Here is a 72,089-nt window from a genome sequence, read left to right on the forward strand (position 1 = left end):
CCACATTCCGCACACTGATGGTTCCCAAAGAAAACATCTGTCCCGTGATATCCAGTCCTCTTTCCTGCTCTGAACTTCTGGAGCTGTGGGGATTAATAGTTTTTGGGTCTAACATTACAATGCATTTCAGAAGCACCTGATGGTGGCCCACCTCTCCCCTGAGAAAATTGTGTTTATTGATTTCAATGAATATAACATGTTCGTGAGTGGGAGAGAAGATTCTATATTCAACTGGAGTTCTGGAACTGAATTTTATAAGAAGGACGAACTATTGGTCTTTTAATTCTTTCAGTCTTCTGATGGTGGATTCCACTGTGAGGTGGTGTTGTAGGTCCAAGCTCCTTCAGTTACAATTTTCATACAAAAAATATGGTAATAGACAGTTACAGGTTTCAGCAGGCTGCATTTACATTTTGCTTCTGCTACTGAATGAGCGCATTTACTTAGCGTGTTAGCTGCTTTTTCATTTTACTACCATAACAGGACTCATTTACCCACACTGCCAACCTTTTTTAAATGTTTGGCCATCCTCCTCAAGTGCCCAATCATAAAGAGGCAGATGGGAAATGTGGAGGTGGAAATAGAAAATGAGCAGTGGCCTGTCTATTAGGTGCCCCTGATCTACATATAGGGTGGTGGACTATGGATTCCAATGGGGGGGGGGGGGGGGGGGGTTGAAGCACGTGATTAGAGGCTCTATTAGGCTTTAAAAAAGGGTGGGCTCAGAGCACTGCACCCCAGTCTCACCCAGTTGTGTGCTGATAGTGAATAAAATTTCGCTTTTTTCAAACAAAATCTCCTCCCCACCAATCAGGAAGAGGGCCATGAGACCCCTTTCCTGATTGGTCAAAAACGTTGGGCGATCCCTATTGGACACCTAGTGCCTAGGACGAGGAGAGCGGAGGTGGAGAGGAGAGCAGAGGCGGAGAGGACACCGGAGCCTCTGCCCACAGCCCGCCATGCTAGAGGACACCGGAGCCACAGGAGGAGACACAGCCCATCACCAACTGCCATGCTGGAGGATATCAGAGCCTCAGGAGAGGAGATGGAGAAGAACCGCAGCCCGCCACATTCCGCTGTGTTGCAGGACACCGGACACGCAGGAAGGAAGAGGAGACGGAGATAAGCCACAGCCCGCCACCCGCCACTGTCCATCATACTGGAGGACACCGATTCCACAGGAGGAGAGAGGAGATGGAGAGAACACTGGAGCCACAGCCTGCCACCTAGATGGGGTAGGGGGGTGGTTGTCTGCCACCCACCCCCCCACAAAAAAAAACAGCTGAGATGAGTAAGAGGAGAAGTTCTTTCAATGTCAACTGGTATCATTAATGTGCATTTCCCACCACATTTTGTGGTGCAGATTCATGTGTCTCTTCCTGCATGTGGTATCAAGATGACTAGTAGTTTTACCACAACTGACAGCTCAAGAAGAAGCAACAAACTGCAAAAGTTTTGTTAGCAACATATTTGTGAAAGACACAGATCATGTGGAGAAGCCCAGAGGATAGGCATCAATGCCTTTATTAATAAGGCGTAAATTCTAACCATCTAATTAGGAATTTTGGCTTGGCATGGCATGGCATTTAGCAAATGATTATTATTATCCCATATGCCTCTATTATTGCATGATGTTGCTGATATGGGTCCGTTCTCGTTATTTATCCATGTGAGACTATACCTATGATCATTAATCCTTTGAAACTGACAGCATGGCATTGCAGGTTTTTTGTTATTTGCTGAGTGTGATCAGTCTCATATGGTGGATTGTAAGAATTTGAAAATGAGGCTTTATCTGCATTCTCAGCGTGAGGCTTGGTTTACATTACTAATATGGCACCAAATAGAAGACGCTGGCGCCATGTCTATGACACTCTCTCCAGAGTGAGGCGTGACGTGCACGTTTTTGCGCCTTCCAGCTGCGTTAGAAGTGACCCACTTCTCATAGTGAGTCTTGCAACGCACGCCGTGGCACCATCTTGTTGATACAGGAAATGACTGTGGAGCCATACATCCGCTCTTGATGACACACCACGGATCTGTATCTCATCATTGGGGTCAAACTATTTATATAAATAGCACCCCAGATGCTGTCTTGTTAGATGAAATGCGTCAGTGTGAGCTCCACTGCTGCCAATACACATGTCCCAACTGCTGTTTTATCTTCCTAAATGTGAATTTTCCTACTTTTAATAGATACCCCATATTTTTTATTGAATTGCACTATGTGACATTCTGTTCTCCTTCCTAATTATAAATATGAATGCATGGGAGAATCTATCCACCCCGCTACCCTGAGGGTTACTACCCTTGAGAGCCATCAGAAGATCCAGGGGAACACCTGACTTTCATATCTGAGGTCATCTGCATTGATGCCCTTACCTTTGTTGTACATCACCACAAGCCTTTTAGACTCATTGGGCGTACACCCTTCTCGTTCCAAGCATTCTGGTAAGTCTTCATTTAATTGGTGGTGGATATTCCACTTGCAATTTTCTTCACAAATTGTTTCCATCCTTGATGTCAAGAGGGTGTTATGAACATTTAGTTTATACTTTTGGACTCACATACTATCTTTTTCTATCTGTGGACTTCACGTTTATTTATTTTTTATATAAGGATTTATTATCACTGTGGACCTAGCTACCTAAGGTTTTTTCACATATTCCTAACATTGGTTTTGAGATTCACATGAACATTTATGGTCTCAGTTTATTCAGAGATGTGTTTTTAGTGCTGCACTTTTATTTCACTCAGGCCCAGAGGATAGCAATGGCCCCTTTTTGTAGGCGATAGTATGGCTCCTTCCTCCAGTTCACTGCAAATTGCCCATACCCCTGGACGATATCTTGCCACACTGCTGTTCTACCTCTATCTCACTTTTCTCCTTTTGCAATCTCTGGCTCCCAGGTAAGGTCTGCCACCACATCATCCTTACCTTCCTCCTTGCTTGAGCCCACTTGGCAATAAGCTGCAGGAACAGCACAACCAACTGGTGCTTCCTGCCTGATGTACCCTCCCTCTATTTGCCTGGCCCTGTTTTCCTCTATATCTGACAACATGATATTTTGTGCATAGTCCTTCATCAAGTTACTGATGGTGTGCTGAAATAATTCAACTGACTCCTCAATGCCAGATTGTTGGGCTTAGGTAGGATTAGCAGTAGAGCAGGAGGAAGAAGAGTGCACATTACAGTGCCTTGAAAAGTATTCATATATTCATATTTCCACATTTTGTCATGTTACGACCAAAAACGTAAATTTATTTTATGGGAATGTTATGTGATAGACCAACACAAAGTGGCACATAATTGTGAAGTGGAAGGAAATGATAAATGGTTTTCAATTTTTTTTACAAATAAATATCTGAAAAGTGTGGCGTTCATTTGTATTCAGCCCCACTTTACTCAAATACCTCTAACTAAAATCTAGTGGAACCAATTGCCTTCAGAAGTCACCTAATTTGTAAATAGTCCACCTGTGTGTAATTAAATCTCAGTATAAATACAGCTGTTCTGTGAATCCGTCAGAGGTTTGTTAGAGAATCTTAGTGAACAAACAGCATCATGAAGGTCAAGGAACACACCAGACAGGTCGGGGATAAAGTTGTGGAGAAGTTCAAAGCAGGGTTAGGTTATAAAAAAATATCCCAAGCTTTGAACATCTCACAGAGCACTGTTCAATCCATCATCCGAAAATAGGAAGAGTATGGCACAACTGCAAACCTAACAAGACCTGGTTGTTACATAATAGGTTTATGTGAAATCTCCATAAACAGCTGTAAATAATATTGTAATTAGAAATATATTTCAGTTAGAAGAAAATATATTTAAAGTATTGAGTGTTGTGTTGGTGTTACGGTAATTAGTTCAACTTCAAAGGTTGGCCTTTTTTTTCCCTGATAACATCTCACCTGGGTAGTAAACAACAGCCTTCTTTGACTCGTCCAATTAGGCTGTGCCCAATATACATTTACTGGGTACAGTGGCCAATTAGGGAGAATTATATTAGCCACGGTACAGAAGGGAGGGGGGATATAATGCTTTGTGACCAAGCTAAGTCCCTATTTGGTGTGGGGAAAGAGAGCAGTCACCATGGGCCAACCTGAAGTTAACAAGTAATCTAACGCTGTACTTGCATCTAATATTGTATTGTAAATGTATTGTATTGTAAATATGGTTGTAGGTAATTTGTAAATATCATGTAAGCCAGGGCACCTACACCGTACATTGTGTTGTAAATACAGACTGGTGTATAATTTGTATACATTATGTAACCCTATCAATAAATGTGTATTGCAGGTGGAACTACCTCTTTTGTGTAAGATCTCTCAGATCTAGATATGTATATGTCCAAGCTACTACATGATTGAGGTGTATGCACATAATCACAGAAACTAGGCAACATGGCCATCCACCAATGCCCATCTTCACCATCCCCAGCTATCCGGACCACTAGTGGTGCCTGAAGGACAGAGGCTAGCAGCCAATACTGAGCTTTTAGATAAGCATAATAATTTTACCTGACACTTTGTGAGTGTGTTTAATCTATTGTTAACAAACTTTCTAAACTTCCTTCATACTAAACTTAGGTGCCCCCCCCCCCCCTTCTCTTTTTATCTTAACAGAGCTGGCCAAACTCTGAAGATGGCGGCCCCCGGTGCATTATTCTACAGTTATTAATTCATATGGAACTTCATGCACTTTGACTCCTGATAAATATTATAGACTTGATTATTGTCCGATACACTCCAGTGCTGTCCTAGTATTTGCTTGCCGGCCGGTTACATACTCTCCACGTGCCAGAACATCCTGATCTTCTGGGGCTGGAAAGAGGAAGATGAGGAAGGCATGGTGAGCCAAACTACTTCCCCTATATGTGCTCTGACTGTGTAGCACACCCTTTGCCAGAAAGAAAAGGCGGATGTGCCCTGCCTCTCTAAGGCAACAGGGAGAATGAGGAAATTCTTTGGTGAGCCTAAAATGGAAGGAAAGACTACACAATCATTTACTTGTTGAATTATGCTTCCTCTTTCCTTTGATCCTCTCTACTTCCGTTTTCCAATAATTTGCTTTCTGAATACATTTTTATTATGTTTTTCTATGTGGTCACTGCAAAATTCCAGCTAGTCTATTTACTGTGAAGGGGCTGACAATGTTGCTAAATCCCCTGTAGTGGTGGTGGCATACCACTGGAGTCCATAGAACCCAGAGTTGTCAAAGTGTTGTTGGCCAGGAGAACAGTTCTCAACGAGATTGGTTAAACCCACAAGTGCTTTTTTAACCACTAATATTCCTTTATATTGGCTTTTAGAATTTACAAATTCAGCAATTTAGAAATCAGATGAAATGTTTAGTGCTGGAAAACACCTTTGTTAGATAAAAAGTCATATACATTTATATAGATCAGACCAAAATGAGGGACAAATGAGGAGGAATGAGGGACATTGCTCCAAATCAGAGACAGTCCCTCTAATGAGGGACAGTTGGGAGCTATGCAGTATCTCTTCCTTTGAGCACTGTCAGCACCCCATATCTGCTCCAACACCCACTTTCAAAAGGCTATTGGAACCCTGTCTTTTATAGGAAAGCAGCTGTCACACAACAAAACCCCCATTATTGGCCCTTCTAAGCCACCTGATCACAGTTCAAAGGCCAGGAAGTACATTATTGGCAATTAGTTGCTATAATGGTGAATGGCTGCATTCGATTATCGTTTACTGAACAGCAAATTAGTTGGGTTTGCCGAAAACCTATGCCTGCCCCTAACCAGAAGCTCATCCCTATTTGAATATATGGCTATAACATCTAAAGAAAGATAGCTTTAATTTATTTCTAACGTCTGTGGAGTCCTGTGTGTACGATGGAAGGTTCCTGACATATTTCTGTAAATGCATGTCAATGTACTGAGAAAGATTGCTAGCTGTAGAATTAGAAGACTGGAAATAATTGGTCAGCCTCTTGGAGAAATTATTGTTTTGTGAATTTTGTTAAATTATATTAGTAAGGCGTCAGTTCATATTTTGGCAGGTTAAAGATTTTAAGGTGAGAGAGTTATTTGTCCTTGTGTTGACTTCTTCCTTTTGTTCCTCTGTATTTTTCTTTTCTCGATTTCTTTTTATTTCTTGATTTTTTTTAAAGAATTGTGTTATCTTCATACCGGTGAAGTTTTTAATTTATTTTGGATGAGATTAGGAAAAGCTCTAAAAAGGACACTATAAAATTTTGTGGAATCTATGAAATCAGTACTGGAATCTGAAGACGATCAAACTAATTATTTTGCATTATACCTATTCATTGCACTTTAGGAATATCTTTAGGGTTTGAAACCTAAATCTACATTCATCCCAACATATTATAGAGGACCCTTTTCATTTACTTTGTAGTTATCAAAGAGTTTAAAGTGATGGTAAACTCTTTACAACCACTTTTGCCTACAGGTAAGCCTATAATAAAGCTTACCTGTAGGTACTGTGAATTTCTCCTAAACTTGCACAGTTTAGGAGACATTCACTGTATAGGCATGTGCCTCATGTCATCGGCACATGCGCACTGAAGAAACGGCTTGTATTTGCCATTTCTTCAGCTGCTGTGCCATGACTGGCGTCTCCCGTGTGCATACGCGGGCGTGACATCATCGTGGCTCTGGCCAATCACAGTGCCAGAGCCCACGAAGCCAGAAGTAACATTCCGGATGCATGTCGCCTGTCACAGCGGTGTACAGGGACCGTTGCAACAGCATCGCTCTAAGGTAAGCATTTCATAATAAGCTAATATGCGATGCATACCAGCTCATTATGCCTTTGTCTTGCAGGTTGTTTATTTTTTGCAGTTTACAACCACTTTAAAGCGGTTGTAAACCGAAGCTGTTGTTAAAAAAAAAAAAAAAAAAAAACACCTGCAAGGCAATGGCATAATGCGCTAGTAGGCATTGCATATTAGCACATTATGAAGTACTCACCTTGGAATGTAGAACGTAGCTCTTCAGGGCTGTACTGTCACCACTGCCATCTTCTCCAGTCTTTCTTTTGGGTTTGAACGTCGGCTATGTAATTGGCCAGAGCCACGATCACGTCACTCCCATGCATGCGTACGGGAACCCTCGGTTCCGGCACACAGCTCTGAAGGTCCGGCAAGTTATGCCAGACCTTCAGAGTGCATGCGCTGTTGACGTAACTGGCTGCATCCAGGGTGAACATCTCCTAAACCGTGAATGTTTAAGAGATATCCATTTTACCTACAAGTAAGCCTTATTATAGGCCTACCTGTAGGTAAAGATGTCCAAGCTGGGTTTACTACCACTTTAATATATATAGGGAAATACCTCCAGGTAAAACAAACCTAAAAAAAAAATTCAAAGCACTTTCTAAGATATAAGATAACAACACTGATTTTATTATACTAAAGGCAGATAAGAGAGGGGCAGTAGCTATCCAAAACAAAGAAGACTATTTCCTTGAAGCAATTGGGATCCAAAAATACCAAGAATAGTATATTTCATTAGAAGAAAATCCTATCTGTTTACGAGAACTCACAATACTAATAAGGAAAGTTTGTACAGATTACTAAGGATGAACAAGGAACAAGATTATATGCACATAACCAATCCCAAAACTCATGTTTTACTTTCCATGTACCATTGGGGATATTCCCCTTCACTTCCTGTTATACAGTGACAACAGAAAGTGGGAGGAAAATTCGCTATTGTCACACTGATTCTCTTCCCAGTCAATAAGGAATGGGTCTTGAGACCCGTTTCCTGATTGACCGAAAGGAGAAGTGATCCTATTGACCTAGGAGGAGGGAGGAGATCCACGGCCGCTGTGATGCCGAAAAAAAGCCACAGGGAAAGCCTCGGAGGGAAGCGCTGCCCGTGCCATAGATAGGGTAAGTGCGGAGCTGGTAACCGGCCAACTGATGGAGGGGGAGGGGGAATTGTGGGTGACCTGATCACCCGACCCACGGGGGGGGGGGGGGTGAGGGGGGGTGTATTGTTTGCCGCCCCTCCCACAAAATATACCACCAGCCGCCACTGCTTCTGAGAAAAGGAATAATAATGAATTAAGTTACTAATCAATATAGAATATGTCATAATTAATCCATACAAATAAGTATTAGTTTCCTACAATTACATAACTGAATTACATTCTGACCAGTAGAAACATTCTGTTAAGGTACAACAATCATGAAGTCACTGCCTCAAGCTGGCCAACATGCAGAATTGCTGTTGACTGAGGTTTGGCCTGGATAGAGATAACAGAGATAAGAGATGGTCATTTCTTTGCCAGTACTTTAAAAGCTGGCTGACTGTTTTGTTTTATAGATGCTGCTGTTACTATTTTACTAATGAAGGAACTGAGGCTATTCCAAGACCTGCTGCAATAAAGCTTAAATTAAGTTTATCCATATCTTTTGCTTGCATCAAATTCACCCTATGGGTGTATTATCCATGATTGTTCTTGTTTATAGTGTAGTTATTTCCAATAAAGTCATAGGACAAAAGATCAGGCATGACTTATGGGGAAAAAATGGCCCACATATATACATTTTTTTTTTCATTCCAATACCTATATTTATTTCTAACAAAAATGTAAACTGAAGTGCCACACCACTGCTAAAAGGTCCAGTTACAACCTTATTCAAGAGGTCCAAAATTGTTCCTTTATGGAAAAAATAAAAATTGCCCCCCTTTATCACGACTACAAAAAACATACAGTAAGGACATCAGTATAGTATCCCCTCCCCTGGGTCATAGTTAAAACCAAATACCCAATAGCAAATTGATGAACTAAAATGGTATGTTTCCAAATTCCCACATTTATCTGAGGTTCTTGTATACTAGCTATTTATTCAATGTAACACGACTTTTTGATTTGTATACATCCAATACTATTGGCTATTGGTTATATGGTTTTAACTATGACCCTGAGGGGATATGTTACTGATATTGTATTAATATGGAGATGCCTGAAAAGGGGCAGTTTTGGACACCTAAAACGTGCTGACTATTCTTTTGACTGTCCCCCTGACCTTTATTGAAATCATATTTGGAACTTTTTGTAGTGGTGTGGTCAAGAAGATGGGAGTGACAGCACCTCAGTCCAGCCAATCAAAAGGGCTAAAGATCAGGAACCTGGCCATTGAGGGAGCTTCAGGACAAAGCGTCGCCTGAGTGGAGGTGAATATAGTTCTGTTTTAGGATAAGATATCAATACAAATAAGAAAACCTTACGGGTCCAAAGCTATTTTTCAACTTTCTTAGACATTTGAAAATACAGTGGTGGATTGTTCTTGTCTATTAACAAGTCTACAAGCCCTACACAAATGTTTCCTTTTGCAGTTTATCAGCAGCATTTCCTATGCTTCACCAATCATAGCTAAAGCACATTGTCAATATAACTTCTTGGAATGCCCCCTTTATGATGAGGATGTTGGCTGCATTATGGTTACTATGGCCAATTTCAGCATTCATTTGATGGGTCTGTGAACAGTGAACACACAGGGAACACCGATGGTAGCAGAAAACCCAAACCACAGATCTCCCTTGTAGTAGACATCAAAATAACAGTGATTGCTGCTAGCTTTTGGGTCCCATGCTGAGCGGCTGCCCAGCTACTTAAGGAACACAGGAGGTCCACAAGAGGTCCCTTGCTTGGCATGGGCACCATTCAGAGAGAATGTTGCATTTTCTCTATGAAAGCACAATATTTTTTGATTGGATAAGAGAGGCAGGGCGGTGACATCACAATTTGCAACTTATCCAATCAGATGACACTTTGCATTCATTGACAAAATGCATTAAGCATTCTCTGAATGGTGCCCATGCATAGCACACAGCCTCCTATGTTCGCTATGCAGCAGGGCAGCTGCTCAGCAGGGGTTCCGAAGCTAGTGGAGATCACTGTAGTAGCATTGTGTACTACAATGATTTCTAGTTTCCATGAGAGACCCACAGGTATGGCACATAAATACTTACATGGGTCCAAGCAGGACCAATGTAACTAGAGGTATGTAAAGATTGCCATATCTATCTTCAGACTTAAAAAATAGTTACAGGTATGTTCCAGCAACTACAATGTAAAATTTTATTACATGTCTTTACAGTGATCAGTGCCAAAAAAAAGATGCTAGCAAAGATTTTGCTTCACAGTGATTCCTGCATGTACAGCCATGGGTATGTGCCTGCCAGGGAAGAATTGTAGAACAACTAAAGGACATTCTGAAATCCTTACAGGTTAATTGCACTGTATATGAACATTAAAAGCGAATCTAAATAGCCTGAGAACAGAAATGAATAGAAACAGCACTAGTCTATAATATTTTATCATTGATCACACAAATATGAAAAGATTTCTTAAAAAGTAGAATTAAACTGAGATTGCTCCAAGAAGGGACTTACCAGTTGACTGAAGAATCTAGTGTGTGTGTAAAGTCTAGATATCTCTGGCTTTTATGAGGTCTCTGAAACGTTCCAGTTTCAGTTTTAATCTCTGTATGTTATATGTTCTTTTAAACGACTTTTTTTTTTCTTAAAGTGATTGTAAGGGTTCGTTTTTTTATTTTTTAAATAACAAACATATCATACTTACCTCCACTGTGAAGCTTGTTTTGCACAGAGTGGCCCGAACCCCATCTTCTGGGGTCCCCCTGGCGGCTCTCGGGGCTCCTCCGCACATCAGATAACCGGTGGAATACCTTGCGGGCAGGCTACCAAGTCCAGGATTTGCATCCATAGACATGAAAGTGCAGCCATTGGCTTCTGCTGCTGTCAATCAAATCCAATGATGTGAGCACCGGGGCGGGGCCGAGTCCAGCATTCCTGTCTATGGACACAAATTGTGGACTTGGGAGCGTGGTTATTTATCTATCCAATTAAGAGTCGGAACCCCATAATGAGAGGGAGAGTGCGTCTCCGCCAACAGAAATACAAGGCTCAGGTAAGTAAAACAGGGGGGGGCTGGGAGGCCGGTCACTGCCAGGCGTTTTTTTTACCTTAATGCATAGAATGCATTAAGGTGAACAAACACAAGGGTTTACAACCCCTTTAAAGAAACACAGGAATGCAGCATTTGGTTCTCTTTTAATAAACAGCATATATAAGAACATGAATGGAACAGTCAAAAATTAACCTTATAGCTAGTCAATTTTGGTTACCTATGGTCTATAGAAATAAAATAATCGTATTATATAACTTAGATCCATGCATACAGTTAAAGTGGTAGCAAACTGTAACAGCAAACAAAACATCCAAAATAAACTGCCCCCCTGTAGGTTAATGTCACAATGTGCTAGCATACTAGCGCATAATGACAGACTTACCTATAAAACTGATCTCTCCAGTGGCACGCTGTCACCGCTGACAAGGATTCCATCTTCAACCCGATTTTCCTTCCGGGTTTGCGGGTTCTGTGCGTTTGAATGGGCGAGCCATGATGATGCCACTTCCACGCATGGGAGTCACTGTCGTGGCACTGCACCCTCAGGCTGGGTTCACACTATTGCAAATTGCATGCGGGTTTCCCCGCATCCAATTCGTATGTCAGGTGATTGTGACCGGCTCTCTATGGAGCCGGTTCACGCATCTCCGGAGCGAAATTCATCTAAAATTTGGACTGAAATCGGATATGAAACGGTAAACAGGGACGCACCGGACCCCTGCTGTGAGCTGCTCTGTGCAGTAGTGCGATTCCAGCCTCAATGAACAGCACACTCGAGTGTGGCATCCATTCCGAGCACAGAGTGCATGCGCAGGTGACGTCACCATCTGCTACATATGTAAATATCTCCTAAATTGTGCAGGCTTAGGAGATATTCACTGTACCTATGGGTAAGCCTAATGCCGCGTACACACGATCTGAATTTTGGTCGGAAAAAGCTCTGATGGTTAGTACTAAGGCACCACACATTTTACACCCTATTACCAAAATTGTCATTAAATTTAGGTAATCCCCATTATTTAAATATATATCTATATCAGGCAGGTCTAAAGTGAGAGGGAGAGGTTCTTCACACATAGGTAGTAGGTTATAAACAGGTTCTGCATGACAAAGTGGTGGTTGGACTACACCATCTAGAGCAGGGGTCTCTAAACTTTTAACTTACAGTATGCATGGGGACTTACATCTGTGTTCCTCTCCAAGTGGCCCCTTACATGTGTGTCCCCATCAGAGTCTCCCTGCACATTTGTGTCCTCATCAAAGTCTCCTTGCACATTTGTGTCCCCAACAGTCTCCCCACAGGTTTGTGTTCCCATCAGAATCTCCCCACATATTTGTGTCCCCATCAGCGCCCCCTGGCATATTTTTCCTCATCAATGCCCACCCACACATTTATGTCCCCATCCTCCATACATTTGCATCCTCATCAGAATCTCCCTGCACATTATTGTCCCCATCAGAACCTGTCATACATTTGTATCCCCATCAGAATCTCCCCACACATTTGTGTCCCCATCAGCGCCCCCTGCATATTTGTCCCCATCAAAGTCCACCATACATTTGTACCCCCATCAGAATCTCCCCACACATTTGTGTCCCCCAGGGCAGTCTTTAATATTGATTGGACCCTTGGCAAACATTTTCTTTGCCCCCCCATGCAATTTTGCTCCCCACCTGCTCTGGGACATACAATATATAGCAGCTAGATTAAAAATATGTTTCCTTAATCAGATCAGGCAGCAATTGCGATTGGTTGCCACAGGTTACAGTGTATCATTACCGCCTACTGACTGGTTGCTAGAGGCTACAGCACACATTATGGCTCACTGGTTAGTTGCTAGAAGTTACAGCACATGATTTATGCTTGTTGATTGGTTGCTAGAGATTACTGTTCATCAATACTACTAACTGGTTGCTAGAGGTTACTGCCCATCATTCTGCTCACTGATTGATTGATAGAGGTTACAGCACATCATCTCCTCACTGCCTGCACATCATGGACTGGGGTGGCAAGGGGACCCATCAATAGACAGAAAACTCCTAGGGACCCCAGAACTCTTGGGATCAGTAGGGGAGGGGAGGGTGTGATCAATGGCAATGCTGATTTTTTTTTTTTTTACGGACTACCAATATAAAGAGGAGATTCAACACTGACCACCAATGTAATGGGGGTTTACACTGACCGCCAATGTAATAGAAGCATTCACAGTAACCACCACCAATGCAAGGGGGACCTTCACACTGGCTACTAGTGTGAATGAAAGGATTGTATGCCAAGCCCCAATGTAATGAGAAGATTTACACTGACCCCTAATGTGACTGAGACATTTAGCCTGTGTTCACATTTGCGTGTCGGGAACGCATGCAAAATCACTTTCCTGACACCACAGGAACAAGCTGCCCTTTAGCGGATACACAGCAGTGCCATCAATTGTTAATGACATCCTCACGAATCTGCTGACATGTGCTGTGGAACCATGTGATTTTGAAAAATATTGCACCGCTATGTCTACTCTACCGCTATGTTTACTCCAAGAAATAGATTATTATCCATGAAACATGTAAAGCTATGAGATCTAAATTATATAAGAAGGGTGGTTGTTTCCATCATACAACTTTTATATGTTATATTTTGTAACTATCAACAAACGATGACAAGTGGGGTAATAATAATAATAATAATATTTTTATTTATTTATAATGCACTTTCCATCAAAAGATCTCAAAGCGCTACATGGTTACAATCAAAACATACAACTAACATAAATTTAAAAATTTGCTAAAAATAAAAGTCTTTAATCCTTTTTTAAAACTTTCATTTGATTGAAATACCCTCAGACTATCAGGCAGAGCATTCCACAAATGTGGGGCAACAACACAAAAAAGGCCCTATCCCCCATTGTCTTTAATCTGGTTTTTGGAATGTGAAGAAAATGTAATTGAGTTGAGCGAAGGGAACGAGATAAATTTTGCAATCTAAGAAGTTCCTTAAGATAAGATGGGGCATGTCCATATATGCATTGATGTGTAAGAAGAGAAACCTTATACTCAATCCTAGCAGATTACTCCGCATTGCATTTATTGATTGTTAGTCCCGATTTTAACTTTTGTTTAATTGTAATAAAAAGTTTTGTTTCCTTTAAAATCCCACCATTATTTTCTTTAGATGCTGGTACCATGATATTAGGGATGTGGCACATTTTAAGATAACATATATTCTATGCCTAATCCATCTAAAAAAACGGACCCACAGGTATAGGCCACTGCTATTCCCCGGACTTTTCCACAGAGCTCTCCACTGTGGGCCTTTTTTATTGTATCTGCTACTGTAACAAAAAATGTCGTAAAATCACCACCATTCCCCACATCTTAATGCCAGCTTGGCAAAACTGTTGGATTCACAGCTTCTCCTATTACAGCTCATGGAATCAGCACTTTTTTGCAAGTTTATGGCTTGTGCTACACCACTGTGATATATAACTAGCTGCCATCTGTGCCCATAACTGGCAAGTGGAAGTAATACACTATACTGTCAAAAGTATTGGGAGGCCTGCCTTTACACACACATGAACTTTAATGGCATCTCACTCTTATGCCTTGTACACATGGTCGGACATTCCAATGACAAAACTTGTCTTGCATACACACGGTCGCACAAAGTTGTCAGAAAATCAGAACGTTCAGAACGCGGTGATGTAGAACACATACAACGGGACTATAAAGAGGGCAGTAGCCAATAGCTTTTGTCTCATAATTTATTCTGAGCATGCATGGCACTTTGTCCGTCGGAATTGTCTACACGCGATCGGAATTTAAACGATCGGATTTTGTTATTGGAAAATTGTAGATCCTGCTCTCAAACTTTGTGTGTTGGAAATTCCCATGGAAAAAGTCTGATGGAGCCCACACATGATCGGATTTTCTGACAACAAGATCTGATCACACATTTTCCGTCTGAAGGTTTGACCGTGTGTACAGGGCATTCGTCTGTAGGGTTCACTATTGGGTTGGCCCATCCTTTGCAGCTATAACAGCTTCAATTCTTCTGAGAAGGCTGTCTATAAGGTTTAGGAGTGTGTTTATGGGAATGTTTGACCATTCTTCCGGAAACTCATTTGTGAGGTCAGGCACTGATATGGACTAGAAGGCCTGGCTTGCAGTCTCTGTTTTAATTAATTCCAAAGGTGTTCTATCGGGTTGAGGTCAGAACCAGTTAAGTTCCTCCACCCCAAACTCACTCATCCACGTCTTTATGGACCTTGCTTTGTGCACTGGTCCAAATCATTTGGTGAAGGGGGGATTATGGTGTGGAGTTGTTTTTCAGGGGTTGGGCTTGGCCCCTTAGTTCCAGTGAAGGGAACTCTTAAGGCTTACCAAGATATTTTGGACAATTTTATGCTCCCAACTTTGTGGGAACAGTTTGTGGATGATCCCTTCCTGTTCCAACATGACTACACACCAGTGCACAAAGCAAGATCCATAAAGACATGGATGAGCGAGTTTGGGGTGGAGGAACTTGACTGGCCTGCACAGAGTCCTGAAGTCAAACTTGCAAATGCGCCTCTGGGAGAATGGTCAAACATTCCCATAGACACACTCCTAAACTTTGTGGACAGCCTTCCCAGAAGAGTTGAAGCTGTTATAACTGCAAAGGGTGGGCCAACTCAATATTGAACCCTACGGATGTCCCAATACTTTTGACAATATAGGGTATGTCTGTTTCTCTTGACAGCAGCAGGGTGCACAGCATACCTGGCTAGTGTTTGCCTGGCAAGGATGCGGTGCCAACATCAGCTGCCTGTCAAATACAATATCCGTAAAACCTGCAAGAAAGTTGGCCATGCTGCAGAGGCTGCTTCTCTTCTACACCGCCTCCTCTTCCTCCTCCACCTCTTTCTCCCCTTGTCCTACATCTACTCCTCCTTCCCTTTCTTTTCATCTCTTTCTCCTCTGCTTCCTTCTGTTTGCCCCTAAATCATACATATTAAGAAATTGTGGCTTCATAGTAACAGATTTATAGTCTCATTTTAATTTCCATTTAGTCCTTCTTGGCCTTTTCCTGTAAGTCTCTCTCCAGGGACAAAAGAGGAAGACAGGCAGCAGAAAAAGTTAAAGTGATTGTAAAGTCTCTTTTTTTCCCTATAATTATAACAAAAATGTTATACTTACCTGCTCTGTGCAGTGGATTTGCACAGAGCAGCCCGGATCCTCCTCTTCTCTGATCTCTCTTCAATGCTCCTGGCCCCTTCTCCCTGTTCAGTGCCCCCATAGCAAGCAGCTTGCTATGGGGGTACCCGAGCTGAGTCACAGCTCCCTGTGTCCATTTAGACACAGAGCCCCTGGCTCTCTCTTCCCTGATTGGCTAGCTGACTGTGAATGACAGCAGCGGTAGCCAATTGCGCCGCTGCTGTCTCAGCCAATCTGGAGGGAAAATCTCGGCCAGCTGAGACACTCGTGGACTTTAATAGCTTCCCCAGTGACCTAAGATACCATAGAGGAACCATGTACCGCTTGACTTTCTCTCCCTCTGCAATGCCGCTGAGGTTGAGCGCCACCTGCAGTGGAGAAACTAGACTGCACCTGCCTACAAGGGCCTGTGCAGTGTTGAGTACACAGGATTTCTAAAAAAAAATTCAAAAAATGCAGTGAGGTGCTGAGAAAAAGAGTCAGCTCTTGAAACAGACTGTCGGCAACAACTGATCGATATGCTCTATTCAGCCAAAGCTAAAAGGTCTGTATGCAGTTATATCAACAGAAGCAGGGTTCAAGTCCTGCGGGAACGCATGGGAATGGAGTTCCTGTACTTTTTCCACAACAGGAACTCAGTTTCCGTTAGCAGCCGCGTCCTGCAAGACTTTGAAGTATGTGAGGTGTGTGGCAGGTGCTACACCAGCAGCCGCCGACACAGCTCGCAATAGTAAGTGCCGCACACCTGACCATTCAGGCATTGCCAGTAGGGGGCCCCATGACAGCTTCCGATTCGATCTACCTGTCAATCACAGCTAGCTGACGGGTAGATCAGGTCCCTGCTGCTAAGAGATTGTATTTAGTCAGACCTCTCGTGATGCGCTCCTTCCCGCCGGCCCCTCCTGATTTTCTATCTCCTCATCTCCCCCCCCCCCAGTCTCCTGCATACTTGCTCTGTGTGTCCCTCTGAATCCCCCCCTCCTCTATCTTCAGTGCCATATGATGAGAGAACCCAGAGGAGGAGCACAGCTATTCTGCTCACAGGACATGCAGGGAGAGAGGTGAGCTGAGGGAGGAACATCAGTTTGGGGTGGTAAGCTGAGCACAATACCTGGCAAAGTTTAATGCCAGGAGGGAAGTTTATGTGGAAATATGTGAAGGGTTGGAATAGCAGCGAGTGTGTGTTGGAGCCCCTGCAGAGTTTGCAGCCCCCCCAAGCTAACATACATCTCCTAAGCAGGAACACATCACTATCTCCCCAAGCATTCTGTCCAGATAATGTGCAGTTCATTTATGACCTTTCCATTTAACCCTGTGTTATCCAAACTCTGTTCAATGAAAAGTGTAAACTCACCACATAAACACTCTATATACAAAATAACATCCCCAATAAAGATCAGAACATGATGTTCACATTTGCATGGAAGCACAATCAAATGAATGGTGATTATTCAGAGAATTACCGTATTTATGTTTATTGAGGATTGTTTTTTTTATGTACTAACAATTAAGCTTCATACACGCAATACGAAAATTGGATGAAAAATACCACTTTTGAAGTGTTCGTGCATATGAGAGTATCATTTATTTTATTTTTTTTGGTGGGAGAGGGGATCTTGGGTGGGAGTTCCCACACTTTTTTCCCAGGGACTTGACCCCTGAACAGAAGTATTTACAAATTTACAGACACCACATTTTATAGATATCCGCACTTTATAACAACCAAAACCCATAAAACCTTGCACAATAACTGCATGCCAGAGTCTCAAGTACAGTGATAAATGATTAAATGTTCACTGAGTTCCGTGTACAAAGTCCAAGCTCAGGATTTACAACATTATTGCAGTGTCAAAGCACATCGAAATCAATGTAAGAGATGAATCCCAAAAGAACAAAGCAAATACGTAAATGGAATGTGCTTCCTCCTCCTACTCCATCATATATCTAAACAACAGCTGACAACAGTCTGTCAATGTCTTGAAGACAGAGATTGTCACAATCAATGAGGTAAGTATCTATTGGTAAATGTACAGATCCAACTGACACACCTTGTGATATTTGGGGGTGTCTGGATCACCACCCAGTAATGTTGGTAAAAGCAAACAGTCTTTATTTTTTTCGAAAAGGTAAATCAAATCAAATCAAGTCAAAATCAACTTACTTTCAGCATTAAAACAAACAGTACAGTTCATCAACCCCATGTACATAAATGGCTTGACAGGAGAAGCATCAATGCGGGAACGTGCACATATATGGCCTCTGGCATCAGCTGCTCATGCACAGCTCCTAGAGTGTCTCTCAGACACTGCAGATCAGAGAGTGGAATACATGGCCCTGTACCATGTGATCACTGTGACCAATCACAGCGATCATAGTTGTAAACAAAGGCTGTATGCCTGCAGTCTTTGAATGGTTTCCTTTCACACTATGGTGACATTATACTGCTCTCTTTATTGATCAGAGACATTTCCTGCTTATGATGACACAGTATGCACGTGCATTGTCACTATGGTGACATTGTGCTACTGCGACACTCATATAGAGTGGCTGGATGCTCTGATTACTTTTTTTTTGCATGCTAGTGCAATCTTGTATCGTACGAGAAACATTTTCATGCTTGTCCCATCATATAATTTTGCATGAATTGTTGTGATTGGCCCTGTACTAACCATCAAATTATTGTACGATTGATTTAAAAGCTGTATTTTTCTATCGATTTTCTGATTTTGTGTGTACAGGCCTTAAGGCCTCGTACACACGGTACGAAAATCAGAAGGGAAAACTCTGAGGATTAGCTGTCTGCATGTTTTTGGATTGTTAGTACGGTGCATTCGACAGGCGATTTGACTTTTACATCAGACAAAAGCTGGATGTGCAGGCTATAACATTTTTGTCTGATGTGAACTCAACATCTGATTTTCAGATGGTCAGTACAGAAATCCGTCACACAAAAGTGTAAAGTACAAACACGCGCGTTCGGAATCAAGGAGCAACTGGGAAGAGTTCAGTCTTGTAAACTACTGTTCGTAATCTAGAATTAACATTCGTGACGCTGCAATTGATGAAATGTCAAAATTCTCTTCTTCTTTAACCACTTGCCGACCGCCGCACGACGATATACGTCAGCAGAATGGCACGGGCAGGCATAAGGGCGTATATATAAGTCCCTGCCTTCCTGCGGGTGGGGGGCCCGATCGGGCCCCCCCCCCGGTGCCTGCGGCGGTCGGCATTCGTTCGGGAGCGATCCCGGACGAGGGGACGGCCATTCATTCATGGCCACCCCCTCGCGATCGCTCCCGACGAATGGAAATCCTTAGTGACATCACTTCCTCTCCTGTAATGTAAACACAGGAGAGGAAGTGATGTATTCTCTCCTCCGTGTCGGTATTTTTCGTTCCGGCACCGAGGAGAGAGCATCGGTGAGTTGCACCAACACACCACACATACAGTAGAACATGCCAGGCACACTCACACCCCCCCTTTACCCCCCGATCACCCCCCCAATTACCCCTGCCCCCCCAGTCACAGTGACACCAATTGCATTTTTTTTTTTTTTGCATTGGTGTCATTTGTGACTGTAATAACTGTTAGGGCAGTTAGGGTTAGCCCCTTTAGTTCTAATGTGCCCCCCTAACCCCCCCAATAAAGGTTTAACCCCGTGATCACCCCCCGTCGCCAGTGTCACTAAGGCTGGGTTCACATTGCAGCGGTTTATGAGAACGGATGTGATTCGCACCGCACTGCAGTGCAAATCACATCCGATCTCTGTGCGATTCGAGTTCAGCCATACAGATAGTATGGCTGAATTCGCGCCGCACCCGCTGTAAATTCGTACGGGACCCTTTTTTTGGTCCGCAGCAGAATCGGATCGCATGGGTGTTCACACCATGCGATCCGAGTTTGCAGATCGCACTGCGATATGCAAACTGATCTGGGGGTGTCATTAACATTTCACTGACACTCCCAGCAGTTCGCATAGGGCAGTGTGAACTGCCGCCGGGAGGCATGCGATGCGGGAACCCGCCGCGGATTCGTGGCGTTCCCGCATCGCTCCAGTGTGAACCCAGCCTAATAAGCGATCATTTTTCTGATCGCTGTATTAGTGTCACAGGTGACGCTAGTTAGGCAGGTAGGTATTTAGGTTCGCCGCAACTTTTTATAGCGCCAGGGACCCCCATATACTACTACCCCTGATTGCCCCCTAGTTAACCCTTTCACCAGTGATCACCATATAACTGTTACAGGTGACGCTGGTTGGTTAGTTATTTTTTTATAGTTTCAGGGCACCCGCCATTTATTACCTAATAAAGGTTTAACCCCCTGATCACCCGGCGGGTGTCATTTGTGACTGTAATAACTGTTAGGGCAGTTAGGGTTAGCCCCCTTTAGTTCTAAGGTACCCCCCTAACCCCCCCAATAAAGGTTTAACCCCGTGATCACCCCCCGTCGCCAGTGTCACTAAGGCTGGGTTCACATTGCAGCGGTTTGAGAACGGATGTGATTCGCACCGCACTGCAGTGCAAATCACATCCGATCTCTGTGCGATTCGAGTTCAGCCATACAGATAGTATGGCTGAATTCGTGTCGCACCCGCCGCAAACTCGCACGGGACCCTTTTTTTGGTCCGCAGCAGAATCGGATCGCATGGGTGTTCACACCATGCGATCCGAGTTTGCAGATCGCACTGCGATATGCGAACTGATCTGGGGGTGTCATTAACATTTCACTGACACTCCCAGCAGTTCGCATAGGGCAGTGTGAACTGCCGCCGGGAGGCATGCGATGCGGGAACCCGCCGCGGATTCGTGGCGTTCCTGCATCGCTCCAGTGTGAACCCAGCCTAATAAGCGATCATTTTTCTGATCGCTGTATTAGTGTCACAGGTGACGCTAGTTAGGCAGGTAGGTATTTAGGTTCGCCGCAGCTTTTTATAGCGCCAGGGACCCCCATATACTACCGCATAAAGCCCCCTGATTGCCCCCTAGTTAACCCTTTCACCAGTGATCACCATATAACGGTTACAGGTGACGCTGGTTGGTTAGTTATTTTTTTATAGTTTCAGGGCACCCGCCATTTATTACCTAGTCTCACTAGTGTACCCCTAAATTTAGGGGTGTCTACTTTCCAAAATGGGGTCATTTGGGGGGGGTTTGTGCCATCTTGGCATTTTATGGCCTTCAAAACTGTAACGCCCTTAGAAAGCCTGAAGGCGGTGCTTGGTTTTCGGGGCCCCGTACGCGGCTAGGCTCCCAAAAAGTCCCACATATGTGGTATCCCCGTACTCAGGAGAAGCAGCAGAATTTATTTTGGGGTGTCATTTCACATATGCCCATGGCATGCGTGAGCAATATATCATTTAGTGACAACTTTGTGAAAAAAAAAAAAAAAAAAAAGTTTGTAATTTTCCCGCAACTTGTGGCAAAATATAAAATATTCCATGGACTCAACATGCCTCTCAGCAAATAGCTTGGGGTGTCTACTTTCTAAAATGGGGTCATTTGTGGGGGTTTTGTGCCATCTTGACATTTTATGGCCTTCAAAACTGTAATAGGTAGTGAGGAGTGAAGTCAAATATTTACGCCCTTAGAAAACCTGAAGGCGGTTCTTGGCTTTCGGGGCCCCGTACGCGGCTAGGCTCCCAAAAAATCCCACACATGTGGTATCCCCGTACTCAGGAGAAGCAGCAGAATTTATTTTGGGGTGTCATTTCACATATGCCCATGGCATGTGTGAGCAATATATCATTTAGTGACAACTTTGTGAAAAAAAAATAAAAAAAAATTAAAGTTTGTAATTTTCCCGCAACTTGTGGCAAAATATAAAATATTCCATGGACTCAACATGCCTCTCAGCAAATAGCTTGGGGTGTCTACTTTCTAAAATGGGGTCATTTGTGGGGGTTTTGTGCCATCTTGGCATTTTATGGCCTTCAAAACTGTAATAGGTAGTGAGGAGTGAAGTCAAATATTTACGCCCTTAGAAAACCTGAAGGCGGTTCTTGGCTTTCGGGGCCCCGTACGCGGCTAGGCTCCCAAAAAATCCCACACGTGTGGTATCCCCGTACTCAGGAGAAGCATCAGAATTTATTTTGGGGTGTCATTTCACATATGCCCATAGCATGTGTGAGCAATATATCATTTAGTGACAACTTTGTGTAAAAAAAAAAAAAAAAAAATTTTTTTTGTCATTATTCAATCGCTTGAGGCAAAAAAATAAAATATTCAATGGGCTCAACATGCCACTTATCAATTTCCTTAGGGGGTCTACTTTCCAAAATGGGGTCATTTGGGGGGGTTTTGTACTGCCCTGCCATTTTAGCACCTCAAGAAATGAGATAGGCAGTCGTAAACTAAAAGCTGCGTAAATTCCAGAAAACGTACCTTAGTTTGTAGATGTGACAACTTTTGCGCAAACCAATAAATATACAGTTATTGACTTTTTTTTTACCAAAGACATGTGGCTGAATACATTTTGGCCTAAATGTATGACTAAAATTGAGTTTATTGGATTTTTCTAATAACAAAAAGTAGAAAATATCATTTTTTTTCAAAATTTGCGGTCTTTTTCCATTTATATCGCAAAAAATAAAAATCGCAGAGGCAATCAAATACCATCAAAAGAAAGCTCTATTTGTGGGAAGAAAAGGACGCAAATTTTGTTTGGGTACAACATTGCATGACCGCGCAATTACCAGTTAAAGCAGCGCAGTGCCAAATTGTAAAAAGACCTCTGGTCATTTACCAGCAAAATGGTCCGGTCTGAAAGTGGTTAATGGGATAATAATGAAGCCGCTTTACTGGTGACACTCATATAGTTATGCCAAATGTAATTTAAAATGCATTTGTTTTGTACGTTCTGAAAAATGCGAATCAGCGCTCATCAAACTTCTACTAACACGAAATTAGCAAAAGGGGCCCAAAGGGTGGTGCTTGAGAAATGAACTTCCTCTTTATACTCGTTCCGGTTTGTCAAATGACAATTTGTGGATAGCTAGTATCCTAGACAAAATCCTGCACACGCCCTTTTGACAAAAATCAGACACTCAGTCGTACAACAATCAGACCGTGTGTACGAGGCTTAAAGAGGAAGTAAACCCTGATGGGTTTACTTCCTCTTTTTTTCCCTGCAAAGGTAAAGCATAATGGACTACTATGCATCGCATAGTAGCTCATTATGTGTCACTTACCTGACACAGGAGCCAGCGAAGTCGCCGCTGTCCCCTGTAGTCCGCCGCATCCATGTTGCATGCGCACGGGAGTCGCGTCTCGCAGCTCCGCCGCTGCCATACGGCGAAGCCGCGATGACGTCACTCCCGCGCATGCGCACGGGAGTCGACAAATTAGGCAAATCCATTCTTGGATTTGCCACATTTAGTGCGCCTGCGCGCCGCTGTCTACGGCGCATGCGCCGTAGACAGCGGTGCCCATTTTCGGGCAAATATCTCCTAAACCATATAGGTTTAGAAGATATTGCTTGGACCTACAGGTAAGCCTTAATCTAGGCTTACCTATAGGTCCAAGTTGTTTGGAAGGGTTTACTTCCTCTTTAAGTCAGTGTAGCTAGCCATTGTCTCTGGCCGGCTATACTCAGAATTCAACTTCGGACTTCAGCTTGTTCAATTAAGCTTTACCAATAAAATCTGGAATCTGATTGGTTTCTATACAGAGCTGCACCAGATTTTGCACTCACCAGTTTTAGTAAATCAACCCCAGGTAGTTTGCTGGTGTAGTGAGCCAGAGACAATGGCTGGCTACATTGATTTACAGTGCCATCAGAGCAGTTAGCCACTGTATATGATCACCACCACAGAAGTACAATATCACCATAGTGACACTACGCTTGCTCTGGTGATAGCATGTAACTAAAAAAAAATTTAAAAATAAAAGATTTTTTTTTTTTTTACATCCTTTCACTAGAGAGGTGCAGTGTCACTATGGTGATATTGTACTGCTGTAGCTATGGATCACAGACTTTGACACTGGCATAGGGTGCGGGTCACCCTTCAGAGAGTGCCGCACATAAAACTGTGGCTCAACTGTGAGGTTTTACACACACACACACATACTTTTTTTGTTTTTCAATGTATTATTTTTACATAAAATTTGCATATCTAAAAACTCTCCACATATCTATGGTACCAGTTCCCAACACAATGTAAGAATATAAATACATAAGGTATATAGGGTTTAGGAAAATAAAGTGGTCCATATTTTTAGCCTTAAGGCACGTACATACAATCCGGAAATCGGATGACAGATTGTCCAACTTTTTTAGCTTAATAGTCGCAAGTAGAAATTGAATAGGTTACTAAAGTCACAAAAATTCTCCTACGACAGAAAAAAGATAAAATCAGAAGTGATGTCATGTGTTGTAATGTATTTGTATTGTATTTTCGGACGACAACTGTACTGACTAAATGAAAATCGTATGATCTGGTATCGTACGAGGAAAATTTTTGTGCTTGTTTGATCTAATAATATTGAATTAATTGTCCTGATTGGCTCTCGAAAGCTCTGTACTAACGATCCGATTATCGTACGATCAAAAGCAGTATTTTTTGTTCGATTTTTGGATCGTGTGTACGGGTCATTAGTTGACTTACTATTCCTATTTTATCAGTCTTAGCTAAATAAAAAATTAGAAACAGTGATGCGTGGGAACAGTAATTTATCTAAGAATACAAATATAGACTAATTTATATGGCATATTTATACTTCACAATACATATTTACACATACAGACACCATTGAAAATAAGGAAATTTAAACAACAGACATAATAAATATATCAGATAGGAATAGGACCAGTAGGATTTGAATTTAGCTGTATTTAATTGTATGAATTTTCTAATGATTGTATTTTTATTTTATAACTTTGCATAGAGTTGTTGCTATAATATTATCTGTAAGTTGACTGAATAAAACAGTAATTTAGCTAAGACCAAACATATAGACCAGTTTATTAGAAAACATTGAAAAATAATTAATTTTAGATAGACATAAGTATTATTTGCCATTTATGAAATCCCAACATATTATTTGTATTTACTTGTATTTAATTGTGACGATATTTCGATTTTATTTTATAATCTTGCTTAAATTTGTTGCTATAACCTTGGCTGTAAATTGGCTACATTAATAATTAAAAATAGAAACAATAGGTTAGCTAAGACCGAAAATACTACAGACCAGTAAAGAAGACAAAATTGAAAAAAAGGAATTTTAAAGGAAAGGCCTTTATGAAATCTCAGCAATTTATTTGCCTTTAATTGTATTGATTTTCTAATGATTTTATTTGTATTGTATAACTTTGCTTGCAGTTGTTATAACCTTGGCTGTAAGCTGAATTAGAAATGGGAACTTAGTAAATTAGTGGAGACTGAAAATATAAACCATTTTATAGGGCACATTTATACTTCTTTATACATATGTACATATAGAAAACCCCATTAGTCAATAGAGAAAAATAAGTAATTTTAAATAACAAACATAACTATTATTTATTATTCATGAAATACCAAAAAAATGATAAACTGTATTTAATTGTATTGATCTTCAAATTATGTATTGTTTGCTTAGAATTGTTATATCCTTGGCTGTAAGTTCTAAATGTATGAAATGTAAGACTCAGCGCTTGTAAAGGAAGGAGTTCATTCAACTAAACACCCACTGAAGCACCTACCGTTGATATAAAATGCATAGTATGGGGTCTGGTTGCTAGGCTGATAGAGGGGCAAGGCCTCGAAAAGTGTTCCTATTTGTATGATGGGGGGGGGGGGGGGGGGGTAATACTTGCTGACTCCAATGATGTGTGGAGGAAGCTGCAGATCAGAGAGGTTAGGTGCTGTACCCACAGGGTCCTAGGACTGATCACCGCCCCAAGCTGAGTGCAGAAATTGTAGATAGCCAGTTTGTCACTTGCAGTAAGAGGGAGACATCAACATAAGAGGGAGGGACAAGACCTGTAGGGGGCTCTTTCACATGCACAGCCAGGGGGCAGTACCTGAGCAGAGCTACAGTTTTTCTGCCCCCCCCCCAGTCACCCACCTAAATTCTAACAATGCAGCTGGATATGTGGATTCAATGTTCTGTCTCCGTCTGGAGAGTTTTACAGGTAGCACCACTTGTCCAACTCGCCCACTGAGGTTAATGGTTGCACCCAAATGCTTGGCTTACCGTTGCGGTGCAGTATTTTCATATAGAATCCCCCTTGGAATTTAAAAAAAGCATACATTTAAAAAGGCAGCAGGATTGCCTTCTGAATGCATGCCAGCCACTGCTAGGCCGCCCTTTAAAAAATGAACCACCGCCGATTGGGGGTTATACTTGGGCTTCTAGGACAATGACATACTGACATTTGAGGTCCCAACACACATGCGTATATATATATATATATATATACATACACACACACACACACACACACACACACACACTCACACTCACACTCACTCTAAATAGAAGGTAAACATTTTAAAATGTAGTGGGGTAGTGGATGGTGTCAGTAGGGCAGTGGACAGTGAACCGAAATAGTAGGTATTCTGGACGTCCACCCTTCTACCCTTCTTGTAGGTACAAACAGGGCCCTCCGATATCTAGAGACACCAAATGAGACGGCAGCTATTGGCTACTGGCTATTGAACTTCCTTTTTCTAGTACCATCGTACGACACCGCACTCTAGACCATCGAACTTTGGTGTGATCGTGTGTAGGCAAGACAGTATCAGCGGAACTCCGTTGGAAAAACCTTTGGAGTTTATTCCGACGGGAAAACCGGTCGTGTATATGCACCATTAGTGTCCGATTAACCACCACAATATTGCAGTCCTGCTACGAATCACTGATTGCTGCCATTACTAGTAAAAAAGAAAATATGTCCCCTGATTTCATTAAAAAAATCTGGTCACCTTAAGTTACAGGACAATCACACACTGCTGCATGGGGCCCCAAGGCAATTATCTAGTGATGGTTGGGGTCTCAGAACAATGACCCATTGACATTTGGGGTTTCAAAACAATGATACAGTGATGCTTGGGATTCCAGAGCAATGGCAAAGTGACACTGCAGGTTGTGAGAGATAACAGAATGACACTTGTTGTTCCAGAGTAATAGTAGAATGACACTTGAGGTTTGCATCAAGGGCCAGGCAACATTCAGAGTTCTATGAAATTACATTTTGGATTCCAGAACAATGACAGGATCACTCTTGGGGGCTCCAAAACAATGACACAGTGATACTTGCAGCTCCAGAGCAACGACAGAGTGATGCTTGAGGTTGTACAGCAATGGCACAGTGATGCTTGGGATTGTAGAGCAATGATACAGTGATGCTTGGGATTGTAGAGCCATGACACAGTGATGCTTGGGATTGTAGAGCCATGACACAGTGATGCTTGGGATTGTAGAGCAATGACACAGTGATGCTTGGGTTTGTAGAGCCATGACACAGTGATTCTTGGGATTGTAGAGCCATGACACAGTGATGCTTGGGATTGTAGAGCCATGACACAGTGATGCTTGGGATCGTAGAGCCATGACACAGTGATGCTTGGGATTGTAGAGCCATGACACAGTGATGCTTGGGTTTGTAGAGCAATGACACAGTGATGCTTGGGATTGTAGAGCCATGACACAGTGATGCTTGGGATTGTAGAGCCATGACACAGTGATGCTTGGGATTGTAGAGCCATGACACAGTGATGCTTGGGATCGTAGAGCCATGACACAGTGATGCTTGGGTTTGTAGAGCAATGACACAGTGATGCTTGGGTTTGTAGAGCCATGACACAGTGATTCTTGGGACTGTAGAGCCATAACACAGTGATTCTTGGGATTGTAGAGCCATGACACAGTGATGCTTGGGATAGTAGAGAAAGGACACAGTGATGCTTGGGATAGTAGAGAAAGGACACAGTGATGGTTGAGGTTCCAGAACAAAGACACAGTGGTTATTTGGGTTCCAGGGCAATGGCAAAGCAACTCCCCAGGCTGTGAGAATTGACACAATGATATATTTTTTATTTTTAGCAAAGAGAAACCAACACTCAACACTCCCAGTTTTAAGTTGGTAAAGCTCTACAGCTCTCATTAAAAGATGTCATGTGTCAAACACCTGTTCTTATATAGAGTTAAGATCTTCTGGTTCTATGGTGACACTGCTGTTGGTGACTCGAACTCCGTACCAGCCGGCCCAGAACTGTTTGTCTTTCCCACCATGCTGGAAATATATATAGCGCACTCCTGGTCCGTAGTTACTAAACCTACACGTCATCTTATAAAATGAGAGAAAAAATACTGAATAAAAAATGAAATGAAAAGCTGAAATGAAAACATTTATCTTTAGTGAGCACACATTAAACACACATTATACATTAGCTAAAATGTCTTTCTGGATGTGACTTTCACATTTCACTTACTGTCGGTTACAAAGGACAGTATATCATATAAAGATTTGCAAATCCCCCCTCGGTATGTCAGAAATGACAGTCAGATTTAATGCTGCAGGAATGCTGAGATAAATCTACTATAGGATAAGCCACCTAGGTATTGCATTACTGCCCATCAGCCTGAGCCTGCATAGACTGGCCGTATAAAATTTAATGGCTTTATAAAAATTTGTAGCATTGTCATACCTGTTGCCAACAGGCGTCGCTCCACTGCTCTATGAACACTTTTTCTGGGGCAAATTCCCGTATGGTCGTCTTCTTTTTAGAAAGTAGTTGAACCACTAACTCATACTGACAGGCGCAATCCTTCCTTGCTGCATACCTGAGGGAAAGGAAGAGGTTACGAAATGTTAACATGAAGCTTCTCCACTGTAAACACACAATGGTTTTCAGTTATATAATGTGACTTTTTTGGATTTGGCAGGAAAGCTGCCTTCGGTTGGTTTCTGCGGATTATGAGATGATCCACCATAGAGTGAAGTGAGCAGCAAATCAGAGGCAAATGAACAAATAAAGAGTACGTAAATGCTCTTAAAAATCCCGTCACCATGCAGACAGGACCTAATCAGTGTTCCCAAAGATTGGGAGGAATCACCACACCTCCACGTGTTGTTAGAACTCTGATTATATATTGTAGATATTGCATAGGCATAAACAAGCCAGTTATAGCAATGGTACTACATATGTTGTAAACTATACAGTTGGCAACCCATCAATCGTGACCAGGCGACTGGTAAATAGTGCCCTCAGCTTGCAGACCCACTGTCCACAGAGCATTAAACACAATGCAGTCCTATATATAGTGGGACTTTTTCTGTAGAAGAAGCTGAGCCAGTGCCAGCTGCAGACAGAGCAGGGAGCTTCATCAGCCGATAACTCCTGTAATTTCGGCTGAAGTCCCAGGTGGAGTCTAAACTGCACTCCAACTTTTATCCCCACTAGTAGGATCTGGAGAGGCTCCAGCAGCAGATAATAGCCCACAGTAAGGTAGAAATAAGTCCTCAGTGGGTTCCTACCAGGCTGAAGAAACAGCACAGTGTCACCTTCAGGTTGGATGGTATAATGTATCCTTCACCTGTCTACAACCAGGCCATTCAATTCGGCAACAGTCTTTTCATAAGTGTAGCACCCTCTAGTGGGGTAGGTGCTAAAGTGAGGATTTTTTTGGAGAGTAGGACAATGGTTGGCTGGCTGCTAGGACCGTTTTCATTCTGGGTTGGGAGTGGCTCAGGGTAGCAGCTGGTGACTCATAGGCAGCATCACTTCACTACCATCTTCCTCTTCCTTCTACAAAGTGCTAGGAGAGGAGGGGAAGAGAGGTAGAGCTGCATGGGGTATCTTAAGGAACCTTGGCCAATACCTGGGGTAATGCCAGCCGGGAAGGAGTTGTCAGGTAGAAGAGCTGGAGTGAGGGAATGTGGAGGCTGTCGGGGGCCCACAGGGAGCTCCCCAGTCTGGGGGGGGTGACTCTGGGCTTAGGGTTCAGGTGCATCCAGGAGGGAGTCTACAAGGAAGACTACTGGTCACAGCCGGGAGGGCTGGTAAGTGGAGCACAGTCGGGAGGACTGGGGAGGCACACCTGAAAGAACTGGGAGATTGCAGTTAAGATGGATGCAAAAGCAGAAGAGAGGACTGCGAAAAGCGCAGTGGAGAGAGGTTATTGCAGCCAGGCTGGCTGGCAGGACCTGAAGAGAGCTATCTGGGAGTGGTAGCTGAATAGAAGACATCTAGCATCTGAACTATTACTACGCCACAGGGGCCTGAGGTCCCTACCTGCAAAAGGCAGATCACTGAGGCCTGGCTGATGCCATGTCAGGCCTACCCATGTGGTGCTAGCTAGTCTGGAGGAGTAAAAGTCTGCAGCAAGGGAAGTGCTGGTGGAGTAACAGTCTACAGCAAGTGTTTATGCTGCAGAGAAGCTTGAGCTGTATATACTAGAGTGTATATAGGAGTCCCAAGCAGGTTTGCACTGAATATTCCTGGGAATCCCATAATTCACAAATCTCCATCCAAGTTTAATCCTCTCAAATAAAAAAGCAAAACAAAGCTATGGACTGGTCTGTGTCTTTGAATGACTGAGAGATGGATGTCGGGCTGGGCGACAGGTGAACAACAACATTCTAAAAACTACAGAGCTGCGCTAGACCCAAATTAACAATGTGCAAAACATTGTGTGAAGAAATTCTCAAGAAATTCTGTGAAAAAATGTACCCAAACAATTGTGTCATCTACAACTGTAAATCACAATACGGTTAAATACATCAATTGATTGTATATGATACCACATATAGTGAACAGATGTCTTATTCATCAGTTGTTTTCTGATGAATAAGACATCTGTTCACTATATGTGGGAGCCAAGAAGGAGAGGTGGAAGTGAGATGTGTGCAGCCTGTGTTGCACCCTTGAACCCTGCACTCTGTACAGTGCGCACGCCTGAACCCTGCACTCGGTACGCAATGTACCCTTAAGCCCTGCATTCTGTACACAGCATAAAGTAATAATCCACAAATAAAGTCCTTAGGCACTGTAATGTACAGTATATATCCTGCCAAATTCAGATCATGTCGGAATGTTATAAAATAAGGTATCTTGTGCAGCTGCCAACCACTCGGAAAAAATGGGTAAAAAGACAAAAACAAACAGAGCAGCGCTCCCAGAAAAACCTGTAAATAATAGAACGTTCAAAAATATATATAGTCATTTATTGAATGCTCTAAAAGATAGTATAAAAAAAATCCACAATTTGTCAATATGACAGATAATCATAGCATGGTACACTAGTCATCAAATAAATAGGACACTTCAACATATATTCTATACCAGTGATGGCGAACCTTGGCACCCCAGATGTTTTGGAACTACATTTCCCATGATGCTCAACCACACTGAAGAGTGCAACAGCATCATGGGAAATGTAGTTTGAAAACATCTGGGTGCCAAGGTTCACCATCACTGTTCTATACGATGCCGCCAAATAAACCTTACGATCGGATACAGGTTTACAGTGTACATCACACAGTGGGCTATAAGGGCTTATACCCAGAAGGTTTTATCTGGTGAAAAGCCTGCTGTTGGTACTATATCATGTTGTACACTCTGCATTATTGGCACACACAGGTCATCGGAACCAGTGAATGACATTAACCATTAGTGATTTGGCGGAATCGTATAGAATATATGTTGAAGTGTCCTATTTATTTGATGACTAGTGTACCACGCTATCTGTCATATTGACAAATTGTGGATTTTTTATACTATCTTTTAGAGAATTCAATAAATGACTATATATATTTTTGAACGTTATATTATTTATAGGTTTTTCTGGGAGCGCTGCTCTGTTTGTTTTTATAAAGTAATAATCAAATGCAGAGGCAAGTATTCAATATGATAAATGTGATGTGGCCCGCACCCCTGGTCTAGAGACACCATCAGCTGGCCTTTCACAGCATGCCCATCTCTCAGTCCCCATTCCACAGCCCTTCGCCCTTGTACACATGATCGGACATTCCGACAACAAAATCCGTCGGATTTTGTCTGATGGATTTTGTCCGAAACTTGTGTTGCATACACACGGTTGGACAAAGTTGTCGGAAAATCCGATCGTTCGTAATGTGATGACATTATTTCGTTACGAAGGGACTACGTTCAGGCTAGTAGCCAATAGCTTTGGTCTAGGAATTTGATCTGAGCATGCGTGGCACTTTGTCCATTCGGAATTCTCTACAAACGATCGGACGAAGTCCGATTGGATCATGTTGTCGGAAAGTTTTATAGCCCAGCTCTAAAACTTTGTTGGTCGGATATTCTGACGGAAACAGTTTGATGGAGCCCACACACGGTCTGATTATCCAACAACACGGTTTGATTGGACATTTTCCGTCGTAATGTCTGACCGTGTGTACAAGGGCTAACAGGCATGTGTCCTACCCCTCTCTCCAGCATGTTGGCGGTTGGAAGCAGGAGTAACTGGAGAAACTGGGTGGGCATGCGGCAGGTGTGGGAGTTGCAAATTCACAGAGATGTGTGCAGGAGAAGGGGCAATGGAGTATTACACAACACAACTTTAAGTTTATAAGTAGCAGTGGCTTGGTGGTCATAGTTACATAGTAGGTGAGGTTGAAAAAAGTTCAACCTATAAATCATGATGCCCACAAGTCATGACCTATTGAGAAGTCCAGCCCTGGTGATATACTGTAATTCAATATCAGGGAATACATTTTCTTTACCAGTCTTTGATGACAATGTCCGGTTGAATAGTGTCCATAAATTTGTTGCTGTACCCCATTTTCTTCAGGTCTATCAGCTGAGATTTCTTGCAAATCCTGGAAAGATCAAAATGTTCAATCAATTTTGGCAGGCTCTTCAAATGCTCATAGGGAATCCTGAAATAATGTCTCCCTCATCCAGTGTCCATACTGGGGATATTTCCCCATATGTACTTCCCCTTTTGTCTGACAACTGTCAACTTGACAAAAAGTAAGGAGAAATAACGGAGACACAGATATAAAAAAAAAAATCCTGACAGACAGTCTAACCCTTCCCCACTCAATGCAACTGTATTAAAGTGGAAATTTCTAGCATTAGGAAATTTATAGGAAAGTATATCATATTTACTGGTTTTAAACTTTTTAAAACATTTTCAGTTACTTCCTGGTTTCCAGGCCAGGCAAATTATGTTATAAATCCCAGAAGTCTTCAGGAGGGGTGGAAAGGAGGAGGGCTTCTTAGCTAAGCACACCCTCCTGCCTGCATGCCTGAACTTAGGACAGATGGATTCCAGGAAGTAAATGTCCTATGAATCCTCATGCCCTTACTCAAGATGGCCATGGCCAGATATGCTGGGGGGGGGGGGTGTTTTTTCTCAGCAAAATAAAGCATAGAGACATGGATGGACGGGAGAGTTTTGCTTTGAATATAATACAAGCATTATTTTATGCTATGGGGATTTACATAGTAGCTAGCTAGTTGCAATGATTTGGTTAGAGATTTAAAGTGGAACAACACTGCGTCTGAGCACCACAAACGAAAAAATTCTATTTAATTAATTTTTAGTCTTTGTGTAGAGTTGTTTTAAGGAGATGATGGAAGTTTGGAGCACCTTTCCAGAGTGTTATCTATTCACCTCCTAGGTTTTTGGCTGGAAAGGATGTCTGTATCGAGTGTCTCTCTACATTGCCCTTCCTTCAGCCTGGGGGCACCTGCTGAAGGCCAAGGACTTTAGGTACCTTGCTGGATGAGATAGCAGAAGGGAGCTGGGCTAAAGGACGGCTGTTTTGAAGGAGCAGAGAAGCTAGATAGAAGCTTCTGGACACTGAGAGAAAGATTCAGTGCATACATCAGCATATCTGTAAGTCTAGGTTCATGCATATGCGATGCAGAAAACGCAGCGATCCCTGCAAATTTCCCAGCGACACCCCCAAACGCATAGCAACCATGCTATGCGATTGTGATGTGGCTCCAAAAAAGGGCCTGCATTTCTTTGCTGCAATGTGGTGCTATTTGAGCCCATTAAAATTGAATGGGCTTGAATTGCACCACGCAGAATTGCATGTGAATGCAGTGCAGTTCATATGTGATTCACATGTTCGTAAGGCCTCATGTACACTTCTCTTGGTGTTTTTTTTTTTCCAAAGCTCCTGGACGTAACTCAATAAAAACATATGTGTCCAAACACACATAGGCTTTTACCAGAGTTTAGGAGCAGCAGAGTTTAGGTGAACTTAAACGTCCCTCTCCTGAACGCAGAAGAATTACATTATACGTTGGGGCAAAAAACGTGGGAAAAAAGCCCATTTATTAATTTGTATGGCAAGTACTCTGGCCAATGAAATTAATAGACGCCCAATTGGTAAATACTGCTAAACCCTGTTTACACATGTTTTTGCCATATTTAGTGTTTTTCTGCTGCCATAAGAATTAACATCTATGGGAGTTCTAGTGTATATTTAGTCTTATAGTGTGAACTGAGGCTTACTGCTATCAGAAGGTTAAGGGTCCTACTTATTAGAAAGAGATGCACTGCAACTGCTGCTCCCATAGGTGTACCTAGCACAGGCAGTGTGGGTGTTGCCAGGTAGCGGGAAGGGGGATCAGCAAATGTCCATTGGCTGATCTCCCTTTCCTAATATGAATCCAGACGTGATGTCTAAAATGTCACTTCTGGGTCTGGATGTCACTTTTCCTGGCTTGTGTGGCCAGGGAAGAAGCTAATGGAACATGATCTGTGTTCCATTAGCTTCAATAGAGGGCAGATGAGACATCAGAGGTCTACAGTGCCTTGAAAATGTATTCATACCCATTCAAATGTTCCACATTTTGTCATGTTACAACAAAAAACCTAAATGTATCTTATTTGGATTTTATGTGATAGACCAACACAAAGAGGCACATAATTGTAAAGTGGAAGAAAAATAATAAATGTTTTTTCCAAATTATTTACCAATAAATATCTGAAAAGTGTGGCGTGCATTTGTATTCAGTCCCCTTTAATCTAATTAAAATCTAGTGGAACCAATTGCGGCTTCAGAAGTGACCTAATTAGTAAATAGAGTCCACCTGTGTTTAATTTAAACTCAGTATAAATACAGCTGTTCTGTGAAGCCCTCAGTGGGTTGTTAGAGAACCTTAGTGAACAAACCGCATCATGAAGGTCAAGGAACACACCAGAAAGGTCAGGGATAAACTTGTGGATAAGCTTAAAGCAGAGTTAGGTTATAAAAAATATCCCAAGCTTTGAACATCTCATGGAGCGCTGTTTAATCCATCATCTGAAAATGGAAAGAGTATGGCACAACTGCATCCACTTAAACTGTCCACAGGACAACTATTAGTTGTGCACTCCACAAGCCTGGCCTTTATGGAACAGTGGCAAGAAGAAAGCCATTGTTGAAAGAAAGCCACGAGAAGTCCCGTTTACAGTTTGCCATGTGGGAGACACAGCAAACATGTGGAAGAAGGTGGTCAGGTCAGATGAAATGGTATGTATGGCGGAAAAGTAACACTTCACACCACCCTTCGGCACAACTTCACACGTGTAGACATGCGCGAAGACAGCAAAGTTTCTATCCTACTATAATACATGTCTTCGCGCATATGTAGGGAAAGCGCGTGCTGGGGAAACCGGCGTGTGCGTAAATGTGCCTCAGGGTATATACAGTGTAGCGCCCACCCATTTTGGTGGATGCTAGATAGTTTTTTTTGTAGGTAGTGAGAGGTAAATTTGGCCAGAGCCTTACGCCTTTAAGGCCTGGTTGTTTATTTTGGGAGGTGGGAGTGATAGAATAGATGGGGGTGTGGCCACCTACACTCTGGCTCAGAGAGATCCCCTTTACCTTTCAGTAAAATGTTCTGGAAGGGAGGCTGGACTTGGGACTGGAGTGGCAGGCAGCTTGTATGGAGAGTTCTGGACCAATCATTAATTTGTGTTGGCAGGGGCAGGACTTGCATATAAGCTGGGGGTCACATGCTTCCTGGGAGGAGTTCCTGGGAGCTAGAGGAAGAAGGAGCAAAGATGTAGTGTGCAGGAGGAGCAGGCTTGAAGGCCTGGGGGTTCAGAGACCCCAGTGCTGGATAGCATTAGAGGGTTTGAAGGCCTGAGGGTTCAGAGACCCCAGTGCTGGATAGCATTAGAGGGTTTGAAGGCCTGAGGGTTCAGAGACCCCAGTGCTGGATAGCATTAGAGGGTTTGAAGGCCTGAGGGTTCAGAGACCCCAGTGCTGGATAGCATTAGAGGGTTTGAAGGCCTGAGGGTTCAGAGACCTCAGTGCTGGATATCATTAGAGGGTTTGAAGGCCTGAGGGTTCAGAGACCTCAGTGCTGGATAGCATTAGAGGGTTTGAAGGCCTGAGGGTTAAGAGACCCCAGTGCTGGATAGCATTAGAGGGTTTGAAGGCCTGAGGGTTCAGAGACCCCAGTGCTGGATAGCATTAGAGGGTTTGAAGGCCTGAGGGTTCAGAGACCTCAGTGCTGGATATCCCACACAGCGCCATGTGGTTTGGAGGAGAAAACTGGGCGTACTAGCCTGGGATGTAACGGACCATGTGGAGGAAGAAGTAGCTGACAAAAGGATGGAGGGAACTGGGATTGACCTTCTGTGACAATCATGGACTGTTGATGCTTATCCGTCAAGGACGCTTTCCAGAACTGACACAGGGTGGATTGCAGGAGTCAAGGTAGGCGGTGAGGCCTAGGACTTTTAATATACATAACCCACAGCATCTTTCAGCGGGGTGTTGGACGGTTCATTAATGGAAAGTACAGAGTAACATATAAATCCAAGGGTGATCGGTGATCGGAGATTCGCTGTCCAAGGGCCTCGGCTAAGGAATGCTCTACCAATCAACATCCGCCTGGAAGAAAATCACCTGGCTTTTAGGAAAAAACTCAAGACCTTCCTCTTTTAGCAGATGATCAAAGCTCGGCACAGCGCCTAGAGGCGATTCAGTTCGCATTGTGCGCTATACAAGTATTTCATTCATTCATTCATTCAGTAACAGAGTAAGGAACCAAATTATTAGAGGCAACTGATATCCTCTACTTCGCTGGAACATTACTAAAGTTTCAGACAATAAAGCTACTAAAGTTTTCAAGGACTGTCTGCTGATGTGGATTCTCGCATGGGAGGGACGGAACAAGTTAACGCAAAGGTAATGAACACACTTTGCAGCTCCCAAGGGAGTAGTGTGCTACACAGTATCTCACAAAAGTGAGTACACCCCTTACATTTTTGTAAATATTTTATTGTATCTTTTCATGGGACAACACTGAAGAAATTACACTATTCTACAATGTAAAGTAGTGAGTGTACAGCTTTTATAGCAGTGTAAATTTGCTGTCCCCTCAACACACAGCCCTTCATGTCTAAACTGCTGGCAAAAAAAAGTGTGGCAGAAAACTAACACTTCACATCACCCTGAACACACCATCTCCAGTAGGAAACATGGTGGTGGCAGAAGTAATTTTTCACGGCAATGGCTGGTGTTGGCGCTTCATCCTGGCACCATGGTTTATATGGTGTCAGGGTGATTGCAGCGCATTATTTCTATTATTACATGTAATATATAATGAAGTGGTTCAACCATATTGCTAAATCAGTGGGAGCCCTGGGCACTTGCCACATCTCCTGCCACCAGATGTGGATTGTCACTTGCCCCCATCACCTGGCACCAGATGTGGATTGTCACTTGCCACTGTCGTCTGGCACCAGATGCACCAGACCTCATGCAGAACCGCCTGTCCGCCACACCCGCGGCCGGCTGCAGAGGGGCCATGGCCCGCTGGTTAGGCAGGGACCCCTGCGGCAAGAGACTCTGGGCTATGGGCCCCAGATTCGGGGCTACAGCCTCAATAGCCACTCCCTAGCGACAATGAAAATTGCTGTTCACAGACACTCTCCATCCAATTTGACAGAGATTGAGCTATTTTGCAAAGAACAATGGGCAAAAATTTCACTCTCTAGATGTGCAAAGCTGGTAGAGACATCCCCAAAAAAGACTTGCAGCTGTAATTGTAGTGAAAGGTGGTTCTAAAAAGTATAGACTCAGGGGGGCCGAATACAAATGCCCCCCACACTTGTCACATATTATTTGTAAAAAAAAAATTTAAAGCCATTTATCATTTTCCTTCCACTTCACAATTATGTGTCACTTTGTGTTGGTCTATCAAATAAAATCCCAATAAAATACATTTACGTTTTTGGTTGCAACATGACAAAATGTGGAAAATTTCAAGGGGTATGAATACTATTTCAAGGCACTGTAAGTGACAGCCAGACTAACCCCGACCCCTGATTCCTCATTAAAGAGAACCTGTTACTAAAAAAGCACCTCCTAGGGGACCTTTTTTCCCCATTGTGATTAAGATAAAGAGTGAAAACAGGTGTAAAAACAAATGAAGGATTTGTACTGAAATGTTGCACTTGATAAACCATTGCGCTAACATTGTGTGACATAATAAAATTGGGACTGCTGTCATTTTATTCTCCAGAATGTCTGCTATCAGAAAATATATGGTTTGGGGTAAGTCATCTTCAGGCCTAAAATGAATTTTTTTAAGCATGTGTACAAAAAACACAAAAACAGCTCTGGCAGTGAAAGGGTTAAAGGGCCTACTACTACTACTACTACTACTACTACTACTACTACTACTTCAGAATAACTTTTCCTATTTTTGGGAACCAGACCTTGAGATGGAAATCTTAGCCTGCCCCACTACTTAGGGCAGGGGTGCTCAACCTGTGGCCCTCAGAGCTCTCTGATGTGGCTCCGGGAGCCCTCTGATGTGGCCCTTCCCATCAAACTGAATGCAGGAGTTTTGGAGCGCTTTCAGAAAGCGCACCACACCTGCAAGATATATTATAAGTCTAAGTGCAGCTAACCAGCAGGTGTGGGTAAACCACAGTGCATCAGTGTGAAAGCAGCCTTATAGGGGGCTCAGTACAGTAAGGGCTCATTTACATTTGCAGCTTGGGGCGGGCACTAAAACCCCATAGTTAAGATGTGTTTTTATCTGCCCCCCACACCCCCAACCACAGCAGGCTGCAGGGGGGAAATCTTCATTATGCTATGCAAAATAAAACATTCCAAATTCTGAACAATTTCATTTCATTGTGGGCCCTGACCAGTTACCAAATTAATTAAGTGACCCTCGCTCTTCAAAAGGTTGAGCACCCCTGACTTAGGGAGGAGAGTTTCGTAACGAGAAAAAAAGGAAAGGAAAACTACGACTTTACCCAAAGGAAGTCACAAAGTATTTGGTGATGGTGTCATCTGGGAAATTTTCTCCTGAATCTCCAGGCAATTTTTCCACCTTCCAAAGATCACCACCATTTTCCTCTATTGTCCATGAATTAAATTTCTCTATAACGGGAAAATAAAAATAAGATACAATTAAACAGGTTTGTTTTAGATAACTTCTGTTAATGGGAAGCTTTGCCAGTTAAAGGGTGCCTAGACACACAGAAGGGCACTGATTTAAAGTGTATGCCAACTCTAAACAATGAACATCTCTTATTGGCTCTTGTCTGTTAAATATATGATTGAAAACGTTTTGTTGCATTCGTACCTATATGGTTCGGTTCACACTGCCACAACCTCAAAGTCACGTAACTTTGCCAGGCGACTTCTTGGCAACTTGAGAACTACTTTGATAGAAGTGTAGCATAGAAATTGGCTAGAAGTCGCCTTGAAGTAGTACAGGAAAATTTTCTAACCAGTTCCGGACCAGCCGCCGCAGGTTGGCCTGGCTCGGCAAAGCGATGTTGCCTTACGTCGGGCTAGTGACCCCCTAGGCGGCCACGGCAATCGGATTCACTTCAGAACCAGTCTCCAGGCCCATAGTGATTTCTGGCCTGGACCTAGTGATTGGTTCTGGCAAATGAAATCCTTCCCCTGCATGTGTGTATGCTTACACAGGCAGGGGAAGGATTTCATTTGCCAGAACCAATCACTAGGTCCAGGCCAGAAGTGATGTCATCTCCCCTCGTGGAACTCTTTTCCGTTCCAGAGAGAGAAGAGAAGACATCTTAGTAGTAGGCCCAGATAGGTCTAGGGACCCCCCCCCACCTAAAGCCCCCTAATAAAGGTTAAACCCCTTGATCACCCCCTGTCACCAGTAATCACTGTATTAGTGTCACGGGTGACGCTGGTTAGTTAGTTATTTTTTTATAGTGTCAGGGCACCCGCTGTATATTACCTAATAAAATATTTAACCCCCTGATCACCTGGCGAGTGACATCAGTCAGATTTTAGCTTCAGTTAGGGTCTGCGTCACCCCAGGCAGCATCAGATTAGTGACAGTAGCGCTAACACCCACGCACGCACCATACACCTCCCTTAGTAATATAGTATCCAAACTGAGAGACCCTAATCTGGAACGTTTACAGTTTATATAAAAGTGCAATAAAAAAAACACATAAAAACACAATAAAAAAGCCAAAAATAGTTGTGGTTTTATTTTTCTTCTCTCTCTCTTATGTTCGCTCTCTATTGTTCTATATCTATTGTTCTCTCTCTATTGTTATTTACTGTATTTTAGAACTGTAATGTTTTATTTTTACTATGTTTAATTGTATTTGCTTTGTAGGTATGGTATCTCTTACTGTTATACTGTAACATTACTTTGTTTTATTGTTAACCATCATTTGATTAGCAGGTATGCCATTCAGCTGCAGCACAGGTTTATTCATTCTGACAGCAAGAGTGTTTGCTCCCACGATACATAAAGCCGTGACTCCAGCGCTGTAGGAGGTGATTTCACCACCACAGTTAAAAAAAAAAAAAAAAAAAAAATGGTGCATGTATGCCCATCATTAGAAGTGTGTTGATGAAGCACGGTATTCTAATGGTGGGCATACACACCGATTAATCCCTTTTTTTCGTTTAGCCCACAGGCTGAAAAGAACATTACAATACATGCCCAACAAGGACCAGCAACGTACTGGTTCGTTGCTGGACTTTGAGTGGTTATACCAGAATGATGCCTGCAGGTTTAGGTATCATCTTGGTATCACTCTTTTCAGTCAGCAGTCGGCTTTCATGTAAAAGCAATACTAGAGACTAATTAGCCTCTAGACTGCTTTTACAAGCAGTGGGAGGGATGTCCACCCTGCTCCCTCCCACCGTTTTCCATGTTTTTCTCTGGCTCTCCTGTCCCAACATGGAACTAGAGCTTGCCGCCAGCGGCGCGTGTGCGTGACCACACGGCGGCAAATTTAAAGGGACGTACCTGTACGCCCATTTGCCTGTCCGTGGTTTCGCCAGAGGACCATAGAGCTGAGACCTCGGAGACCAGAAATTATCTCTATGGCCTAAGAAACTGGAAGCTACGAACATTTCATGACTTTCGACGGATATAAACAGTGCCATTGGGAAATTGGGAAAGCATTTTATCACACCGATCTTGGTGTGGTCAGACGCTTTGAGGGCAGAGGAGAGAACTAGGGTCTAATAGACCTCCATTTTTTCAAAAAAAGAGTACCTGTTACTCACTACCTATTGCTATATCATAGGGGATATTTACATTCCTTGAGATACAAAAAAAATTTAAGGAACAGTTTAAAAATAAAATAAAAAGCAAAATAAATAAGAATAATAAATAATCACCTGTCCCCCTGCACAAAGGCGAACATAAGCTGTGGTCTGGTGTCATATGTAAACAGCAATTGCTCCATGCATGTGAGATATCACCACCAAGATCAGATCAAGGGCAGTAATTTTAGTAGTAGACCTTCTTTGTACATCTAAAGTGGTAACCTATAAAGGATTTTAAAGGCTTTTAAAAATGTGTGCAGTTTGTCACCGCTGCACGTTTGTGTGCTAAAAGTCGTGTTTGGTATCCATGTACTCGAGATAAGATCATCTTTTTTATTTCATCAAACATTTGGGCAATATAGTGTGTTTTAGTGCATTAAAATTTAAAAAAGTATTTTTTCCCCCATAAAAATGCATTTGAAAAATTGCTGCGCAAATACTGTGTGAGGAAAAAAATTGCAACAACAAAAAGTGTCAGAAAGGGCTTTGTCTTCAAGTGATTAGAATAGTGGGTGATGAATGACATAAGTTTCTAATATTGTGCATAAAATGCCAGGGCAGTTTAACCCCCCCCCCCCCCCATGACCCCTTTTTGGAAAGAAAACACCACCAGCTATTTGCTGAGAGGAATGTTGAGCCCATGGAATATTTTATATTTTGCCACAAGTTTTGGGAGAATTACAAACTTTTTTTGTTTTTTTTGTTTAAAACATGCCATGGGCAAATGTGGAATTACACCCCAAAATACATTTTGCTGCTTCTCCTGAGTACGGGGATACCACATGTGTGGGACCTTTTGGGAGTCTAGCCACGTACAGGACCCCAAAAAACAATCACCGCCTTCACTAGGCAGAACGGAGAAATGCTTGGTTACATCAGCATTTCCCTGTTCTTCCTCTCTGTGAGGCGATTGCGGGTATCCCTGCGGACATTGAGTCCGCAGCACCCACGATCACACTCACGGAGCTTGCCGCCAGCGGCGTGTGTGCGTTACCACACGGCTGCAAATTTAAAGGTACGCCCATTTTCCTGTCCGTGCCATTCTGCCGACGTAAATATTTGCGCGGTGGTCGGTAAGCGGTTAATATATTTCTGATTTATAAAGATTATTTTACATATGGACATTTATTATTTGTGCATTTGCTGCATGATTCTTTTTATGAATGAATTAATTGCACTTTATTGGTGAAATAGGTAGATTGATATAATTTTAGGACAGTTCTGTGAATAGATATGACAGCCTAAGCCTGGGCTCCAAGCAGGCCATGTCCTCCTACGCGTTTCACTACACCCCTCCAGCCTAATCACGGGGATCATGGGGATTAAGCTCCCCTACTATGTACCTGATCTTCCCCTTCCATCTGTTATCTTACAGGAACTCATCTAGTGTGAATTTTGAGATGGACAGACGTTATTGATGGTGTAGAAGTCTGCTGACAACAGGACACCTCTGCTGGGATCACCTCTTCTATTCAGATTATTTTCTTGTGTTACTGATCCTAATCTGGCCTTGAATACTGGGGGAGATTTATTAAAACTGGAGAGTGCAAAAGCTGGTGTAGCTCTGAATAGAAACCAGTCATCTTCTAGGTTATTTTATTAAAGCTTAATTGAGCAAGCTAAAGAGGAGAAGCTTATTTGCTACCATGTAGAGCTGCACCAGATTCTGAGTGCTCCAGTTTTAGTATCTCCCCTACTGTGACGGTGTGCACATATTCGTATATTGGGGTGCATTTCTTGCCTTTGTTCACAAATGTTTGACACAGATCACCCACTGCTGCAGCCTCTCACCTTGTGACTTGCTACAAATTCACAAAGTCATAATGTTGCGGTCTAATCATTGGGGGAGAGGAAACTGAGCAAATGCTTCCTTCTGCCTGCAGCAGACTAATGATATTTTCTCAGCCTAGACAAAGTCACTAACTGGAACTCAAAGTTATTTCTTTAATGATAAAAAGTGAATCTTATTTACCTCCCTGGCGGTATTTCCGAGTCTGGCTTGGGGTGGAATTTCAGTACCATTAGCGGTAACCTCGGGCCACACAGCGGGCAATGTCTCCCCGCTGTGTGTGCAAGCTGTTTCCTCGCTCGATTCACACAGTGACGAGTTTCGCCGGGCTCCGTTCCCTGCAAGCGTTGCGACGCACGGGGACGGAGAACGGCACCGAATTCAAAAAAGTAAAAACACAGTACATATACAGTACACTGTAATCTTACATGACACATCCCCTTTGTCCCTAGTGGCCTGTCCAGTGCCCTGTATGCACTTTTATATTATAAATATAGTTTTTTCTGCCTGGAATTTGGAGATTGTCCATAGCAACCAAAAAGTGTCCCTTTATGTCAAAAGTGATTTTAGACCAGCTAGAAAACAGCGATAATAAATTAGAATCACTTGCAGAATTGAGCGATAGTGATTTGTGGGGAGATCCGTCATCAAACACTAAATTTAATGACAGTGACAATTCTGCAACTGAACACATTTCAGTGTTTTTGATTTGATTACGTTATTGAATAATTTTTATTATTATTATATTAGTATTTGTTATAATTATTTATAGTTATTTATTATATTATAATTTATTATTAATTTTTCAAACTTTATCATACCAGGGATGTCTACTAGACTCTGGTTTGAACAGATTTAAGTGAGTTATTCCAAATAATTACAGGACTACAATATAAAACGCCAAATTTCCATGCAAAATAATTGTACCTACCACTTTCAGCACCAAAAATCTGAAATAATCGTACCGCCAGGGAGGTTAAAGTGGTTGTAAACCCTTACAAACCACTTTGACCTACAAGTAAGCCTAGATTAAGGCTTACCTGTAGGTCCAAGAAATATCTCCCAAACCTATATGGTTTAGGAGATATTTGCCCGAAGACAGGCACCACTGTCTACGGCGCATGTGCCGTTGACAGCGGCGCGCAGGCGCACTGAGCGTGGCATCCTCGATAACGAAGATGCGGCGCAATGCCAGCTCCCGTGCGCATGCGCGGGAGTGACGTCATCGTGGTTTTGCCGAATGACAGCGGCGGAGCTGCAAGACCCACCGAGAAGATGGATGCGGCGGACTACAGGGGACAGCAGTGACTTCGCTGGCTCCTGTGTCAGGTAAGTGACACATAATGGGCTACTATGCGATGCATAGTAGTCCATTATGCTTTACCTTTGCAGGGAATGAAAGAGGAAGTAAACTCATCAGGGTTTACTTCCTCTTTAAATCAGAGCTTTAAAGTAACAGAGAAGTCCAGAATCAAAACAAATTGCTCACCCAGCGCACATGGATTTTGGAGCAGGTTCTTCTTGTGGCTTGACAGGTAGTAGAAGATCTTCCAGTCTTTGGGATGTTTCTGGCAGTCTTTTTTGATGTACCCAGCACGCTGACATTTTAGCTTCCACAGCGTTGCAGAATCGATTACTTTTGTCCACTGACTGCAGACCAGCCTGCAGCGATGGATCAAATCCACAGCGGGGACCAGAGCTAGAATCTCCAGCAATACATCTTCCGGCAACATGCTCCACAAGCTGTAAGAAACAAAAATATAATATTCACACATTTGATCTGCATAGAACACATATGTCAAAGGCAGGGCCCGCTGGCTGCGTCTGCCCCGCCAGGCTTTATTATGTGGCCCTCACACCCAGTTTTGCAGCTAGAACATGGCGGAACTCCATTACACCTCTGGCTCTCACCCTCTTCTCCCGCTCCCCGCTGCCACGTGTAAACGCAGAAGGGACATCTTTACTCACAGTGGCCTCTGGATCTAACAGATCCCTATACACACTCATGGTGGGGAGCGATGGGGACAGAAAATGATCTGCCTGCAAGGCAAGGCAAAGCCACCTACACAGGCATGTACTAGGGCCCAAATACACGGGTAGTAAAGACACCTACAAGTGAGGTACTAGAGCCAAATACATGTACTAGATTCTGGCCAGGTAGGAGAGAGTAGAGATGCGCGGAAGCTTGGGGCTTGGGGGGTGTTGGGGTTAGGATGTTGCACACACTCTGCATAGCGCACCCCTAAACCCTGCACTCTGTACATACTGCATGCCTGAACCCTGCACCCTATACATACGACACCCCTGAATCCAGCACTCTGCCCGTAGCATACTCCTGAACCCTGCACTCTGTATGTAGTGCACCACTGAAACCTGCACTCTATACATACCACACCCCTGAATCTGGCACTCTGTACGTAGCATACTCCTGAACCCTGCGCTCTGTACGTAGCGCACCCCTGAACCCTGCGCTCTCTACATACTGCACTCCTTAACCCTGCACTCTATATGTACCTCACCACTGAATCTGGCACTCTGTACATAGCATACTCCTGAACCCTGCAATCTATACGGAGAGCACCCCTGAACACTGAGCTGTGTATGTAGCGCACCCCTGAACCCTGCATGCTGTACGTAGCGCACTTCTGAACACTGTGCTCGGTACGTAGCGCACTCCTGAACCCTGAGCGCTGTACGTAGCGCACTTCTGAACTCTGCACTCCATACATAGATAGCACATTCCTGAACTCTGCGCTTCGTACTTAGGGCTCCGTACTTATCGCACTCCGGAACCCTGCGCTCCGTACTTAGTGCACTCCGGAACTCTGCGCTACGTACTTAGCGTACCACAGAATATTCATTAGCTATTCTTACACAACAGGGTGGGCTTGGAGCGCAGTGCTCTGCATCCCTAGCCCACCCTTTTTTGAAGCCTATTAGAGCCTCAGGCCGCGTACACACGCGGGGACTGTTCGCCCAACTTTGTCCGTCAAACAGTTTCGGCAAACAGTCCGCTCAAAATTAGCATGGACGGACATGGCCACACACGACGTACGAACAGTTTGCTGAAACCGTGCGCGATGACGTGAACGGCACGTACGACGGGACGAAAAATACGACGTCCTATACACTGCATTATAACTTTCGGCGTGAAAATCCTTTCTGAGCATGCGCGCAACTTTGTTTGACGAACAAGCCTACACACGCGGGGACTGTCCGCTGAAACAAGGTTTCAGCGGCCAGTTTTTCGGAATTTCCGAAAAGCCTTGTTCAGCGGACTGTTCGCTGAAACTGTCCGCTGAAAGCCCACACACAAGCGGACTGTCCGCTGAAACTTGGTTTCAGCGGACAGTTTCAGCGAACAGTCCCCGCGTGTGTACGCGGCCTCAGGCTCTAATCACATGCTTCAAATCCCCCCCCCCCCCCATAGGAATCCTTGCTTCTGGTGCCCTGTATGTAGATTAGGGAGCCAAATGCATGGAAAGGGGCGGCGCTCGTGCGCTCCAATGGACGGCGGATGCAGGGATTATGGCTGACATCACTGTCCAAAAGTGGCCATGGCCATATTTGGTCAGTGACATTGACCACCATCCCCACCCATGTGTTTACAATTCAGCTGACAGCTGGGATCCTTCATTTTACATAAGTCTCTATGGGCAGTGGATATGTTGGTGGGTTATTTCTATTGGTGGGCTTTGTTTCTCATGAATGACAAGGATCTGCATAGTTGGACATTTGGCTTGACGATTGATTTACACCATGGGACTTTTTTTATATAGATGATTTGCCAAAGTGTGTGATCTCAATATTCACTGTTTACTTTTAGTGAATACAGGCATACCCCACATTTAACCACTTGCCTACTGGGCACTTAAACACCCTTCCCGCCCAGGCCAATTTTCAGCTTTCGGTGCTCTCACATTTTGAATGACAATTACTGTCATGCAACACTGTACCCAAATGAATTTTTTGTCCTTTTTTTCCCACAAATAGAGCTTTCTTTTGGTGGTATTTGATCACATCTGGGGTTTTTATTTTTTGCGCTATAAATGAAAAAAGACCGAAAATTTTGAAAAAAAATGCATATTTTTTTGTTTCTGTGACAAAATTATGCAAATAATAAATAATTAATTTTTCTTCATAGATTTTGGCCGCAATTTATACTGCTACATATCTTTGGTAAAAATAACCCAAATTAGTGGAAATTATTTGGTCTTTGTGAAAGTTAGAGAGTCTACAAGCTGTGGTGCGAATCATACAAAATTGATCACACCTGATGTACTGGTGGACTATCTCACTTCTTGCGACCCGAACAAGTCAGGAAAGTACAAATACCTCCCAAATGACCCCTTTTTGGAAAGTAGACATTCCAAGGTATTTAGTAAGAGGCATGGTGATGTTGTAATTTTTTCCCACAATTCTTTGCAAAATTAAGATTTTTTTTTTCCACAAAATTGTCATTGTAATAGGTTATTTCTCTCACATGGCATGTGTATACCACAAATGACACCCCAAAAAAAATTCTGCTACTCCTCCTGAGTATTACAATACCACATGTGTGGGACTTTTTCACAGCCTGGCCACATAGAGAGGCCCAACATGCAGGGAGCGCCGTCACATGTTCTAGGAGCACAAATTACACATCTAACTTGTTGACTACCTATTACACTTTTGAAGGCCCTGGAGCACCAGGGCAATGACACGTGACACTGATGACAGATGGCACTGATACGTGGCACTGATGATACTTATACGTGGCACTTATGACACGTGGCACTGATGACAGATGGCACTTATACGTGGCACTGATGACAGGTGGCACTGATGACAGATGGCACTTATAAGTGGCACTGATGACATGTGGCACTAATACGTGGCACTGATGACAGATGGCACTAATACGTGGCACTGATGACAGATAGCACTAATACGTGGCACCAATGACAGATGGCACTAATACGTGGCACCGATGACACATGACAGATGCCACTGATAAGTGGCATTGGCGACACTGACAGCAGATGGCATGTGACACTGACAGGTGGCACTGATGACAAATGGCATTGATACGTGGCACTGATGACAGATGGCACTAATATGTGACCCTGACAGATGGCACTATGTGGCACTGATGACACATGGCACTTATACGTGGCACTGATGACAGATGGCACTGGGGGCAAATGGCACTGACAACAGGTGGTACTGGGGACAGATAGCACTAACAGGTGGCACTGGGGACAGATAGCACTAACAGGTGGCACTGGGCGAGGATGGCACTGGGGCAGATGGAACTGGGGGAGGATGGCACTGGGGGAGGATGGCACTGGGGGAGGATGGCCCTTTTTTGTTTTTTTTTACTTACGGCCGCTGCAGCCGTTGACCTCTACCTTCTCACATGCTGTCTGTGTGAGGAGGGAGAGCGGCGCTGAGAGATGATCTCATATGTTTACATATGAGATCATCTCTCATTGGACACGCCAATCGCGCTTTAAAAGGCCGCTGTGATTGGCCGTTTACAGCAATCTGTGACTGGCTGTGTCCGGGGGACACGGCCAGCACAGAACTTCCCCTATGTGCACCCACGGCGGCGTGCAGAGGGGAAGTAAACAGGAGGACGTCCAGGGACAGCCTCCCGGCAGTTAGCGTCTGCTCTGTAGCCATCTTTCGGCTATAGGGCGGGCGCAAAGCGGTTAAGTACACAATGGGGTTTATTTACTAAAGCTGTAAAGTGCAAAATCAGGGTCCCTTCTGCATAGAAACCAATGAGCTTCCAGGTTTTATAACTAAAGCTAAATTGAACAAGCTGGGGTTAGAAGCTCATTGGTTTTTATGAAGACGTGAGCCTTATTTTGCACTTTCCAGCTTTAGTAAATAAACCCCATTGCATACATAAAAGTGGGGTATGCATGTAAGTAGGGGTACTGTGTACTCCTTACTCATTCACATGAGGGGCTGGTATTTGATATTTATTTTTGAAGGGGACTTCCAGATTCAAATAAGCCCCTTGCCTGCAGACCCCCACAACCACTGGGACAGGGTTGTGGGGAAGAGGCCCTTATCCTGCTCAGGAGCCTGCCTGGCTGGCAAGGTATCCTCTCCATGTTGAGGGCATGTCTCCTGGTCTGGTTCAGAAGGGGGACCAGATGCTCGGTGGCCCATATTTACTGGTCAGCCAGGCTGCATGCTTGGTCTGATGTGGATTTTGAGGGAGACCCCATGCCTTTTTTTTTTTGTCTGTTCATCCATCACAGACCCGCTTTCAGGATAAAAGGTTTGGTATGTATTTTAGAGGGAACCCAATGCCTTTTTTGTGTAGACTCCCCTATTCACCTCCCAGACACTTTGTTCACAAAGAGAGTAAATCTGGTATTTTCTTTAACCACTTAAGGATTTGCCCCCTTAATGACCAGGCCATTTTTTGCGATATGGCACTATGTCGCTTTAACTGCTCATTGCGTGGTCGTCTGACTTTGTACCCAGACAAAATGTATGTCATTTTGTTTTCCATAATTATAGCTTTCTTTTGGTGGTATTTGATCACCTCTGCAGTTTTTATTTTTTGTGTTATAAACAAAAAAGTGCGACAATTTAAAAAAATAAAAATTATTTTATATTATTTTTTTACTTTTTCCTATAATAAATAACCAAAAAATAAGTAAAAATAATAATTTCTTCATCAAGTCAAGGCCAATATGCATTCTTCTACATGTTTAAGGTAAAAAAAAATTGCAATAAGCGTATATTAATTGGTTTGTGTAAAAGTGATAGCGTCTACAAAATAGGGGATATATTTCTGCCATTTTTATTATTTATTTATTTTTTACTAGTAATGGCAGCAATCTGTGATTTTTAGTGGGACTGCGACATTGCGTCAGACAGATCAGACACTTTTTTGGGGCCAGTGACATTTATACAGCAATCAGAGCTAAAAATAGCCATTGATTACTGTATAAATGTCACTGGCAGGGAAGGGGTTAACACTAGGGGGTGATCAAGGGGTTAAGTGTTCCCTAGAGAGGTGTTTCTAACTGTGGGGGGAGTGTACTGGCTAGAGGAGGAGAGAGATCCTGATTTCCTGATCACTAGGAACAGCAAATCTCTCTCTACTCCCCTGTCAGAAAGGGGATCTGTCTGTTTACGTTGACAGATCCCCATTCTGGCTCTCCGAAGAGCGATCGCGGGTAGCTGACGGACATCGTGACTGCTGGCCATGTGCATCGGCTCTGGCAGCGGGCTCGTGCCTCCTATAGTTTCTTAAAGCGGCCGACGTACAATGATGGCGATTCACGCAGCCGTGCCAACTTGCCGCAGTACAACTGCAGCAGCTGGTCAGCAAGTATTTAAAGGAATTCAGCATTTTTAATGTTTCACTTTAGTATAATTAACCACTTGAGTTCGGAAGGTGTTATCCCTGGGAAAACAGGCTGCGATGTACAGGTATGTTGTCGGGCCTGCCTGTGCTGCCCATCCACAGTAAATCTATTGTGGACGGGCAGCAAGTAGTTAAACCACTGCTCCCCACCAAAAGGAATTTAAAACTTTTTTTTTTTTTGAATTACCAAAATTGATTTGCAAACTGTGCAGCTCTGACTTTAGGGCTGGTTCACACTCTTGCGATTTGTCATGCGACTTGGGAGTTCAAAGTCGCATGAGACGTCGTTCCCCTTTAACGGCAATGGAACCGTTTGAATTTGTGCAACACAAGTCACACCGATTTATTAAAAGGTTACATACCCCATGAAGCCTGACTGGAATACTCCCAGGTCGTTGCTAAGTGAGGCCTAGCTCTTACTGCTCACCTCCACCATCACAGATTTCTCTATCTCAAAATCACACGCATGCGTTTTCTCTCCACTGATGCAGTAGCTTTTGAGAGTTTGAGAGCTCACTCCTGTGATGGGGAAGGTGAACAATTCAGGTAGGCCTCACTTAGTAACATCCTGGGAGTTTTCAAGTTGGGCCTCATGAGGTAAATAAACAGCATACACCCTTAAAGGGATTGTAAAAAAATAAATAACAAACATGTTATACTTACCTCCACTGTGCAGCTCATTTTGCACAGAGTGGCCCCGAACCCGCTCTTCTGGGATCCCTCAGCGTCTGTCTCGGCTTCCCCCCGAAGTACTTCTCACGTTCATCCGAGCTCCCTCGCATTGGTGAGCAGCACTTCCGGGCGCGCTCCCGTGATACAGCCGGCGGCCATAGCCGCTCACTGTATCACTTGACGCCCCCCCCCCCGGTGCGCCGAATCATTGGATGTGATTGACAGTAGCGCGAGCCCATGGCTCCATCCACTCTAGGCAATCAACGACCAGACTGATCAGCGAAGAGGAGGTCAGGGGCGAGCGCCGGACTTTCGAGGGGTCGGGTAAGTAAAACAGGAGGGGGGGGGCGGCATTGTCAGATGTTTTTTCACCTTAATGCATAAAATGCATTAAGGTGAACAAAAATGTTACCTTTACAACCCCTTTAACACGGACATTATTCAACTTTGGTCAGAGCTGCACAGTTTGTCGTTATCTACAGACACCACTTATCTGCATAGGCAGTTTTTGGTAATAGTGACCTAACCATTTAACCACTTCAATACCAGGCACTAGACCTTCTGCCCAGGCCAATTTTCAGGTTTCAGCACTGTCGCAATTTGAATGACAATTGCGCGGTCATGCTACACTGTACCCAAACAAATTTTTTATCATTTTGTTCCCACAAATAGAGCTTTCTTTTGGTGGTATTTGATCACCTCTGTGGTTTTTATTATTTGCGCAACAAATAAAAAAATACCCAAAATTTTGCAAAAAATATAGTTTTTCTTTGTTTTTGTTAATTTTTTTGTAAATAAGTAAGTTTTCTTCTTCAATGATGGGCACTGATATGGCTGCACTGATGGGGACTGATAAGGCAGCACTGAGGGGGCACCAATGAGGCAGCACTGATGAGGTGGCACTAATGGGCACTGATAGGTGCCACTGATGGGCACTGATAGGTGGCGCTGGTATGCGGCACTGATGGGTACTTATGGGTGGCATGGATTGGCACTGATAGGTGGGCACTGATGGACACTGATGGGTGGCATTGCTGGGCATCCCTGTTTTGTATGATAAATATGAGGTGCCAGTCAGTGCCAATTTGTGGGCATTGATTGGCATATTTTGGGCATTTTTTTTACATATGAATGGCCATGGGGAATGTACCTGGCCATCCACATGCTGGGGGCTTCCCTGGTGGTTCTTCGAGCTTCCCTGGTGGTCTATCTGAGGGGGGCTGCACTGATAAACAATCAGCGCATACCCCCTGTCAGGAGAGCCGCCGATCGGCTCTCCTCTACTCGCGTCTATCATATGCAAGTGAGGAAAAGCCAATCAACGGCTCTTCCTGTTGACTGAACTCGGCTGATCATGTGGTAAAGAGCTTCCGCCGGAGGCTCTTTACCAAGATCAGTGTAGCGGTGTGTCAGATTGACACACCGCACCACCAATCGCCATGATGGCGGCGGCTGTTATCCTGAAGGACTTCATATGATGCCCAGTCAGGATAACTGAACCACTTCCCAGACTTTAATCTGCTATTGACTGGACGGGAAGTGGTTAAGTAGGTCCGACTTTTTTTTTGTTTTGTTTTTTAAAAGTCAGCAACTACAAACACTGTAGCTGCTAACTTTTAATAAGGACACTTACCTGGCCAACGAGCCCGCGTGAGGACTAGCAACTTGTGTGACAGGTCACACTGGGAGCTGCAGTTCCTCAGTAGCAATGCCCAGCAGTGAGGACTAGCAACTTGTGTGACAGGTCACGCTGGGAGCTGTAGTTCCTCAGTAGCAATGTCCAGCAGTGAGGACTAGCAACTTGTGTGACAGGTCACGCTGGGAGTTGTAGTTCCTCAGTAGGAATGCCCAGCAGTAAGAGCCAGGCAGACAAGCCAGGCATTAACATAGGGCTAGAAAGGCAAAGGCATGGAGATTTGCTGTGCTGCATATCGATCCACAGAGCTGACATTTAATTCCCCTGTGTTTTCAGCGAACATTACTGAAATCTTCAGTGCAGATATTTCTCTTACTTTATGACCACATATCTCTGTCTACCAGGCCCCTATCTTCACACCTTGGCACCCTACCCTGCCCTCTTGCTCGCTTACTGCGCTAGGGGGTGGTAGCTTGTGAAATACAATATATAATAACATCCTGCCTGTTTACAGGAAAGCAGATGCCTGCTTCCAATATGTGGCCAGGCCCAGGAATCAATGAGTCAGCTGTGCAGCCTTACCTCTGCTGCGTGGTCTGCTGCGCCCCCATGTCAGCTGTCACCTCCCCAGCAGCTGCTCTCCCTCCTCTGTCAGCACAGTGCAGATGAACGATGGCACTTTTCCCACCAAGAAGAGCTTTGGTCTCACGGTATCAACCTACGGGAAGAAAAAAAATAACTTTCCACTAATGCTACAGAAAAAAACACAAAAACATTCCAGCTGAGAAAGTCCCCTTGCCTGCAATGCAGGGCTTGACGTATGACTTTCACTAACTGAAGTGAAAATATGGGAAAATGAAATATGACATAAATTATGCAGTCTGCCACTATCGTTAACATAGCAGTTTTTGTTTTTCTCATTACCCCTGTAACACGGTTTTATTATCTGTTGATCCTAGGGTTGCCATCTGTCCGGGTATCACCCAGACAGTTTGGGTTTTGAATCATGTGTCTGGATTTCAGGCGGACTGAAACCCGGACACATTATTCAGACCAAGCTGTGGCTCCCAAAGTAACCAAGATAGTCACACACAAATCTGTTGCCCTCTGGGAGATGCAGGTGGCTGTCTGGGATCAGGTTCGGCATCACTGGGTGATGATGTAAGCAATAGCAATTTGGCCACAATCACTATTTGCTGTGGCACACTATGCGCACCACAGTACTACTCTTCTTGGGGCACCCAAAGGTGTCCCAGGCTGCTAAAGTGTTCAGATTTGGCTTGCAGAAAAGGTGGCATCCCTGGTTGATCCTGCCAGTAAAAAAATATTCTATTTCTGAATAGAATATGGAAGGACCCAGATAGCAAGAAATTCAGCTGCAAGTTTGAAAATAAATTGCTAAGCTATTGGTAGACTTGCCAGGATTCACACGTCTGTTGCACAATTGTAGCAAGTCCACATTGCATGACTCCAGATCAACTTTCTTTGCAAACATTCTGCAAGTCTGCTGCAAGTTCTGGTTCAGTTATGTTGTTTAATAGTCATCCCACCACATGGGGTCACTGTGGCTGAATTTTCACGCTGTAGACTTGCAGAGCTCTTGCTGTAGACTCACCACTGCAACTTTGCTCTTGCTAGAGACTTGCAACGCAAATGGGCTACAAATTGGAAAAGTGTCTACTAGAACTTGTGCTTCAAGTGTTCTGCAAGTATACAACCTGCCAGTGACCTTAAATTCAACACTGCCACAAATTTGTGGCAAGTTATCCTTGCTATCTGGGGGTTACCTGTCAGGTTTGTTACTGCTGTCTGTGTCCCATTAGGGAGATTTCCTTTCACTTCCTGTTTCAGAGACAACAGAAAATAAAGAGAAAGTTCACTCTTAGATAGTTGTCAACCGCAAGCTCGGTTCACACTGCTGCCAGTGCACGTTTGCATTGCGACCTTCTTGGATGTAATGCAACTTTGGCTTTGTCCAAACAACACAATACAGAGTGTGGCACAGCAGAAAATGGACTGGGGTGGATTATACGGTTAATAAAAAAAACTTTTGAAGTCAGATCATAGACAGGGGAGTTGCTAGGTCTACAAAAGATCTGGGGCTAGAGCCCATAGCAGCAAGGTAAAGGTCATACGCTTGGGCGGGCATATACATGTATATAATATACCTGTGTGTGTAGAATTTATATATATATATATATATATATATATATATATATATATGATATTTTATCATCATTACATCAGGGTCCCCAGAGAGCCTCCCCCTTATATCAAGGTCCTGAGAAAGCATTCCCTTACATCAGGGTCCCCAGAAAGCCCCCCCTTACATCACCAGAGAGCTTGTCGAGTTACCTGCCTCAAGATGCAGCTTTTCACTTGCAAAATCATAATAATAACGATTAATCATAATCGTATTTTTTTTACCTACAGGTAAGCCTTATTATAGGCTTTCCTGTAGGCAAAAGTAAAAAAATTGAGCATGCAACCACTTTAAGTGGTTAAAATTGCGCACACTTGTGGAATGCCACCAAACTTCAGTACTTAAAAATCTCTATAGGTGACGTTGTAAAAATGTTTACAGGTTGCATGTGTAGAGATACAGAGGAGGTCTAGTGCTAGAATTATTGCTCTCACTCTAACGATTGCAGTGTATGTAAACTGTGTGTATCAGGCTCTGATACTAGCCAGTGCCTCACCAGCCACTGATCTCACCGCATGTCCCTGGGTGCATACTGGCCCAATGCATGTACTCAATGCACCCTCCAGCTCCACACAGCAGCAGCTGATAGTCTCTCATAGAGTTTATCAGACTGCCTGCAGTGGGGCTGAATGGTGCACCTCTGCCTTTCGCCCCACACCTTACCACTGGAACGCATTGGAGCTCAATGTTGTGCATGCGTTTTTTACTATATTATACTATACCAATTATGGATGCCTCTGACGGAGGAGTCCGCTCACATAGCAGCTGCAGTGACAGCAAAGGGTTAATTCATGCTGGGACTTTTCCAAGTTTGTGAACTGTATACATGGAAAAAAGAAGTGAAAGCAGACACGCAGAATGCGATCAGACTCGCGCAGTCAGGCTGCAGATTGACAAATCCTCCTCATCTTCTTTAATAGGAAGGACACACAGTCCTATAATACCGAGTCCCACAGCTGTGTGCAGACGCCATGACACCGAGGGCTCATGTGAATGGTGACGCCCTTTGGCCCAGTCCCCTCCCATTGTGTCAATTAAAGCTACACTCCACATATAAGAATAGACACAAATATTGTCTGAATAGAAAAGGCGTGTGTATGTTTGTAGCTGGATCTTGTTTTGCTTTGTGTATTCCTTCCAGATCTGTGTAGTAATCCATTGTGAAACAGAGCGCTAAATAAACAAGAGAGGGATGGGTTTATATAAACATAAAATGGTGTAGTGCTATACATAAAAATGACATTTCGTTAGTGCCACAAAAATCATAAATAAATAGCACTACCCCTGCAGGGGCTGCTGGTAACTGGCTCTTCTATTCCTGCACAGCCAGGCAACACACATTTCCAACTTGCATCCAGACACAAGAAATAAGTCCACAGGTTTGTTTGTTTTTTTGTTTGTTTTATTAGGGAAAAACTAACTTGGATAGGGTGGAGGGATTATGGGATGCCTAACTCGACTTCAGGGGCGGATCTGAGTCTAGCCTCGGGAGGGACACTGGCAGAAAATATGTTTTTTTTCAGGGAAAGCAGGGGAGCAATTTATCAGGGAAATGGCTGGTGTTGGAGCTTCAATCATCACGGCACCATGGTTGTTATGGTGTCATAATGATTGAAGCACATTATTTGATTATTACATGCCACGTTGCCTGTCACCAGATGCAGATTGTCACTTACCTGCTACAGTTGTCAGTTGCTGTGTCACTTTTGTGCTGTGTCCCAGAGAGTCAGGCAGCAGATTACCAGTCAGGCAGCAGAGAGATGATGTAATCTCTCTGCTGCCCACGGCTGCCTGCACAGTGAGGACGGAACTGTGGATGCAGGGCGGGTGGTGAGAGATTATGTCATCTCTCTGTTCCCCTGCCCACCAGCTCTCTGATTGGCCAGCAGCCCACCCGCTCTATCACCTGACTCTCACCCGCCCATTCACAGATTGAGCCGCCCGCTCTCTCAGACTCTCACCCGCCCGCTCACAGATTGAGCCACCCGCTCTCTCAGACTCTCACCCGCCCGCTTACAGACCGAGCCGCTCGCTCTCTCAGACTCTCACCCACCCGCTCACAGACAAAGCTGCCAGCTCTCTCAGACTCTCACCCGCCCGCTCACAGACCAAGCCGCCGGCTCTCTCAGACTCTCACCTGCCCGCTCACAGACCGAGCCACCTGTTCTCTTAGACTTTCACCCACCCGCTCACAGACAAAGCTGCCCGCTCTCTCAGACTCTCACCTGCCAGCTCAAAGACTGAACCGACCATTCTCTCAGACTCTCACCCACCAGCTCACAGACCAAGCCGTCCGCTCTCTCAGACTCTCACCCACCCACTCACTCACAGACTGAGCCGCCCACTCTCTAGACTAGAAGAATTACTGACTTCAGCTATTATACCTATAATTTACAGTATCTCACAAAAGTGAGTACACGCCTCACATTTTTGGAAATATTTTATTATATCTGTATTAAATTGGTCTGCATGGCTGTCATCCCAGAAGGAAGCCTCTTCTAAAGATGATGCACAAGAAAGTCCACAAACAGAACCATGTCCTGTGGTCTGATGAGATCAAAATAAACTTATTTGGTTCAGATGGTGTCAAGCATGTGTGGCAGCAACCAGGTGAGGAGTACAAACAGGACCGGTGCTACCACTAGGCAAACTAGACAGCCGCCTAGGGCACACTGCTGCCAAGGGGCACCCGGCCGCTGGTTTCCCTCCGCAAGCTCTGGAGCCAGCGTTAGAGGAAGCAAAGCCAATGCTTCCTGTATAGCGCCGCCTCCAGTCACATGGTCAGGGCAAAGGGAGTGAAGCCTGTGGGGGCGGCAAAATTAGGTTTCGCCTAGGGTGTCAAAAATTCTTGCACCAGCCCTGAGTACAAAGACAAGTGTTTCTTGCCTACAGTCAAGCATGGTGGTGGGAGTGTCATGGTCTGGGGCAGCATGAGCGCTGTCAGCACTGGGGAGCTACAGTTCACCGAAGGAACCATGAATGCCAACATGTACTGTGACATACTGAAGCAGAGCATGATCCCCTCCCTTTGGAGACTGTGCCACAGGGCAGTATTCCAACATGATAACGACCCCAAACACACCTCCAAGACGACCACTGCCTTGCTAAAGAAGCTGAGGGTAAAGGCGATGGACTGGCCAAGTATGTCTCCAGACCTAAACCCTACTGAGCATCTGTGGGGCATCCTCAAACAGAAGGTGGAGGAGCGCAAGGTCTCTAACATCCACCAGCTCTGTGATGTCATCATAGAGGAGTGGAAGAGGACTCCAGTGGCGACCTGTGAAGCTCTGATGAACTCCATACCCAAGAGGGTTAAGGCAGTGCTGGAAAATAATGGTGGCCACACAAAATATTGACACTTTGGGCCCAATTTGGACATTTGCACTTAGGGATGTACTCACTTTTGTTGCCAGCGGTTTAGACATTAATGGCTTTGTTCCCATGAAGTGTTGCCCCTGGAGGAGCCTACCCCAGGAGAGAGAAGACTCGAGACATGTGAGGACACCAGGGACCCCACACCTCCCAAAGAAGGGGAAATCCAAAAAACAGAAGCAGAGGAGGAGAAAGGAGAGGTTGTTGAAATTGGTGAAATTGGCACCACAACAGGTATACCCATTCTAAGGTCTCAGAACTGGAGCGATAGGATATATACACCTATACTATAATAAGGCTGTAACCTCACAGCCGTGAGGTAAGGGCACATCCTCTCACCTATTGGATGAAAGAAAGAAACAACCACTGCACTTATGTGTTTGCATGATAACACCAACACTTGGGTTTGAAACAAAGAACTTTTATTTTGCAGATTTTTGCACGTCTATTTTTCAATATTCCAGGCATGGGCGTCCGCAGAACTTTTTTCAAGGGGGGGCATAATTTTAGGGTCACCCATGCGCCGCCCCTTTTCGACAATGTCAGTATCAGATTATCATGGTCAGAGACTGCAGACTTAGTACAATCCCTAGGATAGGTAATGGATAATGGCCAACAGGCCCTCTTACCAGACCCAGCGAAACAACACCAGTGATCCCTCTGGCTGGAAGATCGCTCACGCGCCACGGGGGCAACTCTGGTCAGTAGTGTAGCATGTATGTACCCTGGCAGTGACTCAGTCTTTCTCTCTCTGGTGGTGCTGGGCAGCATGGCTCTCTCTGGTGGTGCTGGACAGCATGGCTCTCTCTGGTGGCATGGGGCAGTGTAGTTCTCTCTCTGGTGGCGCTGGGCAGCGTGGCTCTCTCTCTCTGGCTTCTGCCCAGCACAATCCTTGTTCTTTTTCCTGTAGTATAAATACAGAAAAAATCAGCGCAGTACAACCCCTTTACGAAAAGCTGCTGAACACCAAGGATCAATTACCAAATCCCAAAATACAATATATCAAACAGATGGTACAGCGCTCTAACTAAAATAAAATGATTACTAACATATTAAAATTAATAAAAAGTCCAAAGATAGCTTTTGAGTCAAAAAGTCCACGTGAGGAATCTTCAGTGGTATACAATCAGTTCATGCATAAAGTGACTTAGTGCCAAGGGGGGGACCACCACCAATGGTAAAATTGGCTGCTCACCTCATCGTATGGACCCTTTAAATTACAGAGGGTCGTATGCACTTAAATATCAACTCATCCAATCGCTGTACTCCTCTCCGACAATATCCGACCGATTCACAAACGAAAACACAGCTTTCTCCCATTCAGAGTCAAATGAACTGACACGTTCGTGGAATACCCACACTGGATCGGTATATAGCAGTATTCACAATTCCTCAGACCATGTGGATAGAAAGACAGGCCATAGTGCTCTCCATAGAAAAACGTTTTAATGATGAATATACATAAAAAACACACTTACAATAACGAAGCTTCATACGATCTTTAAAATGATCAATGACCGCGGGTGACGTCACGTGATCTCCGTCCGTACGTTACGTCCCTATGGGCGGGACTTCATCAGCGGACACGGAAACTACGTGACACCCGATATATGAATAGACAATACGGGGTTCCTATAGTGCGCTTACGGTGAGCACGACGTGACGGACAGCCTCTCCATGTTTACGAAAGTTACCAAGGTAACAACACATCCTGTCGTGTAGTACGAATCTACACGATAACAGGCAAAGACCTCAGGGAAGCCCTTGTGAATTTAAACAAACGTTACCATGGTAACGGCTCATCCCATCATGCCTATCCGCACTATGCAAATGAGCACAGCAACGAGCGGAATATAAAAAAGGAATCATATAAATATTTGCAAACATCGCCGTTGCCACAATGAATCCCTTCCCCTTATGTATATAATGTAATCAAATAAATAAAAACTGCTTAATGGGTACCAATACAAAAGAACCCCATTATTAAACACATTTTTAAATTGCAAAGCATGAACTTTTTTATCCAAACTTGAGTTTACAAAGTCCACCTCCTACAAAATGCAAATAAAGATGTGTTTCGAACTTAATATTCAAAAACAATTAAGAATATTAAAATGTGTATGATACACATATATCAACGTGACATCACCTGCAGCCAATAAATTAAATAGTACTAAAAATACAATAAAAAGTAAACAATAAAATCATCGATCAGTAATAAAACAATTAATATCAAAATCGACATTCAATCCACCAGGCATTAATACATTGGTCTCATGTATCCAGTAAGATTCCCTACGACTTAACTGGCGTATGAAATTACCCCCCCTCCAATGTTTTGTGACCCTCTCAATCCCCCAAAACTTTAGGCCTTTAGGGTTTTGCTGATGGAATTGTTTAAAGTGTCGGGACACATTGTGGGTTTTCAGACCTTTTTTAATATTATCTACATGTTCTGCTAAACGCACATGTAAAGGTCTAGAAGTGCGTCCTATATATTGTAACCCACATTCGCACTCTAACATGTAAACCACTCCGATCGTGTCACATGTAATCAATTTCCTTTTTCCTGTAGCACCCTCTCCCTCAGCTTTTTTCTCAGGCTACAGTCTCTCAATCTCTCGATCAAGCTGTATCCTCCTCCCTGTGGAAAATGGGGCCACCAATCTTTGGGACTACATGTCCTATGATTCTCTCCTCTCATAGTCTCTTTTGATTGTCCCTCAGTTATGGCCAATAGGGAAGGAACAGAGCGGGCTGGAAGAGTTATGGCCAATAGGGAAGGAACAGAGCGGGCAGGAAGCTGGGCGAGGAACCTGGTGAGAGCCGTCGTCTCTTCTCCCTGACAGGAGAAAGGAGGGGGTGACCGGGGTAAACCTGATAGCACCGCTGCCGAGTTCTCTGCTGGACTGAGCACGGAAAAGAGCCCGCAGTCACGCTACACTGATAGGGGGGCTTGGCAGAACCTTGATGGTGTCACCCCACTGACGGGTTGCACATGGGTGTGGGCTGCCCGCACCCCGATAGGGATGGAACTGTGTTGAATTTAAGATCTCATCCCTGATTCCAGGGGGGGGCACTTGACCCCCCTTGCCCCTACCTGCGGACGCCCATGATTCCAGGACTTATTAATTTGCATTATTAGCACTTTACTCCCCCTTTTTTGCCACTTGCAATGTTTACACAAAATTATGCACTGTTTTTTTGCTGCTAGCAGTATTTGCACAATGTAATGCACTGTATGAACTAGTAGTCCATGCTTTATATATATATATATATATATATATATATATATATATATATATATATATATATTTTTTTTTTTTTTTGCCACTACTTTTCTTTAGTCAATTTATTTGATCCATTCAGATTTGTTTTATATTTTGCACATTCACTTGGCATGCTATATTGCATTCTTGCACAGTTGTGTTTACCATTACCAGAGTGAACGTATATAGATTTCTGTTGTCTAGTTATTGGCCTATGATTGCTATTACTATTTATTTATTTATTCACTTGGCATGCTATATTGCATTTTTTGCACAGTTGTGTTTATTATCACTAGAGTGAACGTATATATGAAAATGAAAATGCGGCGCTACCAAAAAAGTGCTAAATAAAAATGAGTGTATGGTAATCTCAAAATAAATGTGGATCAAAATGTTATTCACTAAATATAAATACAATGGAAAATAAATATATCAAAAATTCAAACAAATATGCGTGTATGCAAATATATGCAAAATTAGTGAATAAAAAATTGTGGAGAAATATTCAAACCCCTAAACAATCCACATAGACAATCCCAATCCAAACAAACATAATAAAATAACCATATGAAGAATAAAAAATAGTGAATATCGTGAAAAAATGAATATTTAGACATATGATGCAAACACGTGATAGTCCATAAATTTAAAGTGCATTAATGACTAATGCCATTGTAAAATTAATAAATAGAGTTCATGCAAAAGATGTGAAGAGGCGATTCCCACAAGTGATAGATCACTGCAAACTTCAGTGCTTAATGGGTGCACCACCTATTTCCCCCAGCCTCTCACCTCCAATATCTGGTATACAGGCACTGTGTACAAGGGGTAACTGCTGGCTTCTATTTCGTTCCCACTGCTTCACCGCTGATTAACTTTTCACTGTGAGGATAAATGTTACATGCCCTCCCAATAGCTCCAGGATATCCAGGCCATAAAGAGTGGAAAAACACAGAGGGCTCTCATGTGTAGTAACTTGGCTATTTTATTGAAAACAACAGTAAAATCCACACTTACATTTAAAATATCAGCAGAGTGTGCAGCAGACGCGGACTTCCGGTTTCGGCCGTAAACCGGAAGTGATGGGTCCGACACCGAATTCCTTCCCTGACGCGTTGCGTTACAGAACGTAACTTTTTCAAAGGGTGATAGAACACTTTTTTATGCTGGCTGCTTCCTAGATACATTACTTCCTCTCTGTAAGTTATCTTAGGTTGAGCGCACTAGCTTTCCCTATTTTATAAGTGAACGTATATAGATTTCTGTTGTCCAGATATTGGCCTATGATTGCTATTACTATTTATTTACCTAGCTCATTACGCAACATATAAGTTAAAAGGTACTTTTATATTAAGTCCATATCCATTTATATAGTTCTCTTCCATTATCTTTCATCTATAGCTCCATTACTTACCCCCCCCTGCTCGCTTCGCCCCCCCCCCCCCCCCCCCCACCCTGTCCCTTCTTTTCTCTTCCCTTTTTCTCCTTTTCTATTTCTATCTTGGCTCATACTGCGCGACACTATCATTTATAATTGGCAAAAATGAATGGCTGTGTGTTGAGTTATTTTGAGGGGACAACAAATTTACGCTGTTAGACAAGCTGTACACTCACTACTTTACATTGTAGCAAAGTGTCATTTCTTCAGGGTTGTCACATCCTTATCGTCCTGCAGTGCAAAACCCCCTACAAATTCTTGGATAGAGTCCCTTATCATCTCCTCCAATAGTTTACATACTATCAATGTTACACTCAGAGGCCTGTCGTTTCCAGGTATGTCTCTGACCTTTTTTGAAAATTGGTACCACATGGGCTTTTCTCCAATCAGCTGGCACCATTCCTGTCAGTATGCTGTCCACAAAGATTAGGAATAATGGTCTAGCTCACTGGTACTCGTGACCCGGAAGTGACGTATTGTGTATAGCGTTACGGTTTCTAAATACTCACTTCTCTGCATTATAGAACGCTCATAAGGCCGGTTTTGACATTTATTATGAAAGGCTTTATTTTATTATCTGGTGATATACAATTATGGGGTCGGTTATAAAATAACACGGCAACGAGGCGTGGAACGCACGCCGGATGCCAGGTCAAACCGGAAGTAACATGCGGTGACACAGGCAGATCGAATTTTCGCCCAAATTAGTATGTTAAGTATATAAGTAAGTGGTCTGCAGTGGAGTAGTACCCCAGATGACGTCTTTTGAGGACGAAACGCGTCGGGACTCCTACTGCAGCTCTATTTTTATATGATATAAGCGCTTAATTCATTGGATACATGTAAGTTCATTACTTATTTTATTAAAAAAAATTTTAAACGGATTTACACTATTGTGGCCCTCATTTCTTTTCTGTATGAGTTCTACAATGTGCGTTGAAGTTTAAAGTGGAAGATTTTCCCATCGTTTGAGTACTTGGTTGAAAATTCCCTGGAGAGTCTTTTATGTTGGATAACTCTATAAAAGAGTATTCTGAAGTCTGATTGATCCTTCGAATGTATATTCGCTTGGATCCATTCTATCTGGTAAGCCCACATCCTATTTGGTGATGGATATACCACAGGGTGCCTGCATGTGGTCTTCATAGGAAGAAGGTGGATGGCTCTTTCCCTCTCACGTGTGGATTGGATTTAATTTGAATCAAATAATAGACTTTTTTCATATCATAAATTTTTGGGATTTTTTCATATTATAAATTCTTTGGACTTTCTCACAATATTTGATTTCTTTGGTTTATCATATTTTTTCACTATTTCATGTAAGTGTGGTGCAGTCTGAGAAGCACTACTGAATGTTATTTAATCTTGACACTTATACATTATTGTCACATCACTAAGTGGTTTTAATATATTTTTTTCTTGTTTTATATAGCGCTACACTATAATTTAACAAATGGTCTAGCTATAACCTATAAATTGAAATAAATATAAAAAATTACTCCAAAAAGCGAACTGAAAATGCATTAAAAACGTGCAAATGTGCATGCAGAAACGCACATTGAATGTAGAGATTGTGGTGTAAAGGATCCCTAGAAGTCTCATATGGGGGTACTTTATAGTGTTCTTTGTTAATAACCAGCAGTTCAGATAGCTTAAGCGCTATAACATAGTTTGCTCAGGATTGCTCTGGATGGGACTCTGGCACTAGACTAACAGACGGCTTTAAGCCCTGGTTCACATTGGTGCGATTTGACATGTCAAATTGGCAGCAATTGCTGGCAATGGCACTGTCCTAATCGGTGCGATGCTTCAATCGCGGCGCCGCACTGATTTAAAAAAAAAGGTTCTCTACTACTTTTTGTGATTTCAGGCTACGATTTACATTGTCATCTGTGCAGAAACCTGCACAGATGTCTCTGAAATCGTGGCCGAAATCAGGTTTGACATGTGGCAGTGAAATTGTGCCTGTTCATACCCGCAGCCAGGGGCGGACTGACAACTCATGGGGCCCCCGGGCAATAGAAGATCATGGGGCCCCCTTGGTCTCCACACTCAAGCCAAACCTGCACAGGGAGACACTGGAGAGAGAGAACATACACACAAGGGGACACCAGAGGGAGAACGCACACACGGGGGGACACTGGAGGGAGAACGCACACACACACACACGGGGGGGGGGGGGACACTGGAGGGAGAACACACACACACGGGGGGGGGACACTGGAGGGAGAACACACACACACGGGGGGGGGGACACTGGAGGGAGAACACACACACACAGGGGGGACACTGGAGAGAGAACGCGCGCACACACACAGGGGGGGGGGACACTGGAGGGTGAACGCGCACACCCACGGGGGGGGACACTGGAGGGAGAAAGCACACACACAGGGGGGGGGACACTGGAGGGAGAAAGCACACACACAGGGGGGGGACACTGGAGGGAGAAAGCACACACACAGGGGGGGGACACTGGAGGGAGAACGCACACACACACACACACACACACACACACACACACACACACACACACACACACACACACACACACACACACACACACACATGGGGACACTGGAGGGAGAAGGCACACACACAGGGGGACACTGGAGGGAGAAGGCACACACACAGGGGGACACTGGAGGGAGAAGGCACACACACAGGGGGACACTGGAGGGAGAATGCGCACACAGGAGGACAAGCACACAGGGGGACATGCACACAGGACACACACTTACACAGCACAGGACATGCACACAGGACACTTCCACAGCACACAGGGGGACACGCACACAGCACAGGAGGACACGCACATGGGAGGACATGCACACGGGAGGACATGCACACAGGACACATACTTACACAGCACAGGATATGCACACAGGACACTTACACAGCACACAGGGGGACATGCACACGGGAGGACATGCACACGGGGGGACATGCACACAGGACACATACTTACACAGCACAGGACATGCACACAGGACACTTACACAGCACACCGGGGGACATGCACACAGGGGGACATGCACACGGGACATGCACACAGGACATGCACACAGCACAGGGAGACATGCACACAGGAGGACATGCACACAGGGGGACATGCACACAGCACAGGGGGACATGCACACAGGACACACACTTACACAGCACAGGACATGCACACAGGACACTTACACAGCACACCGGGGGACATGCACACAGGGGGACATGCACACGGGACATGCACACAGGACATGCACACAGCACAGGGAGACATGCACACAGGAGGACATGCACACAGGGGGACATGCACACAGCACAGGGGGACATGCACACAGGACACACACTTACACAGCACAGGACATGCACACAGGACACTTACACAGCACACCGGGGGACATGCACACAGGGGGACATGCACACAGCACACAGGGGGACATGCACACAGGACATGCACACAGCACAGGGAGACATGCACACAGGAGGACATGCACACAGGGGGACATGCACACAGGGGGACATGCACACAGGACACACACTTACACAGCACAGGACATGCACACAGGACACTTACACAGCACACAGGGGGACACGCACACGGGAGGACACGCACATGGGAGGACATGTACACAGGACAAATACTTACACAGCACAGGACATGCACACAGGACATGCACACAGCACAGGGGGACATGCACACAGGACATGCACACAGCAGGACATGCACACAGCACAGGGGGACATGCACATAGGACACACACTTGCACAGGACATGCACACAGGACACTTACACAGCACACAGGGGGACACGCACACAGCACACGAGGACATGCACACGGGAGAACATGCACACGGGAGAACATGCACACAGGGGGACATACTTACACAGCACAGGACATGCACACAGGACACTTACACAGCACACAGGGGGACACTTACACAGGGGGACATGCACACGGGACATGCACACAGCACAGGGGGACATGCACACAGGGGGACATGCACACAGCACACAGAGGGACATGCACACAGGACATACACACAGGACATACACACAGCACACAGGGGGACATGCACACAGGACATACACACAGCACACAGGGGGACATGCACACAGGACATACACACAGCACAGGAGGACACTGTGGGATGGAGGGACCCGGGGCCCATGCATCTGTCTGTACCGCGCCGCCCCCCCCCCCCCCCATCGCGTGTGGCGGCCCTGGTGTCTCGGCTTCACTCACCGAGTCACTGGATGCTGAGCCTGAGACACTTCTAACAGCGCGCTGCTCCCCGCCGGTCCCTCCACTCTTCTCGTCTGTCCCAGGTCAGGTGATGTCACGATGCATACAGTACAAGCACCTGGCCTGGGATGGACAGGGGAAGGAGGGGCCGGCGGGGAGCAGCGCACAGTTAACAGTGTTATTATCTGCATCGCGGGCGCGGCATGTAATTCAGCCGCTGCAAGTGGCCTCTCATATGGCCGAGTCCGGGCCCCTAACGTCCGCGGGCCCTCGGGCGGCGCCCGAGTGACCGACTGGTCAGTCCGCCCCTGCCCGCAGCTCAGTGTGAACCTGGGCTAAGACTCATTTAAATGACCGATGACAACCGTCCTATGTAGGGTTGCCACCTTTTCTTTGAGACAAACCCGAACACTTTTCTGGTACACGGCATTTTTTCTATAATACACTATAGACAATAGGATTGTAAAAGACCTTGGACACCTTTGGGTGGCTTAAAGTAGTAGTAGTAGTAACACAGTGTACTGCGTACACCACGATGAACAGAGGGCGTAGCCACATTGTGTTAACCGTGGAAGGGGCCTAAATTGGCCCACCCCTAGAACACCCCTTACTATCCACTGCACCCCAACCTTCCACTGACAGTTCAAAGTAGCCCTTCCTACCTATAGCAACCCACACTATCAACACCACACCAAATTTGCCCATTCTATCTCAACACTCCAAATCAGTCCATCATATCTAAGGCACCCCAAAGTGGACCATCCTAACCACAGCACCTTAAAGAACTCCACACCAGCAAGATGCAGAGGGGGAGGCAGCGGGGTGGATGGTGAGGGGGCTGCAGAGTGGTCAGGGAGGCCACAGAGTAGTCAAAGGGGCAGTGGAATGGACAGGGGGACATTGGGATGCACAGCAGGACAGTGGGATGGACAAAGGGGACCGTGGGATGGAAAGGAGGACAGTGGGATGGAAAGGGGGACAGTGGGATGGAAAGGGGGACAGTGGGATGGAAAGGGGGACATTGGGATGGAAAGGGGGACATTGGGATGGACAGGGGGACATTGGGATGGACAGGGGGACCGTGGGATAAACAGGGGGACCGTGGGATAAACAGGGGGACCGTGGGATGGACAGGAGGTCAGGGAAAATATGGGATAAACAGGGAACAGTGGGATGGATGGGAGGACAGTGGGATGGACAGGGGGAGAGTGGTATGGAAAGGGGGACTGTGGGATAAACAGGAGGACAGTGAGATGGACATGGGGAACTGTGGGATGGAAATGGGGACAGTGAGATGGAAATGGGGACAGTGAGATGGAAATGGGGACAGTGAGATGGAAATGGGGACAGTGAGATGAAAAAAGGGGGACCATGGGATAAACAGGAGGACAGTGGGATGGACGAGGGACCATGGAATGGGAGGACAGTAGGAATATGGGATAAACAGGGAACAGTGGGATGGACGGGGGAAAATGGGATGGACTGTGGGATGGACGGGGGACTGTGGGATGGACGGGGGACCGTGGGATGGACGGGAGACCGTGGGATGGAAGGGGACTGTGGGATGGACGGGAGGACAGTGGGATGGACAGGGGGAGAGTGGGATAGAAAGGGGGACCGTGGGATAAACAGGAGGACAGTGAGATGGACAGGGGGACCGTGGGATGGACGGGGAACTGTGGGATGGAAATGGGGACAGTGAGATGGAGAGGGGGACAGTGGGATAAACAGGAGGACAGTGGGATGGATGAGGGACCGTGGGATGGACGGGAGGACAGGGGGAATATGGGATAAACAGGGAACAGTGGGATGGATGGGGAGACAGTGGGATGGACAGGGGGACAGTGGGATGGAGGAAGGGACAGTGGGATGGACGGGGGGACATTGGGATGGACAGGGGGACAGTGGGATGGACAGGGGGACATTGGGATGGACAGGGGGACCGTGGGATAAACAGGGGGACCGTGGGATGGACAGGGGGACCGTGGGATGGACAGGGGGACCGTGGGATGGACAGGAGGTCAGGGAAAATATGGGATAAACAGGGAACAGTGGGATGGATGGGAGGACAGTGGGATGGACAGGGGGAGAGTGGTATGGAAAGGGGGACTGTGGGATAAACAGGAGGACAGTGAGATGGACACGGGGAACTGTGGGATGGAAATGGGGACAGTGGGATGAAAAAAGGGGGACCATGGGATAAACAGGAGGACAGTGGGATGGACGAGGGACCGTGGGATGGGAGGACAGTAGGAATATGGGATAAACAGGGAACAGTGGGATGGACGGGGGAAAATGGGATGGACTGTGGGATGGACGGGGGACTGTGGGATGGACGGGGGACCGTGGGATGGACGGGAGACCGTGGGATGGAAGGGGACTGTGGGATGGACAGGAGGACAGTGGGATGGACAGGGGGAGAGTGGGATAGAAAGGGGGACCGTGAGATAAACAGGAGGACAGTGAGATGGACAGGGGGACCGTGGGATGGACGGGGAACTGTGGGATGGAAATGGGGACAGTGGGATGGAGAGGGGGACAGTGGGATAAACAGGAGGACAGTGGGATGGATGAGGGACCGTGGGATGGACGGGAGGACAGGGGGAATATGGGATAAACAGGGAACAGTGGGATGGATGGGGAGACAGTGGGATGGACGGGGGGACAGTGGGATGGACAGGGGGAACAGTGGGATGGACGGGGGGACAGTGGGATGGACGGGGGGACAGTGGGATGGACGGGGGGACAGGGGGAATATGGGATAAACAGGGAACAGTGGGATGGACGGGGGACAATGGGATGGACGGGGGACCGTGGGATGGACGGGGGGACAGTGGGATGGATGGGGGGACAGTGGGATGGACGAGGGACCGTGGGATGGACGAGAGGACAGGGGGAATATGGGATAAACAGGGAACAGTGGGATGGACGGGGGACAATGGGATGGATGGGGGACCGTGGGATGGACGGGGGAACAGTGGGATGGACGGGGAACAGTGGGATGGACGGGGGGACTGTGGGATGGATGGGGGGGACTGTGGGATGGACGGGGGGACAGTGGGATGGACGGGGGGGACAGTGGGATAAATGAGGGACATTGGGATGGACGGGAGGACAGGGGGAATATGGGATAAACAGGGAACAGTGGGATGGACGGGGGACAATGGGATAGACGGGGGACCGTGGGATGGACGGGGGGACAGTGGGATGGACGGGAGGACAGGGGGAATATGGGATAAACAGGGAACAGTGGGATGGATGGGGGACAATGGGATGGACGGGGAGACAGTGGGATGGACGGGGGGACTGTGGGATGGACGGGGGACAGTGGGATGAAAAAGGGGGGACAGTGGGATAAACAGGAGGACAGTGGGATGGACGGGGGGACTGTGGGATGGACGGGGGGACAGTGGGATGGACGGGGGACTGTGGGATGGACGGGGAGACTGTGGGATGGACGGGGGACAGTGGGATGGATGGGGGGACTGTGGGATGGACGGGGGGACCGTGGGATAAACAGGAGGACAGTGGGATGGACGAGGGACCGTGGGATAGAAGGGAGGACAGGGGGGATATGGGATAAATAGGGAAGAGTGGGATGGACGGGGGACAATGGGATGGACGGGGGACCGTGGGATGGACGGGGGGACAGTGGGATGGACGGGGGGACAGTGGGATGGAAAGGGGGACCGTGGGATGAAAAAAGGGGGACCGTGGGATGGACGGGGGACTGTGGGATGGACGGGGGACTGTGGGATGGACGGGGGGACTGTGGGATGGACGGGGGGACTGTGGAATGGACGGGGGGACTGTGGAATGGACGGGGGGACTGTGGGATGGACGGGGGGACTGTGGGATGGACGGGGGACTGTGGGAACATGGGATAAACAGGGAACAGTGGGATGGATGGGGGACAATGGGATGGACGGGGGGACAGTGGGATGGAAGGGGGGACAGTGGGATGGAAGGGGGGACAGTGGGATGGACGTGGGGACAATGGTGCTCAGTGGGGGACTGTATATACCTCTCTCCTGCTGTCCCTGTAAGCTGTGGGTTTCTCCCTGTACTGAGGCTGATTGCTACACTGGCTGCTCCTTCTGCTAGGCTCCTGTAAGTAGTGCTGCATTGAGAGGGGTGAGGAGGGGGACCGACATGATTAGTCTGTAACTTACCTGTCATTTCACAAACAAGACATTACTCTGCTGGAGGCTGGAGCAGGGGAAGAAGAGGAGAGCGTTCTGCATCTGCTGATTGGCACATTGACGGGGGGCGATGGGGGGACTCAGTCGGGAGTGCTGCTTACCACTGAAGACAGGTGGGATTGGGAAGTGGGGGAAGGGGGGTTACTGCTGTCGGGAGAGAGCGCATCAGAGTGGGGAGCAGGATGAGGCACTCACCACTGAAGCCACGGGAATGGGGGGAGTGCTGCTGGCGGGTCTTGGGAGAGAGCTCATTCAGCAGGGCGGCATGTGAGGGCAAGGTGCTGGTGGAGGGCTGCAGGTACT

At 44.8% G+C, this 72,089-nt stretch overlaps 1 protein-coding gene across 1 annotated transcript; it reads right to left on the minus strand.

Moving 5' to 3' along the window:
- Positions 1 to 25,338: 25,338 nt before the first annotated feature.
- LOC143934259 (F-box only protein 6-like) lies at positions 25,339 to 56,278 on the minus strand. The gene is made up of 7 exons (XM_077457712.1): positions 55,996 to 56,278; positions 53,653 to 53,788; positions 44,877 to 45,130; positions 39,300 to 39,426; positions 32,797 to 32,892; positions 28,754 to 28,889; positions 25,339 to 28,392 (listed from the first exon to the last, which is right to left on the minus strand). The coding sequence occupies exons 2-7, from the start codon at positions 53,679 to 53,681 to the stop codon at positions 28,240 to 28,242; spliced, it is 795 nt and encodes a 264-aa protein (XP_077313838.1). The 5' UTR covers positions 53,682 to 53,788; positions 55,996 to 56,278; the 3' UTR covers positions 25,339 to 28,239.
- Between the last annotated feature and the right edge of the window lie 15,811 nt (positions 56,279 to 72,089).

The sequence above is a fragment of the Lithobates pipiens genome, unplaced genomic scaffold (genome assembly GCF_037356315.1).
Source record: "Lithobates pipiens isolate NorthernLeopardFrog02 unplaced genomic scaffold, aLitPip1_a1.2 Scaffold_27, whole genome shotgun sequence".
Classification (NCBI taxonomy): Eukaryota; Metazoa; Chordata; class Amphibia; order Anura; family Ranidae; genus Lithobates; species Lithobates pipiens.

Coding starts and splice junctions, on each gene's coding strand:
- LOC143934259 (XM_077457712.1), bottom strand. CDS start 53,681: ATGGGGGCGCAGCAGACCACGCAGCAGAG. Junction 45,131..53,652: donor CAGCAGACCACGCAGCAGAG/GTAAGGCTGCAC, acceptor TGTTTCTTACAG/CTTGTGGAGCATGTTGCCGG. Junction 28,890..32,796: donor GACATTGTCATCAAAGACTG/GTAAAGAAAATG, acceptor CCTTTCCCTCAG/GTATGCAGCAAGGAAGGATT.